This window comes from Adiantum capillus-veneris, chromosome 7 (assembly GCF_014529385.1).
Source record: "Adiantum capillus-veneris isolate H3 chromosome 7, ASM1452938v2, whole genome shotgun sequence".
Classification (NCBI taxonomy): Eukaryota; Viridiplantae; Streptophyta; class Polypodiopsida; order Polypodiales; family Pteridaceae; genus Adiantum; species Adiantum capillus-veneris.
Window position 1 is genome coordinate 33,668,141 of NC_140937.1, and position 72,089 is coordinate 33,740,229.

At 43.9% G+C, this 72,089-nt stretch overlaps 1 protein-coding gene across 1 annotated transcript; it reads right to left on the bottom strand.

The window, feature by feature from the left end:
* Positions 1-5,369: 5,369 nt before the first annotated feature.
* LOC147453663 (protein MANNAN SYNTHESIS-RELATED 1-like) lies at positions 5,370-55,967 on the bottom strand. The gene is made up of 6 exons (XM_086515785.1): positions 55,429-55,967; positions 55,181-55,337; positions 54,975-55,045; positions 6,608-6,666; positions 5,962-6,535; positions 5,370-5,887 (listed from the first exon to the last, which is right to left on the bottom strand). The coding sequence occupies exons 1-6, from the start codon at positions 55,531-55,533 to the stop codon at positions 5,561-5,563; spliced, it is 1,293 nt and encodes a 430-aa protein (XP_086371911.1). The 5' UTR covers positions 55,534-55,967; the 3' UTR covers positions 5,370-5,560.
* Between the last annotated feature and the right edge of the window lie 16,122 nt (positions 55,968-72,089).

The following is a 72,089-nucleotide window of genomic DNA, read 5'->3' on the forward strand; positions in this document are numbered from 1 at the left end:
CATCAACGGACTCATGGAAAAGATTTAGCAAAAAAATCCAAACTGCAATTAAGAGAGTTGGGCCAACGGTAAAGAAGGAGAACAAGCGGAGAGATGCAGGCAATGCCTTTCAGACCAAGTTTGTGGGGGGAGAGGGGGGGGGGAGAGAGAGAGAGAGAGAGAGAGAGAGTAGACTAGAAAGGGAGGAAAATTAGAAAAATGATTTTTTTTTTGTAAGTAATCACTTTGAGAATGGCAAAGGTGGACTCCGTTGTACACGAACTAAAAATCCTCGACATACACCCTCCCTTTTTGCCAAAAGGCAGTGGCAACAACAAACATCCATAACAGCCTATAGACTACATATCCAAGCACTCCCACATCAGCTTGCAATCAGAAGACCTTACACCAAAGATATCCTCAATAGGTATATGTGAATAAGTTATTGACTTGTTTAACATTTGCATCATCCTTGACCTAACCTAACAATCGACTCGTAGCTCTGTAAAGGACCATGGGAATTTCATGCAAGTTCAGAACCCACTATACATAAAACAATCACCACCGTTGTTTAAGGAAAACTTAAGAAGAGCACTTTTTTTTTGAGACGCTAGAATTCAACCAAGAAGAACCTTGTCAATTAACATTTTTGCAAGGGAAGCTAGAGAAAATCTGGACAATTGATACTACACATATAAATATCCAGATGTATAAGGAGTGGTAACTTTGGAATGAAGCTAATATGCAAGAAACTACTCACTATCCTTGACGACTTCAATTCCTCCGCAATAGTGAGAGGTAACCTTGGGGGCACCCATAGTGCTTTTAGGAAACAAATAGGTATATCTTAGGGTTGTTTATGATGTGTATCAACCACAGTTGCTTTGATATCTATTCCGGATAGAGGTATAACACCCAACTCCATGCTGCAAGTATTTTGATGGATACACACTAATGGCAATTTTCTAAATACCACCTGTAGCAAAGGGCGTCATAAAATTGGCACTTGGATTATTTGTTCTACGAGTAAGAAATGATGAATAAGGGCCCATTTGCAGTTGTTCAATATTAGAGAATCCTTGTTCCTCTTGGCCCCTTGAGGGTGGCCTTCCGCTAGTAGTTGAGATAGACATCTCTAAGGAGATTGGCATAAGACAAAGACCCTTGCTTTGTAGGAACTGCATTGTACTAAGAGTGATCTTGGTTGGTATGGTGCAATAGATAAACATGTCTCCTAGAGTGAAATATAGTGGCTGCAAATACCAATGTCTCAATTGCACCTCAATCTACGATCATTGATCAAGATATTGATGCTATGCTTTGCAAGTCTCAACCTGGAAATTTTAAAGGGGAAGGCAAAGACATGGGTAAAGCTCTTGAGGATTGGATTGAGCATATGGATGATTACTTTGATTTAGCTCACTCATTTTCTGAGAAAAAAGCTAGTGTTGCTCAATTCAAATTGAAAAGATACCCAAGCATTAGTGGAGAGACCATTGTATTCAAAACAATGTCCACCCTAATGCAACAACTTGGGATTATTTTAAGACTCGGCTAAAGAAGAACTATATAAACAAGGTATATCATTCGGACAACATGAATGAGTTTCTTGATTGTACTCAGAGAACCAGAGACCTGGATTCATATTGTTAACATTTCTTAACCCTTGTCAAGTATGCTCCAATGAGAATGTCTCAAAAAGTCAAAGTGGCACGATTTGTGTCAGGGTTACACAATCCTCTAAAGAATACACTTTAAAGTCTTTGACAAAAAATTTGCAGATGTTCTTGATATGGGTAAACCCATTGAGCTCAAATTATCTAATAGTGAAAAGCAGAAGCAAGAATCTACTCATGTTCCTGAGATCAAAAGACCTCATCCTGAAGATGAGCAAAGATATAGAAACTCACAACAAAGAAGGGAGAACTTATTGCGTATGAAGGCTAGGGAAGATCATCTATGCTATACTTGCCTTGATCCTGACCATCAATCTAGAGATTTTCATTTAATAACTCGAGATTTACATGGTTGATAGATAATTATGAGCCCCAAAAATTTGAACCCAAACTGAGATTTCAGGAATTTTAGACTTAGACCACCTGCTGCTCAACAAAACTTTACTCGACAGAACTTCAATTAGAATCAAAGACCTCCTCATAATCAAGGGAATTTTAGACCAAAAAAATCATCTTTTGTGTGAAATGGGCCACCCAGCAACAATAACAATAATAATAATGGGAATAGCTTCAATCGACAACCTCGTCCAAGAGGAGGAGGAAATCAACGACCTCAAAGGAGAGCTCAAGGTGCTAGAGGCGAAGGGAATCAAGCCAATGCTAATGCTCACTTACATTGTAAAAATGCTTCATTGACTTTTGTAGATGAGCATAACTCTAGGGTTACCTTTATCGGGAAGTCGGGACAACCTAAACTTCAACTTGTAAATTTCACGAAACTAATAAAGAGCTATAGAAAGAATGACGTTATTTATGCGGTAAAGCTTAACCCAACAGAGAAGAAGTCGGAAACACCTGAACTTGAATGGCTTACAAAATTTGATGATGTATTTTTTGAAGAGCTTTCACAGTTACCATCCAAGCGTGAAGTTGATCATGCAATAGAGCTTAATCCAGGAGCTCAAGTAGTTGCTCGTAGACCATACAAGTTGTCGATGCCTGAGTCTGCGAAACTCAAAGAGCAACTTAGTCAATTTCTTGATCAAGGATTCATTCGACCCAGCGTTTCTCTATGGAGTACTCTTATTCTTTTTAATTGAAAGAAGGATGGTACTTTACACCTTTGTATTGATTATCACAGATTAAATGAGGTAACAGTATATGCAATACCAAAAAAATTGAATGAGTTACTTGATTGATTCATGGAGCTTCTATTTTTTACAAAAATTGATCTTAAGTTTAGGTATTATCAAATTCGGATCAAGAAGGAAAATATACCAAAGACAGGATTCAACACTCGATTTTGCCTTTTGGACTTACAAATGCTCCAACAATTTTCAATTTCCTTATGACCGATGTGTTTAGAGAACACCTTGATAATTTTATTCTTGTCTTCTTTGATGATATTTTGGTTTACTCAAAAGATAACAAAGAATATAAACAACATATGCGACAAGTACTTCATGATTGTGCTCAAGTTAGCTTTGAGAAACTCGAGGAAGCTTTGGTGAACACTCCAATTTTACGACTTCCAAACTTCACAAATACATTTACCGTCCTTACTGATAAGCAATTGGTGGCGCTCTATCTCAAGAAGGAAGATCGATAGCTTATGGATTTTATAAGTTACACAAATGAGTGGAATTATCCAATGTATAATTTGGAATTATTAGCCGTTGTACATGCTCTTAAAGTATGGCAGCATTATCTTCTTGGAAGGCGATTTGAGTTATACGCATGCCATACGAGCTTCAAGTGGATTTACACTCAACCTGATCTTAATATGTGACAACGAAGGTGGATGGAATTATTATACGAATATGATTTTGGAATTGAATATAAACCTCAGAAGAAAAACTTAGTGGCCGGTGCTTTAAGTATAGTAGCGGCTATTAAAACTTTACTACCTCTTTGACTAACCTTATTCATGAAGGTATACCCCAAGATCCATTTTACATAAGAATTTAACATTTAATGAACTTGAATAATTGCACAAACAAGCAAGAAAGAAAAATTAAAGGCTCCCATGTTGAAGATAATGATTTTTATTTCAATAACTCTCTTTGCAACAAAGGCAACCAATACCTTCATACATGTCATAGAGGCTAAATGACTCACCAAGCATATCCCATGCTTATGTAAAGCTTGAAGACGTCAAAACAAAATCGCCCGTATTTTTGGTCACTTTGTTATTCGATCATGCAATAAATCATATTTTTTTATTCAAAAGTGGCTATGAATGCTTCCTTTGCCCGATCCTTTTAGAACTGCCAAACTCCACTCACAAAAGCCTACTACCATCTTCACTAGCACAATAATCACCAAGACCACTTTATTTGGATAGGCTAGGGCACATTATAAGAATCTATACATCTTGCTTATCCTTCATGATTCTGAAAAGGAACTCTAGTGAAAAAGAAGACAGTTCGATCTTTGTGGGCATCTACCCATGTCCTGGCACAAGTCTGGTCAAATATTTAAGACATTCACTTATGGCTATGTACAGTTAATTGCTGACCACAATGCTTGCAAGTAATCATGTTGGTCCTAGCAAAGTTACATTCCTCTATGGAGCCTTGTGCAGTGATGGTGCATAGCTGAAAGCTTAATTAAAACCACTCTGTTTTGTTGACCTAAGGACGCTCAAAGTATCAAAATGTGAACATATTACTAAACTAGGTAGCAAATAACAATCTTCACTATAAAAACAGGTTGAAGTCTTTGCATAATGGTGCTTTTTTATGTGCGCACATGACAGAATTGGTATTATAATTATAGAAGGATACAACCCATGAAAGGAAACAAATGAAGACTTAGAGAGACCAGGACAAATAAAGATATGACGGACTCCAGAAAAAGCCAAAGCCCATGCACAATCAACGTGCATTCAAGGCCATACATGGTAATAATAAAATGATGAATACTAAGAGAGAGAGTAAGGGTTGCTCCTTAAGCTTAGATTTGAACACAGGCATGCACATTGAAACTCCAATGGCATACTTAGGAAGGACTAAGGGTTGCTCCTTAAGCTTAGATTTGAACACAAGCATGCACATTGAAACTCCAATGGCATACTTTTGTTAGGCAATATGGCGTGCAATAAATTGACAGGTCTAGAATCTTGGGCTTGGTAGCGGCGTCCTGTTCTTTTAGACTGGCTCACTCAATCGATTTCATCAGTTCTAGAAGCATCTTCAACAGCATGGGCAGAACATCAGGCTACTTCCATGTAGTTCAGTGCTGCTTTAGAAAGTGGCTGCCATGGAACCCTGCATGTTCAAACTTACCATAAAGAACAGGAACAAAATGTAACATGGATGACCATAGACAATGAACCGGATGCTTGAAAGACATCAGTTTTGCCTCAGCTTTGATGGAAGTTCTTGTGAGATTTCATCTCACTTTATTTCTAGGCCTGGTTTTCATCAAGTAGAAAGCAAGGTGGTAAAGAAAGTAAAACCCTCCCTGATTGACTTACCTCAATCAATTTTGACACGTCTCAGTTTGTCACAAAAACAAGCTATTCTTGAACAGCTTCTCTGAAGTATGCTTCTTATTATATCAGGCAATTCATATGCATTCATAAGAACTGCAGCTACCTTTCCACAAACCACCACCAATCTCAGCACCTTCAGGGAATCACCTCTTCAGGAAACTATTGTCAGAGGTAACACATCACATACTACCAAGCAAACAAGTTCCTCAGAAAGTGAGTATAGAAATACTTGCATAGCTCTCTTCAGATTTTGGAAAGGCCATTAGGCTAAGACAGTCACAAAGATATTAATGAAACCCTAAAACTGCGCTCTACAACCCACTTGGCAATAGATGCTCCTTGAGATGAGCAAACAAGAGATTAAAGAATTAAGGTGAGGCCACTTTTTCTGTCAATAGAGAGGCCAAAGCTAGTTCATGGAGTCCTCCTCGATCTCACTGGTCGAGCTTGAAGACTTGCAAAAGCAAGAGTAGACAAAATGGTCTTTCTTCGTGACAAAGCGGGAGACCACTCTTGCAACTTGCAGCTTTGATGACGAGTCATCATCATTTAGTGTAGGGACGAGAATTTGGGTTTTTCCTGTGGCTATCCTATGGCCTGCAATATTTACATACGAAATTCCGGATATGGCAGGAACAAAGACATCACTATGTGTACATAAGTAAAAGTCCAAGGCCTTCTCCAACTGGCTCTGCTGGCCTATTAGCTGGTGTCCGGTCAAAGCTGGAAGTTGGTCCTGCATACATTTGCACTTCAGCATCTACTCTTGCCAAAGTTACATACTGGTGCAATTTAGATGGAAAAACACACCTTGGTGTAAACCTTTGGAAATGTGTCCTTAAGAACATCAAGGCTTTGGTCCCATGTTGACTGGGTGAGGTAGATCGGTACATTGGATGAAAAGCCTACTCTTTTGAGGAAAGTTGCAACATCAGATGCATCAAAACACCTCTTGCTTCTGGAGTTCTCTGGTTGCTTGCAACCTAACTGGTGCAACATGTCTACCCGTAGATCCACCGCGATGAACTGCTGACTACCTGACACCTCTATCAAACTGTTCATTGCTTTCTCTCCAAGCTCCTTCACCTTTGGATGCAACTGAAGTGCACTATACGTTACCAAGCACCGTATCGCTTGCATCTCCCCCATGGACGAATCTTTTACAGAACTAAATGTGGAATGGACACTTGTGATCTGAACCACATTCTTCTCACTAAACACCGGCTTCACTTTCTCTTCTATATACTCCAAGGTGACTTTATAAGGCACTTTCACAATTTCTGGCTTGACCTTCTGCCATTTTGCTGGCAAACGGGCCACAACTTGAACCACTCCATTTAAACTTGAAACAAAGTTGTCCGCATCATATAATTTACTGAAACCACTGTCATCAAAGAGCTCACTTTGTGAGTACATCTTCCAAATCCAAACCAGTTAAGTGAAGGACTAAACATACCCACTGGGAAGAATCAATATGGCACCTAAAGACCGAGCCACAATCACTGCATCTGCAACCTGCACATAATCCTCCATTAGAATCCAGCCATGTTGAGTAATTATTTTGCACTAAAACCAGAAACCTGCCACTATTTGTTGTACATCAGGGGAATCCTATCTGTTGTTTTTTTAGTCAAAGCAGAAGCCAATGCCCATGGAAGCCAAAACAATGCACTGATCCTAAACAAAACAATACACTGATCCGAAAACACGACCGTGTAAAATTGCTACATACAATGATCGGAGAAGGAGTATGAAGAGGTGCAAACTTTGTAATTGCTCCAAGCTGCTCAAGAGAGAGTACAACAAATGACAAATGACCATGTGGGGTCTCCATATACGTGTGAGGAATGGACCAGCCAGGCAAATCCAAGACAGCTGCATCATCATAAACGCTAACCCACAATATCAACGAATTGGCGAATCCAGAATAATGGCCAAAAAATGTGTTGGGGGGTCAGGTACCTATGTTGTCAGAAAAGGAAGCAAAAGATACAACCTGGGCATCTGTCGGTGAACAAATGCACAGAGACAACCAGCGGCAAAGTGGAACTCGCCTACAGAGAGAAATGAGTGAAAATAAACATGAAAGAGAGAGAGAGAGAGAGAGAGAGAGAGAAGAAGAAGAAGAGAACTTTAACGTCGTAGGAAACTATCCCAAGAGACCTCAAAGATCTATCCGACGAGAGTTGAACTCAAGACCTGTTATTCAAGAGGGAAATGGCATAACATGAGAGAGAGAGAGAGAGAGAGAGAGAGAGAGAGATGTATACTATATAAATAATATCTATATATGTGTGTGTGTGTGTGTGTGTGTGTGTGTGTGTGGGGGGGGGGGGGGGGGGGGGGGGCAAGCTCATGTATATAGAGATACACATCCTCCAAGATCAGTCTTTCTTCTGCACAAGTAGCACTAGTGAACAAAAAGGCAAAGAACTATGTTTGTCACAAAATAACGACGTGATATGTCCGCCCGAAAATTGACTACAATTAAAGTTATAAGTTGGAACTACAGGGTCCTGTCCAATGGGGCCCTGGGGACACGAGAAATAAAGAGAGAGTGAGAGATGGCGGAAGATGCTGACGTGGCAGCTGTACCAACCCTCCGCGTATCACAGACTTGGGCACCCCAAGTCGGGAATCTGACATGACACACGAGAGAATTACCTAAAATACTTCACAATTTTAAAATTTGAGTCGACGCAGCCCGGTGTAGTTCTGTGCCCAGAGGTATTGGCCCCAAAATCTGGCGCCCCTTGGTATTTATTTTTATATTAATGCTTGAGCAAAGTACAACACCTGAGGGACCTCTACTCTCAGACTCTGCGTCCAAATGCTCTACAGAGTGAGGCACCTAGGGTCTATTTATTCTTGCCAAGGATGCCCCAAAAATAGAGCCCCAAAAAGAGTTAAACTCAAATGCATATGGTCCAATGTCACGTGCACTTCACTTGCGTTACATGGACATGTTCTGCCACAGTCTAGCATGATCCAGTAGCTTAGGACTGAGCCTGGTACCTTTGTGAGCCTCTAGCAGGACGTGCATGTCCAGGCCGGTCACACTTGCATACCCTCTCTTGCACAGGACAACATTTCATCATGCATGCATTTTACTGCGTGAACCACCTCTTATAGGTCACTTATTAATAAGTGACTTTTCATTTACCCTTGTTGGAATGTAGGTAGGGCAAATAGCTAAAGGAACTATAAAAGGAAGCGGGGGCGCCAGTAGAGAGCAGATGAATGCAAGAACACAAGGAGGCAGGCACTCGATCGGCAGCATCTCAAGTTCCCAACGTTTTCCCTAGGACCAGCTTGGCGTTTTTGCATCAGAAGACCAGCGTTTTCAGCCCATAAAACCAACATTTTCAGATCAGCCCGTAACCTCGCCATACCACACCCTTCCCGGTTGCAGAACCTCGCCGCGTCGACCATCAAGAGCAGAATCAACCTAGCGTTTTTGGTTTCAGACCAAAGCAGCCAACGCTTTGCAAATTCAACCCAGATCAGCTAGCGTTTTTGCATTTCAGTTTTGCATGCATCGGCGGTTGCAGATCAGCCCCGTATAACTGCCACAGTGACACATCCACAGCAGAAGTACCTAGCGTTTTCAGATTCAGCCTTGACACCATCGTTGTTGTCGACATCGTCATCGTCGTCGACGTCGACCCCAGCAGTACGTCGACATCATCGCCTGTCGACATAGACCCATCAATAGCCAGTACACAGCATCAGTATCTCAGCATTTAGTCATTGTATCAGCATTGTGAAAGAATAAAGACCCATCAATAGCCAGTCCACAGCATCAGTAGCGTCAATATCTCAACATTTACTCATTGTCTCAGCATCAGTATCTCAGCATTTAGTCATTGTATCAGCAATGTGCAAGTGGGCCCTTGAGGGTTGGGACCCGACACCCCTCTGTCGTCTCTTTTCTCTCTCGTCTCTCTCGTCCTTTCAATTCGGTTGAGTTCTTTCAAATGAAGTGTCCCTTGTGTTTGTGCGGAGTACTAGATCTGAGCTAAATCCATAAACACTTCCGTTGCACCTGACATTGGTATCAGAGCTCTGTGTGTGCTTCAGGTTCGCGAACTCAAGGGAAGAACAAAGAACCACCAAGAATCAAGTAGAACCAAGAACCCAAAGAACCTCTCCCAGTTTTTTTCCCTGAAAGGATCTTCGAGTCCTGATCGTGGACTCATCGGCTCTCATCTTCATTGCCATGTCTTTGAAGGAAGATCGACATCGGATTCACGACGACCCAGATCTTGAGTACCAAGATTTGTTAGCCTCTTATGCAAATATGGAAGGAGTTGGAGACAGGATCCCTAAACCTCTTTTGCATTTGCATTCGCATGTAGCGTGCATCCACTTCCGTCGACAAGAAACCCTTGGAATTACCTCTGAGCACCCTTACCTTTCAGCTTCACCCGCAATATTTTCACAACAAGACTATTCGAGTGGTACATGCTCGCAAGGCAAATCTGGTCAACAGGAAGGCTTGTATTCTGCGACAGTAGTAAGGCTACCCGGAAACTCGTATGGTAGGTGTTCACGTTGCACCAGCTCTACATCCGTAGTACCCACCCGTTTTGGTTATGCATCCACATGCATCAGAAGCAATCAGCATGAGAAGTACACATAGAAGTCCAGCAGTTGTGCCTCACCTTCAACAGGCGGGAATGTCCCGTGCACACTTCACTTGCGCTACGTGGACATGTTATGCCACAGTCTAGCATGATCCAGTAGTTTAGGACTGAGCCTAGCACCTTTGTGAGCCTCTAGCACGACATGCATGTCCAAGCCGGTCACACTTGCATACCCTCTCTTGCATAAGACAACATTTCATCATGCAGGCATTTTACCACGTGAACCACCTCTTAAAGGTCATTTATTAATAAGTGACTTTTTAATTATCCTTGTTGGAATGTAGGTAGGGCAAATGGCTAAAGGAACTATAAAAGGAAGCAGGGGGTGCCAGTAGAGAGCATATGAATGCAAGGACACAAGGAGGCAGGCACCCGGTCGGTAGCACCTCAAGTTCCCAACGTTTTCTCTAGGACCAGCTTGGTGTTTTTGCATCAGAAGGCCAGCGTTATCAGCCCATAAAACCAACAATTTCATACCAGCCCGGAACCTCACCGTACCACACCCTTCCCGGTTGCAAAACCTCCCCGCATCGCCCATCTACACCTGACATCCCAAAAACTGTCAAAAAGCAATCAGCGCAATTGGCGGATGCGCAAATCCGTACTGCTGTCACGTGGCACCTGTCAACGCGAATGGCGGGTCTGCCGTACAGCCTGCCACGTCATCTGTCCGTACAGCTATCCACGTCATCTATCCGTACAACTGTCCACGTAGTCCTGCCACGTCATCAATTTGTGACATATCCTCCTCTTGAAAGAATTGTAATCGCCCTCGATTACACCTGCAAAATCAGACATAAGCCATAAACCAGTTCAGTAGACACTAACTCTTAAGTACCGACGCACTAGACGACACAAATCCAGCACTTGTACAAAGACGACAATCACATCACATCAAATTCAAGTCATATCACATAGAATCCATTCAGACCTAAGACCATGATTCCTGACAACGTATTTATTAATTGCATCTAGATCTGCATCAGACCTCACCGATATCGGATAAACTAATTCTATATTGCAATCATGTCCATAGATTTCGCAAGACCGAAATGCTGCAATCATTTCGTCAATCATTTCATCTGCACTCAAACACAATCACACATAGAGTTCATACTAAACAGTGTTTCAATCATTCAGTTCTAGCTGTGTGGCCATCTCATCCCTCGGGAACTCTTGATGCACTCACGACAATTCCATTCAATCACTCATCATGATTCAAAATTCATGATTCTTATCATTATCAAGTTCATTTTGGAGCTGTCATTGCTCCGAATTCATCATCATCTCATTCTCGATTCTATTATCCGTTCACAAATAGACGATCTTCCATAAACATTAGTTTCATACATAAATCAAAGTCATCTTCAAAAAGTCCTACTGTCACAAACTGCTCACGTGTCCAAACAACGAAGAGCAGAGCCAACCTTCAGATCACAGCAGAGGGGCCTAAACCCTAAGAAGAACAAGCGACAGAAGAAGTGGGACCTCGTCCGAAGGGGCCAAGTGACATAAATACATTCAAAATAAAGCACGACCTACACACACGCGCGCGCATGGACTGATGACGTGGCAAATGTACGGACATGCCTAAATTTCGCTGACAGTGCTGACGTGGCAATTGTACGAATTTCTGCAAAACACGCAGGCAAATTTTGAGCATTGCTTTTATACCAAATGCTTTTGAGTTTGAAGGCTTTTCATGTAAACTGCTTTTGGGGCCTAGGGTCTTTAAATATGAGGCCATGGGCTCATTCTCTGGAGAAGGTGCAGAGTCTGGAGTATCCGTTTGTACTGTGTTGATGCAATATAAAGAAATACCGAAAGAGGCGCCAAGGTTTGGGGCCAATACTCTCTAGGGTGAAATTCCGCCACTCCGTGTCGCGTGTCGTCTCTCTCTCTCTCTCTCTCTCTCTCTCTCTCTCTCTCTCTCTCTCAGTTCAGTTGTTATTTAAGTGCTAAAAGTCTATTCAAATTGTTCTTTTCTGCTGGCACGTGGTGCTCGTCTTGTGACAATGGTATCAGAGCATCAGACGTATGCTTTTCTAAAAGCATAACGGTCCTACATAAGAGCAGACAAAGCAAATCAGAGACTATTTGTAAATTGATATTGAAGAAGCTTCAAGCTCTGACCCGGGACTCAACAAGCACTGCCACCCTTACTTCATCGCGCATCGGACGCGCTCCCGTCTTCACCGCTCATGTCTTACAGGGCATAAGCCATAAAGAACCCAAGACATAGCATTCATGGATTCAAGAGAATATTTGCAGTTTTTGCTTAACGAGCTTCACGACATTCTTTCGAGGCATCCTCAACAGAATCTTTCGATGCTGCAAAGTTTTCAACAATTTTTGAACTACATGTTACCCCCTTTGATGCCCAGGTAGTACCTCCTCCTCCGACATCAGAAAGTACGAGGGCTTTCAACCGGCAACCTTCTCAGCCGTCTGTTCCGATCGGGGGAGTTTTCAGGAATATGGTGCAACCATTTGACCCTAATCCAGTGCAACCGCGTTTGCCACCGCCATTGCCCCCACCTCCACCACCGCCGCCGCCACCAGGCTACAATGGTTGGAGCCCATAAGGATACCCTTATTATCCATACCCAGGATATGAGCCTAACCATGTCACAAAGTGATGACATGGCGGATAGCAAAAACCCTAATTTCTGCCAAAAACCCTTAAAAAACCTGCAAACTCTAATTTTTGTCACAAACCCTAACTTCTGAAAATCGCGGAGGCTTTTTTTTTTTAATGATGACCGACGCGAATCTTGCTTTTTACTCTACGCAAGAGAAAGGAAGAGAATGTTTGTTTTTTAATAAAAAAAAAAAGAGAAGAGCTTGAGAGACGAGCTTTTGAGCTCTTATGCTTTTAACTGGAAAGCTTTTGGGGCTCTGCTTTTGGGCATCCCTTGTAATCTTTAAATTAGTGGTGAGGGCCTCACTTCTCAGAGCATCTGGACGCAGAGTCTGAGAGTGAAACCCTAGTCACTCTCTTGTACTTTGATCTGATTAATATAAAAAGAAATACCGAAAGGGGCGCCAGTCTTTGGGGCCAATATCTCTAGGCATGGAACTCCGCCGGGCCAGTGCAAATCTATTGTGATCTGTGAATTGTTTTGAAGTGGTTATTTGGTGCTGTCGCGATTGATTCTTGACTTGGAGTGTCCAAGTCTGTTACAATGGTATCAGAGCACGGCCGATTTCTCTTCTACGGGAAATCCGATCCCCAATTTTTCTTTCGCGGCACCTATGGCTTTACGCAAGGATCAGTCGACTCCCTCTGCATATGGAGATGCGGGTTGGGATCACAACGAAGATTCAGACAAAGAGTATGGCCCGCCTCGGCCTACTCAGGCGGAGCAGCGAGAGATGGAGCGTCAACAAAGATGATGCTCAATTTTGACAGGGACCCGAAGATGGCAAAATATATGAACCAGACCTCTTTGGAAGAGGTACAGACGGAGTGGCAGAGAACCATAACACCACTCCCGAAACCCGCTCTCAAGAAACTTTCTGCCTCCAAGAAATATACGGAGAAGGAACTAGAGAACGTGGTTGATGCACGGATTGCTCAGCTTTTCGACGTGCAAAAGAAAGACAACAAGCACGGCAAAAAGCAGAAGAAAGGCACTCACTTCCCGGGATATTTGGGTCGTCGGTCGACATTTGACAACGCAAAGAAATTGAAGAAGCGCGTCAAGTTTGAAGACCTACCCAGTTCTTCTTCTTCTTCTTCTGACAGTTCTTCTAGCTCTTCAGACTCGAGCGAAGAAGACAGGAAAAGGTAAAAAGCGAAGCAAGAAACAAAGCTTCGGAAAGGGCAAGAAAAAGGCAAAGAAGGCTACATCTCGCCCAGAGACTGACGGTTCTATTGAGGACTCGTCTACTACAGACAGCTCAGATTCCGATGACGGAAACTTTTATGCGAACAAGAAGAATTTTTACCAAGCCAACCAGTATGACTTTCTCGAAGATAAAAGCAAGAAAGTCCGAGAGTTTAAGGAAGGTGGCCACTCGATCAAGTTTGATACTTTTTCAGGATACTCAAATGCTTCGAAGGCTTTGTCTTTTATACAGCACTTTGACATCGCTTTCGCGGCAGGACGCTATTAAGAGCACTCCAAGATTCGAGAGCTGCCTCTTATTTTAAGGGGAATGCTCGCACTTGGTGGTCCACGCTTCTATTAAGCAAGACTGTGCCAGTTACATGCCTGAAATTCAAGAGGCTTTTTATTTCTTCTTGGTTGACGCACGAATATGAACGAGATGTACGAGCTGCTTGGAACCATCTTCGGATGACCAAGAAAGATAAAATCAATGCTTATTGTGAAAAATTCTGGAGCTCTTTTCTACCCGCCTCTTTATTCAAGAAGATCTCGTTCAGAGAACAGATTGAGCGGTTTACCTTGGGTCTACCTACTACAGAGATCCGAGATCACTGCTTGGAATAGACGTCAGCTTCTATTTAGGAGTTGATGAGTCATGCGAAGCGGGGATTTGCCATTCACTCTGGTAGTTTGACCTACCCCACCGATAAGGCCATGACACAACGAGCCGAACAGACTTCCAGGAATGAAAGTAGAAAGAAAAAGAGCAACCCAAAGAAAAAAGGATGCACGACCCAAGCTTACTCCTGAGGAGAGAGCTCGCTTCATCAGAGAGGGGAAGTGCTTTGGATGCGGGGAACATGGACATATCTCCGCGAAGTGCACTAAAAAGGCACAGAAAGAACAGAATGATAAAGACGACGACAGGCCTGAGAGTTCGAGAGCAGCTGAGGAATGTGGCAGAAAAGGCAGAACTGGTACCACATGGCGTGGGACCTGCACCGAATCTAATGAATGAAAGTACAAACTTTGTCGCTTTTGGGGCAAAGTGAAGGATCAGGAAGCTCTTTTGAAGGAGCCAAAGCCAACTTCTTTTCACTTGGAATTGGCGGCTCGATTTGGAATTACGCCCGACAGACTGACGCCACAGGCGGAGGTATTTCGACTAGCACCCGAATGGGATGTTGCCATTACACCGAGCATTGGCAAACTTCGTTTGCAATGACAGGGGTGTTTAGGGCACGCAAGTGACGTTCTACTCAGGATCCCTTGGTACCACAAGAACTACGCCGTGGTTGACTACCGGGCCGAGAAAGCGACTTTGATCAATGAAGGGCTTAGAGATTGTACTTGACGAACTTCAGTTTCTTACTCATTCTTTTGGGAGAGAACTGAACGATGGATAACGGTTGAATATGTTTTCACCTGATCAAAAGAACGCTAAGATTTTTCTCCACGCTCATGCCGATTATTTTTTTTTTAGAGGACCTGAAGATCAGACCATTGTCATGATACCTGGAAGCACGTCATCGAACCGGCCACCTTACCATGTGAGCCGAGTACAGAATGAAAAGATTATGAACCCAGTGAAAGACCTCTTGGAAAAGGGTCTTGTCTAGCGTAGTACTTCACCGTATTGCTCTCCAGTGTTGTTGGTTTTGAAGAAAGACGGATCTTGGAGAATGTGCATCGATTATAGCACTCTCAACGAAATCACCATCAAGAACAGATTTTCGATTCCTAGGATCGATGATATACTCGACAGGTTACAGGGATCCTCGTGCTTTAGCAGGATTGACTTGAAGAGTGGATATCATCAGATCAGGATAGCGCCAGGAGATGTCTACAAGACAGCTTTTCGAACGACTTTTGGGTTATTTGAGTTTTTGGTGATGCCTTTTGGCTTAACCAATGCTCCTGCGACATTTAACCGGATGATGGACAGGATTTTTCGAGAGTACGGGCTATTTGTTGGCACTTTCTTTGACGACATCATTGTTTTCACCAAGAATGAGGCAGAACACAGAGATCATCTGCTTCAAGTCTTTCAGGCATTACAAGATCACACGTTGGTGATTAATGCAAAGAAAAGTGAATTTTTCCTACAAGAGATACACTTTTGGGACACATTGTGTCAGCAGGAGTGCAAATGGACCCGGCCAAGATAGAGACTATCCGTGATTGGCCCGATTTGAGGAATGTCCATGAAGTTAGAAGCTTCTTGGGACTATGTTCGTACTACAAGCGGTTCATACGAAAGTTTGCAGAGGTTGCTTCCCCTTTGCATACCTTGACACAGAAAGGAGTACCTTTTTCGTGGGGACCCACAGAGGTGACTGCCTTTCGGACATTGAAAGAGAAATTGACTACGGGACCTATTTTGACTTTGCCGGACTTGCAGAAGTCATTTGAAGTATATTGTGATGCTTGTGGTCGTAGTCTGGGTACGGTCTTGATGCAAGAAGGCCATGTCATAGCTTACGAGAGCCGTTTGTTCTCTAAGCCGGAGATGACAGCACAGATTTATGAGAAAGAGCTTTTGGCGGTTATCCATGCTCTTACTCAGTGGCGACATTACCTACTCGGAGCGGATTTTACTGTCTTTACAGACCATCAGAGTTTGCACTACTTCTTGTCACAGAAGCAGCTTTCGGAAAAGTAGATGCGGTGGGCGAACATCTTGTCACAGTTCCACTTCCACTTCCAGATTGTCCATGTGCAGGGACAGAAGAATGTGGTGGCTGATGCTTTGTCTCGAAAACCGTTGGTTCTGGCTATTTCCGCGATACATCATAGGAGCTTCGAGGATATGGTCGATCAGTATGCCACAGATACAAATTTTGCAGACATTTTCTCACGGATACGGGATGGGGAGACAGTAGTTGGATACTCCCTTCGGGAAGGCTACTTGATGAAAAAGACTATGTTGTGCGTTACACAGCCGTTGAGGGAAAAGGTTATGACTGAATGCCACTGTCCACCTTTTACGGGTCACCGCGGCATTGCTACCACCATGAAAGGGGTAGAGAGATATTTCTTTTGGCCGAGACTCAAGAAAGATCTCGAAGAGTTTATGCGCAGTTGCTTGGTATGCCAGAAGGTCAAGTTTGACAGGCATAAGGCACAGGGATTGTTAAAGCCTTTACCCATACCCACCCACCCCTGGAAAAGTATTGAAATGGATTTCATTTTTGATCTCCCGAGAACACAGAATGATCACGATGATTTTCCGATTACATGGCACGTCTGAGACGATTGTCTCCGATAGAGACCCCAGATTTATGAGTTTGTTTTGGAAGGCAATTTGGGAGAACATTGGCACGCAGTTGCAGTTCTCGTCATCGATCCACTTGCAGACTGACGGGCAATTTGAGATTGCCAATTCAGTGATTTTAGATTTATTGAAGTCTTGTATCTCGGATCAGAAGAATCAATGGGAAAAGAACTTACCTTTGGTGGAATTTGCCTACAATAACACGATACACTCTTCGACGGGGAAGACGCCATGTGAGATTGTTGAAAGTGCTGCGAAGGTTCCATCCTTCCTGAGCACGTAAGATTAGATATTGGAAGCGGATGAATATTCGCGAGATTTGGATACGGCTTTTGCCAAGGTTCGCGAGACTTTGCAGAAGTCTCAAGAACGACAGAAAAAGGCAGCGGATCGCCATCGTCGCGACTTGAAATTGAAGGAGGATGATTGGGTGCTCTTACATTTTGAGAAGGCACGCCTACGAAAGAAAAAGGGAAAGGAGAGGCTTTTCCCTAAGCTTAGTATGCGATACTACGGACCTTTCCAGATCATTGACAAGATAAATGATGTCTCCTTCCGATTGAAACTGCCAGATACTTGGAGGATTCACAATGCATTGCATGTGAGTCTCTTGAAACCTGTTAAGGGTGATGTGTCTGATGATGGGGAGCCTGATGAGCCACCCGAAGTGGAAGAAAACGAGGAGATCCTTGTTCCTAAACAGATTTTGGCACATAACGATATGAAGAAAGGTAAAGTCCGAAGGCGGTTCTTGGTTAAGTTCAAGAACTTTCCTGCATTTGATGCGAAGTGGATGGAGGAGGAGGACCTAGCAGATACTCCTCGGATTGTGAAACTTTACCTCGATGTTTTGGTTTAGCATAGTCTACTCCAAACGGAACCCAGAAATTCAGCTTGGCCGAAGATCTCGTGCAGTGGGATGCACGAGAGGAGTTACTCCGCTCCTTTGTCAACAGATGCCTTGATTTTGATACTAAAGTCTCTGATGTCTCTTTGAGCTTCAGGGATACGGAGAGCGGACAGTATTCTACTGGATGACTTTATGAAATGGAATTCTTGATAATGATACTGATTTGTTCTTGACTTCTTGTGAGTACAGGAACTGATAGACGAAATGACTGCAGCATTTTGGTCTCATTGATCTCGAATAGACATGGTTGCAATAGGGGTTAGTCAATCGGACATCGATGGGGTCCCGATTGGACCTAGATGTGATTGCTAGCTACATTGCCGATAAATCATGGTCTAGGATCGGAATGATTGTTGAATGTCATGTGATGTCCTGTGATGTCTGGTGATGTCCTGTGATGTCGTGTGATGTGACTGTAGATTTGGTACATGTGCTAAATGTGTGTCCCTAGTACGTAGGTACTAACAGTCAGAGTCTGCTAAGACGGTTTATGGCTTTTGTCGGTTTTACAAGCGTAATCGCGGTCGATTACATTGCTTTCAACAGGGGGGTATGTCACAAAGTGATGATGTGGCGGACAAGAGAAACCCTAATTTCTGCCAAAATTCCTTAAAAAACCTGCAAACCCTAATTTTTGCCACAAACCCTAATTTCCGGAAATCGCGGAGGCTTTTTTTTCTTTTTTCTTTTTTCTTTTTTTTAATGATGAGCGACGCGAATCTTGCTTTTTACTCTACGCAAGAGAAAGGAAGAGAATGTTTTTTTTTTTAATAAAAAAAGAGGAGCTTGAGAGAGAAGAGCTTTTGAGCTCTTATGCTTTTAACTGGAAAGCTTTTGGGGCTCTGCTTTTGGGCATCCCTTGTAATCTTTAAATTAGTGGTGAGGGCCTCACTTCTTAGAGCATCTGGACGCAGAGTCTGAGAGTGAAACTGTCACCAGCATGTGACTACTATCTATCCTTTTTGTTGATTTCTTTCTTATTATCTATTTACTTTCACTTCTTGGAAACACCCCTCAGGAAATCTAACTGCCCTGCATTGCATAGCTAGTGTGGAACTGTCCAGAGGGAGTCCAGGCTTGAGGGCAAGAGAGCACTAAGGTTGGACAAGGACTATGGTTGGCCAAAGTGGGGTCATTGACTAGCCAAAGTGGAATCCTTTGCTACAGAGGCTACATTTCAGTTTTGGGTGTGGCTGCAGTGTACAAAGGGGGTCAGATGACCTAGAAAGATACAATGGCAGCATCTCCTAAAATTTAGGGAACTGCTGTTTTGGACCTAAAAATGTCTTCACGTCATTACGTGCAGTTTGACATGGGGATCATTTTGTTACTCTGTGGCCAAGTCAACAGAGGCTACAGGTGAGATATTTTTAGACCCGAGGGTCTAAAGCGGGAAAATGCACAAATGAGTGACACTTGGCACTCTGAGGCCAGTTTACTACTTATAGAGAAGGCAAAAACGTGATTTTCAGTTGTGAGCTCATTTTCAAGTTTCCTGTCAGGCTAAGAGCTATGGAGTGCTTGCTTTCCCTCCTATGTACAGTGCGGTGCCAAGAGTGATGCCCTGCACGCTACGCACTGCCCTCTCTCTCCCCTATGGCAGTATGTTATGCCCCTCTAGTGGGCTTTTCAATTGACCAATGTACAGTTGTGTGGGTTCATGCGCGATTGCCGAGGCAAGAGCCTCTTGCACAGGTACTGGATTAGCTAGCGGCTAATCCCCCGCAGGTTCAAGAGAATTCGGAGAGGTTTCACGCCAAAAATTTCGTCCAATTAAAAGGGCAAGTAGCCCTACACGTCCGGGAGCTCGAGGACTTGCTACGGATGCGACCGGCACGCGAAACGGAGCCCGAAACAGTAAATTACAGCCTGCTGTGTATTTTTGCAGGTTTAGGGTTTTGCCCCTAAACGGTCCCTAATACCCCCAGGAGGTTCGAGGACGCGAGGGGACCGCTGTACAGGTGATCTGGCGCATTTTCGGGGCTGAAAACAGAGAATTCAGCGTGCTGCAGATTCTCGCCAGGTTTTGCAAAGTGCCCGTATGCGTCGGGAAAGTCGTTCAATGCGTGGGAATACTGACTGTGAAGGGTCCTAGTACAGTTATGCTGCCGAAATCGGGCCGGAATAGTTGAAATTCAGCCAAGCTTGTGCGGGGCAGCTTATAGGGAACCACAACGTTTATTCCCTCTTTTAAGCAATAAAGAAATACCGAGAGGGGCGCCTAAGTTAGGGGCCAATCTGGTGTCAGTCTACTCATACAGGTGCAATCTAGCAGCTTGTATCCCTCTCCCCTTTGTTGTGTCTTGAAAGTACAGGTAAAGTGGGCGACAAATTAAATGGGTGAAAGCAAATAAGGTTTAAGTCTAGAGTCTACCGCCCTTTTTGGATTGAACAGGCCGGTTCATGGTTCCATCCCCGGGATTAAATCACTTTTTCCCATAGAAGTGAGCCTTGGTCAGTTTGGGCTTGAAGACACGGGGGATCATAGACCAGACATAGGAAATTGCAATTATGGCTAACAGACCAGATGATGTGACTGAAGAGGTTTCCTCTTCACAGGGTCAACAGACACATAAAGTGGGTGAGTCTTCAAGACCACCACAGACGAATGATGATATATTCACGACCCAGTTGGCTACTGCTGTGGCTATGTTCACACAAGTAATGCAGAACCCGGGTTTTTAGCCTTTCTGCAACCTCCTCTTCCGTCTTAGCAAGTTGGGTCACTGGATCACATTCAAAAGCCTGTTAAGGCTCCAGCACAGGTGATTCATATTGCACAGTCAATGGAAACACCTGTACACTTGACGGAGAACATGCAATCTCCACAACCTGTGCCTAAGGTGCAAGAACAGGTGGCTGAGATGCCAGTCTTTCAAGCTGTACCAGTTCAGGCCGCCACCTTTCAGCAACCTATAGCCGGTTCTAATGGGCAGGGAAGCAACCTACAGGCTATGCAACAAGTCTTCCCACCACCTTCAGTACACCCTGGCTATTTTGGAGGTGGATCGGTATTCCAGAGCATGGCTGGTCATGCACCTAGAAATCAGTTTTACACGCCAGGAACAGTGTTTGGGGGTGCTCAAACGATGATGCCTAACCCCATGTATGGTGTCACGGGCATGCTACCAGGGTTTCAAAGCACTCAGGGCCAATTTGGGATGCCACAGGCAAATTTTGGTATGGCTAGAATTACAAATCAGCAGCCAAATATGGCATTTCCAGGTCAACTTAATTGCGGTCAGGGAACACAAATGAACCCTAACAGTGTTCCCATGTTTCAGTCACTTCCATATGACAATTTAACGCCGCTGGAGAGGCCAACTCCGTACAAAGAAGGTGGCAAAGGTGTGACTTTCACGACCTTTTCAAGGTTTGATGACAGGAAGAAGGCTCTCTCATTCCTCCAGCAGTTTGACAAGGCCTATGCAGGGGGGAACTTTACAGAGGCTTCAAAGGTCCGCAAGGCAGCCACTTTCTTGACAGGGAATGCGGGACAATGGTGGACAACTTTATTGCTTCAAGGGCAAGCTCCGTCCACATGGATTTACTTCAAGCAGATTTTTGCAGCAGCATGGTTATCTGATGACTTTGAAGCAGATGTCATGAAAGAATGGCACCAGCTTAATGCTGCCACTTGCAAGAATCTGGATGACTACAATCGGAAGTTTTGGAAAGCTCTACTTCCAGTAACTTCCTATAGGTTTGTGCCATTGACAGAACAGATTGAAAAATACTGTTGTGGCCTACCCAAAGGATTGAGAAAATACTGCACGAAGACCAAAGTCACTACTTTGACGCAACTCATCGAGGTAGCAAACACTGGCTGCCGAAATCGGGCCGGAACAATTGAAATTCAGCCAAGCTTGTGCGGGGCAGCTTATAGGGAACCACAGCGTTTATTCCCTCTTTTAAGCAATAAAGAAATACCGAAAGGGGCGCCTAAGTTAGGGGCCAATCTGGTGTCGGTCTACGTATACAGGTGCAATCTAGCAGCCTGTATCCCTCTCCCCTTTGTTGTGTCTTGAAAGTACAGGTAAAGTGGGCGACAAATTAAATAGGTGAAAGCAAATAAGGTTTAAGTCTAGAGTCTACCGCTCTTTTTGGATTGAACAAGCCGGTTTCAGAAACCCTAGTCACTCTCTTGTACTTGGATCTTATTAATATAAAAAGAAATACCGAAAGGGGCGCCAGTCTTTGGGGCCAATATCTCTAGGCACGGAACTCCGCCGGGCCAATGCAAATCTATTGTGATCTGTGAATTGTTTTGAAGTGGTTATTTGGTGCTGTCGCGATTGATTCTTAACTTGGAGTGTCCAAGTCTATTACAAACCAACCCAAAGATTTGAAAGATGACGGCACGACAGTCAAATTTTTTACTTTTTCTGGGGTGAAAGATCGCAAGAAAGCATTGCAGTTCCTACAGCAATTCGACAACATCAATGCTTTGGGGAACTATACAGAAGAATGCAAGATTTCTCGAGCAGCGGGATTTCTTAAAGATAATGCTATGCAATGGTGGAGTTCAATTGTAACAGACTTGGATACTCCAAGTCAAGAATCTACCGCGACAGCACAAAATAACCACTTCAAAACAATCCACAGTTCACAATTTATTTAGTTCACAGTTCACAATTTATTCGACACTGGCCCGGCGGAGTTTCGTGCCTAGAGATATTGGCCCCAAAGACTGGCGCCCCTTTCGGTATCTCTTTTTGTATTAATCTGAGTTCAAAGTACAAGAGTGGTTGAGTCTCACTCTCAAGACTCTGCGTCCAGATGCTCTGCAGAGTAGGAGCCCAAACCACTTATTTATTTGTTTACAAGGGATGCTAAAAGCAGAGCCCCAAAAGCTGCTATCTTTTTAAAAATAAAGTAATTTGTCTCATAAGCCTTGCTTGAAAATTAAAGCAAAGTTCAAAAGCTATTCAAAAATTGCGTAGAACTTCCAATTGCTTTTCCCAGCGCAACACGCGGAAATTCTGCCGTACAGTGCAACATGAAACGCGCCGCATTTTCCGGATTCTGCTGTACGGTGCCACGTCATCATGTTTGCGCATTTTCCAGTTGTTTTCCCTGCTGCCTGCCACGTGAACAATGCAGCCTTTCCTGCATACAGGGCAACCACGTCACTAGTTTGTGACATACCCCCCTCTTGAAAGCATTGTAATCGCCCTCGATTACACCTGCAAAACAGACAGAGGCCATAAACCGTCTTAGCAGACACTGACTGTTAGTACCTACGCACTAGAAACACACATCTAGCACATGTACCAATCGACAGTCACATCACACGACATCACATGACATTCAACATTCATTCGGATCTTAGACCATGATTTTATCGGCAATGTAGCTAGCAATCGCATCTAGATCCAGTCGGGATCTCATCGATGTCCGATTGACTAACCCCTATTGCAACAATGTCTATTCGAGATCAATTAGACCAAAATGTTGCAGTCAATTCGTCTATCAGTTCCTGCACTTACAAACAAGTCAAGAACAAATCAGTTTCATATTCAGGAATTCCATTTCATAAAGTCATACAGCAGAATACTGTCAGCTCTCAGTATCCCTGAAGCTCAAAGAGACATCAGTGCCTCTAGTATCAAAATCGAGGCATCTATTGACAAAGGAGCGGAGTAACTCCCCTCTTGTGCATCCCACTGCACCAGATCTCCGGCCAAGCTGAATTTTGGGTTCCATTTGGAGTAGACTATGCTAAACCAAAAGCTTCAAGGTAAAGTTTCACAATCTGAGGAGTATCTGCTAGGTCCTCCTCCTCCATCCACTTCGCATCCAATGCAGGATAGTTCTTGAACTTGACCAAGAACCGCCTTCGGACTTTACCTTTATTCTTTGTGTCCTTACGTGCCAAAATCTGTTCAGGAACAAGGATCTCCTCGTTTTCTTCCACTTCGGGTTGCTCATCAGGCTCCCCATCATAAGGCACATCACCTTTAAAAGGTTTCAAGAGACTCACATGAAATGCATTGTGAATCCTCCAAGTGTCGAGCGATTTCAGTCGGAAGGAGACATCATTGATCTTTTCATTACCCAATCATCCTCCTTCAATTTCAAATCGCAATGATGGCGATCCGCTGCCTTTTTCTGTTGTTCTTGAGATTTCTGCAAAGCCTCGCAGACCTTGGCAAAAGCCGTGTCTAAGTCGCGCGTATACTCATCCGCTTCAAAAATCTTCTCTTTCGTGATTTGGAAGGGTGGAACCTTCGAAGCACCTTCAACAATCTCAAATGGCTCCTTCCCCGTCGAAGAGTGTATCATGTTATTGTAGGCAGATTCCACCAAAGGTAGATACTTTTCCCATTGAGTCTTCTAATCCGAGATATAAGACTTCAATGAATCTAGAACCACTGAATTGGCAATCTCAGATTGCCTGTCAGTCTGCGGGTGGAACGATGATGAGAACTGCAACCACGTGCCAATGTTCTCCCAAATTGCCTTCCAAAACAAACTCGTAAATCTGGGGTCCCTGTCGGAGACGATCGTCTCAGGCATGCCATGTAATCTGAAAATCTGGGCCACTAACATTCGCGCTAAGTGATCCGGCTTGACTGTTTTCTTCACTGGAATGAAATGAGCCTGCTTGCTAAATCTGTCAATAATAGTCCAGATACCATCGTGACCAGTATGTTCTCGGGAGATCAAAAATGAAATACATTGCAATACTTTCCCACAGTGGGTGGGTATGGGCAAAGGCTGTAACGATCCCTGTGCTTTGTGTGTCACAACACGGGCACCACGTGCCAATAGAAAAGAGCAGACTTAGCAGACTTTTAGCACTTCATTAACAAGTGAACTGAAAGAGAGAGAGACGACACGCGACACGGAGTGGCGGAAATCCACCTCAGAGAGTATTGGCCCCAAACCTTGGCGCCCCTTTCGGTATTTCTTTATATTGCATCAACACAGTACAAGCCGATACTCGAGACTCTGCACCTTCGCCAGGAAGCATGCCAGAGAATGAGCCCTAGCCGCATATTTAAAGGCCCTTGGCCTAAAAAGCAATTACAGTGAAAAGCCTTCAAACTTAAAAGCATCTGATACAAAAGCAAAGCCAAAAAGCTGCCAGCGTAAATCACGAAAATCCGTACAGCTGCCACGTCATGAGCCAACGCAACACGCGGAAATCTGCATGCTGCCCTTAGGGTTAGGGTTTCCAAAATTAGGGTTTGCAGGTTTTAGGGTTAGGGTTTCTAGAATTAGGGTTTCAGCATTTAGGGTTTTTGGCAGAAATTAGGGTTTAGGCCCCTCGGTCACATCTGTAATTTGACTCCATTCTTTAGGCTTTGACACGTCAACAGTTTGTTACATCTCCCCTTCTTGAAAGAGAGTAATCGTCCGCGATTACAGCATATCTGCAAAACAATTCAAGTTAGCTCAAAAATTTCCAAGGATCATTTCGAGGGACAATCAATTTGCTCTTTTTAGTAAGGAGTTAGCTTCTCCTTTCGGCTGTTTTGATCAAGGAGTTAGCTTCTCCTTTCGGCTCTTTTGATCAAGGAGTTAGCTTCTCCTTTCGGCTATTTTGATCAAGGAGTTAGCTTCTCCTTTCGTCCAGATCGGAACTCTTGATATTCCGGCGTAGTAAAATTAGCCATCACACCAGCGCCGATGAGCACTCCCCCGAGACAAACGGTCTACGGTATGAAGCTACTCAACGACTACCTCGTCACTCCCCCGCAACTAACCTAAAAAGGTCCGGGCCATGAGCTCAGAGGCCAATACAACCAAACGTCCCAAGACCGCAGTCTGCGTCGCTCGGAGGTTCAAGCATACAACCAAACGCTCCCCAGGCAGCGGCCTGCGTCGTTCGAAGGTTTTCTAGCATACAACGAAACGCTCCCCAGGCATCGGCCTGCGTCGTTTCGAGGTTCAAACAATACTAAAACAATATTTCTCACTTCTCCACCCGGGAGTAGAAATCACCAATCAATGGAACCAGTATTGAAACCAGAGTCAAACATTTCAAATCGGCACCAAGACAGGTTTAAAACAGATAGCATCCATTTCAAACAAAGTTCAAACAATACTTTCAATGTTCAAAAGTATCTAACTAGAAAACAGCTAGAGAGGTCATTCAGGGTTTTGTTCGGACAATCGAACTTTGAGGACAACGGGCTTGCCCTCTGCATCACGGTGATGGTTCGGTTCCGGACCTGGAGAGTTGCATCATTCTTGTCGTGCCAGGGCATGCCCAAGAGAACGTCGCAATTGCCCAACTTCATAATGTGGAAATCGGCTTTTCCATGATAATCTTGTATAGTCACTGAAAGTGCACCAATGAGCGGTACCACTTTCTGAGTTTGCCCCGTGGCTAGCTCAGCTTCAATTTCTCCACCCTCTGCATCATAATCAAAGTGCATCTGCTTCAAGAATTCTGGATGGATGAAGTTCTCCATAGCTCCGGGGTCAAAGAAAATAAGGGCTTTCAAGCCGTTGACTTTTCCATAAGCTCTGCATAATTCATTAAAACTCTCGAGGTGTATACCATAAATATTGGGTACTACTCCAATAGCAGGTCCATCCTTCTTGGCCGGAGGTGGCCGCGGGGATCTGTCTATCGTGGGAGCAGAAGGTTGCACTGAGGACGTCGAGGCTCGCTCAGGACATGTATTGAACGTATGCCATGTTTGGAAACATTCGAAGCATTGGCCTTCTTGTAACAAGGCGTCTCGTTGACGTTGTGTCAAACGAGGCCGTTGAGGTTTGTTTTCACCGGATTGGCGAGAATTTGTTCGTTGTTGCCGGGAGTTCTGGTTAGTGGCCGGAGGTTCTTCTGTGGTAAACTCCAACTTTCCCTTCATGAGCTTGTAGCCGACCGCGGCATGGTCCATAAGCTCTTGCATGGTAGGTCTTGCTCGGAGAGAGAATATTCGTGCAATGTGATGGTAGTCCAATCGTGTAGCGCTCGCACTCATCCTTGAAGGAAATGAACTTAAAGAAGGACACCGGAAGGTACACGTCGAGAAACCTTTGGTTATAGTCGTCCATGGTTTCGGTGGCAAGCATTTTCAAGTTGTCCCACTGCCAAAATCCGGACTTCAAACTCGAAGTCATGTAACTACATGCAAAAACTGTCTTGAAAGCTTGCCAGGTCCTTGGAGCATGCGGTTGTGTCGCGATTGAACTCCACCATTGCATAGCATTATCTTTAAGAAATCCCGCTGCTCGAGAAATCTTGGATTCTTCTGTATAGTTCCCCAAAGCATAGATGTTGTTGAATTGCTGTAGGAACTACATGCTTTCTAGCGATCTTTCACCCCGGAAAAAGTGAAAAATTTGATTGTCGTGCCACCATCTTTGAAATCTTTGGGTTGGTTAGGCGCATGTCCCGAGTATGGATAATAAGGGTATCCATATGGGCTCCAAACATTGTAGCCTGGTGACCGTAGTGGTGGAGGTGGGGGCAATGGCGGTGGCAAAGGCGGTTGCACTGGATCAGGGTCAGATGGCTACACCATACTCCTGAAGACTCCCCCGATCGAAACAGATGGCTGAGAAGGTTGCCAGTTGGAAGCTCTCGTACTTTCTGGTGCCGGAGGAGGAGGTACCACATGGGGCATCAGAGGGGGTAACATGTAGTTCAAAACTTGTTGAAAACTTTGCAGCATAGAAAGATTCTGCTGAGGATGCCGCGAAAGAATGTCGTGAAGCTCGTAGAGCAGAAACTGCAAATATTCTACTGAATCCATGAATTCCAAGTATTGGGTTCTTAATTGGCTTATGCCCTGTAAGACACTGCGGATGCGCGATGAAGTAAGGGTGGGAGTGGCTAATAAGTCCGGGTTGGAGCGTGAAGATACCTCAAATAAAATTCCAATAGCTCTGTCTGCTCTTTGGTAGGACCAGTATGCTTTCAAAAAAGCACACGCTTGATGCTCTGATACCACTGTCACAAGGCGGGCACCACGTGCCAATAGAAAAGAGCAGACTTAACAGACTTTTAGCACTTCATTAACAACTGAACTGAAAGAGAGAGAGACGACACGCGACACGGAGTGGCGGAATTCCACCCCAAAGAGTATTGGCCCCAAACCTTGGCGTCCCTTTCGGTATTTCTTTATATTGCATCAACACAGTACAAGCCGGTACTCGAGACTCTGCACCTTCGCCAAGAAGCATGCCAGAGAATGAGCTCTAGCCTCATATTTAAAGGCCCTTGGCCTAAAAAGCAATTATAGTGAAAAGCCTTCAAACTTAAAAGCATCTAGTACAAAAGCAAAGCCAAAAAGCTGCCAACGTAAATCACGGAAATCCGTACAGCTGCCACGTCATCAACCAGCGCAAAATGCGGAAATCTGTCTGCTTCCCTTAGGGTTAGAGTTTCCAGAATTAGGGTTTGCAGGTTTTAGGGTTAGGGTTTCCAAAATTAGGGTTTCAACAGTTAGGGTTTCTGGCAAAAATTAGGATTTAGGCCCCTCGGCCACATCTGTAAGTTGACTCCATTCTTTAGGCTTTGACACGTCAGCTGTCACAAGACGGGCACCATGTGCCGATAGAAAAGAACAGACTGAACAGACTTTTAGCACTTCAATAACAACTGAACTGAAAGAGAGAGAGAGACGACACGCGACACGGAGTGGCGGAATTCCACCCCACAGAGTATTGGCCCCCAACCTTAGCACCCCTTTCGGTATTTCTTTATATTGCATCATCAAAGTACAAGCCGGTACTCCAGACTCTGCACCTTCTCCAGGAAGCATGCCAGAGAATGAGCCCTAGCCTCATATTTAAAGGCCCTTGGCCTGAAAAGCAGTTATAGTAAAAAGCCTTTAAAACTCAAAAGCTTCTACTTCAAAAGCAAAGGCAGAAAGCTATCAGCGCAATTTACGGAAATCCATACAGCCTGCCACGTCATCAGCCAACGCAAAACGCGGAAATCCGTACAACCTGCCACGTCATCATGTCAGCGCAATTTTTGGAATTTGTCTGTTGCTTAGGGTTAGGGTTAGGGATTTCAAAATTAGGGTTTGCAAGTTTTAGGGTTAGGGTTTCCAGCATTAGGGTTTCAGCAGTTAGGGTTTCTGGCAGACATTAGGGTTTAGGCCCCTCGGCCACATTTGTACGTTGACTCCATTCTTTAGGCTTTGACACGTCAGCAATTTGTTACATTATGTCTGTCAAACTCCTTGAGTCTCGGCCAAAAGAAGTCTCTCTCTACCCCTTTCATGGTGGTAGCGATGCCACGGTGACCCGTAAAAGGTGGACAGTGGCATTCAGTCATAACCTTTTCCCTCAACGGCTGTGTAACGCACAACATGGTTTTTCTCATCAAGTAGCCATCCCGAATGGAATATCCCGCTATTGTCTCCCCATCCCGTATCTGTGTGAAAATGTCTGCAAAATCTGTATCTGTGGCATACTAGTCGACCATATCCTCGAAGCTCCTATAATGTATCGCGGAAATAGCCAGAACCAACGGCTTCCGAGACAAAGCATCTGCCACTACATTCATCTGTCCCTGAACATGGACAATCTAAAAGTGAAACTGTGACAAGATATTCGCCCACCGCATCTGCTTTTCCGATAGCTGCTTCTGTGACAAGAAGTAGCGCAAACTCTGATGGTCTGTAAAGACAGTAAAATCCGCTTTGAGTAGGTAATGCCACCACTGAGTAAGAGCATGGATAACCGCCAAAAGCTCTCTCTCATAAATTTGTGTTGTCATTTCCGGCCTTGAGAACAATCGGCTCTCATAAGCAATGACATGGCCTTCTTGCATTAAGACCCACCCAAACAACGACCACAAGCATCACAATATACTTCAAAAGACTTCTGCAAGTCTGGCAGAGTCAAAACTGGTCCCGTAGTCAATTTCTCTTTCAAAGTCTGAAAGGCAATCACCTCTGTGGGTCCCCATGAGAAAGGGACTCTTTTCTGTGTCAAGATATGCAAAGGGAAAGCAACCTCTGCAAACTTTTGAATGAACCGCCTGTAGTACGAACACAGTCCCAAGAAGCTTCTAACTTCATGGACATTATTCAAATCGGGCCAATCAGGGATAGTCTCTATCTGGGCCGGATCCATTTGCACTCCTGCTACTGACACAATGTGTTCCAAAAAGTGTATCTCTGGTAGGAAAATTTCACTTTTCTTTGCATTAATCACTAACTTGTGATCTCGTAATGCTTGAAAGACCTGAAGCAGATGACTTCTATGTTCTGCCTCATTCTTAAAGAAAACAATGATATCGTCAAAGAAAAAGCCAACAAAAATCCTGTCCATCATCCGGTTAAATGTTGCAGGAGCATTGGTTAAGCCAAAAGGTATCACCAAAAACTCAAATAACCCAAAAGTCGTCCGAAAAGCTGTCTTGTAGACGTCTCCCGGCGCGATTCTGATCTAATGATATCCACTCTTCAAATCAATCCTGCTGAAGCACGGGATCCCTGTAATCTGTCGAGTATATCATCGATCCTAGGAATCAGAAATCTGTTCTTGATGGTCATTTTGTTGAGAGCTCTATAATCGATGCGCATTCTCCAAGATCCGTCTTTCTTCAAAACCAACAACACTGGAGAGCAATACGGTGAAGTACTAGGCTGGACAAGACCCTTTTCCAAGAGGTCTTTCACTTGGTTCATAATCTCTTCATTCTGTGCTCGGCTCACACAGTAAGGTGGCCGGTTCGGTGGTGTGCTTCCAGGTATCACATCAATGGTATGATCTTCAGGACGAGCAGGTGGTAACTCGCCTAGTAGGCCCTCTGAGAAGCAATCGGCGTGAGTGGAGAAAATCTTGGCGTTCTTTATCAAGTTTAGACATATTTGTCCTATCCTCATCACTCAATTCTTTCATAAAGATCGAGTAAACAAACAAATTGGATTTCATTAATTTAGAAATGGCCGAAGCCGATACAATAGGGACAGACTCGCCCTACACTTTAATGTCAAGTACAATGGTTTTGCCCTTTTCTGTAGTCAATGTCGCTTTCCTCGCCCGATAATCGCCCACGGCGTTGTTCTTGTGGTACCAGGGAATTCCCAAGAGAACATCACAACCTTCCAAAGGCATTATGTAAAAGTCCTCATGCCCCAAATACCCCTGACAATGCAACCTAAGTTTGCCAATGACACGTGTAATGGCTACGTCCCTGTCGGGTGCCGCTAGAACAGCCTCCGCAAGTGGTCCTATCCGATCGGGAGTGATCTCGAGCCGCGCCGCCAATTCCGGTGAAATGAAGTTGGCCTTGGCTCCTCCATCAAAGAAGATAAGGGCCTCTTGGTCTTTCACTTTGCCCCAAGCTCTTGCCCCAAGCTCGGCAAAGTTCTGTACTCTCGTCCATTGTGTTGGGATCGGTACCCACACAATCTGGAACCAGTCCTGTTTTCATCTTGCCTTTTCTTCCACGTTCCTCAACTGCTCTCGAACTCTCAGGCCTTTCGACGTCCTTGTCATTCTGTTCTCTTTGTGCCTTTCGCGGAGATATGTCCATGTTCCCCGCATCCAAAGCACTTCCCCTCTCTGATGAAGCGAGCTCTCTCCTGAGGAGTAAGCTTGGGTCGTGCATCCTTCTTTTCTGGGTTGCTCTTTCTCTTCTACTTTCATTTGTTGAAGTCTGTTCGGCTCCTTGTGTCGTGACCTCATCGGTGGGGTAGCTCAGACTGCCAAAGTGAATGGCAAAACCCTATTTCGCATGACTCATCAACTCCTGAATAGAAGCTGACTTCTGTTCCAAGCAGTGATCTCGGATCTCTGTAGGTAGACCCAAGGTAAACCGCTCAATCTGTTCTCTGAACGAGATCTTCTTGAATGAAGAGGCGGGTAGAATAGAGCTCCAGAATCTCTCGCAATAAGCGTCCACTGTATCTTTCTTCATCATCCGAAGATGGTTCCAAGCAGATCGTATATCGTGTTCATACTCTTGAGTCAGCCAAGAAGAAATAAAAAGCTTCTTAAATTTCAGCCATTTAACTGGCGCAGTCTTGTTTAAAAGAAGCGTGGACCACCAAGTTCGAGCATTCCCCTTAAAGTAAGAGGCACCTCTCCAAATCTTAGAGTGCTCTGAGTAGCGTCCTCCCACGAAAGTGATGTCAAACTGCTGTACAAAAGACAAAGCCTTCGAAGCATCTCTATATCCCGAAAACGTGTCAAATTTAATTGACTGTCCACCTTCCTTAAACTTTCGGACTTTCTTGCTTTTGTCTTCCAGAAAGTCATATTGATTGGCTTTATAAAAAGTCTTCTTCTTTGCATAAAAGTTGCAGTCGTCAGAGCTTGAACTGTTTGTAGACGAGTCCTCTGTAGAACTGTCACTCACATTGGGCGAGATTTTGACTTTTTCTTGCCCTTTCCGAAGCGTTGTTTCTTGCTTCGCTTTTTACCTTTGCGGTCTTCTTCGCTCGAGTCAGATGAGCTAGAAGAACTGTCAGAAGAAGAAGAAGAACTGGGAACTTCTTCAAATCGAACACGCTTCTTCTGTTTCTTTGCCTTTTCAAATGTCGACTGACGACCCAAGTAACCCGGGAAGTCAATGCCTTTCTTCTGCTTTTTGCCGTGCTTTTTAGCTTTGTTTTGCGCGTCAAAAAGCTGAGCAATCCGTGCATCAACCACCTCTTCTAATTCCTTCTCTGAATATTTCTTGTGAGCAGAAGGTTTCTTGACAGCGGGTTTTGGGGGTGGTTCTGTGGTTTTCTGCCACTGCGCATGCACTTCCTGAAAAGAAGTCTCGCTCATATATTTTGCAAATTTTGGGTCCTTCGCAAAATTGAGCATCATCTTTGTTGCATCGCCGATCAATTGACAATGCTCCATCTCTCGTCGCTCCGCTTGAGTAGGCCGAGGCGGGCCATACTCCTTGCCGGAATCTTCTTGTGATCCCTTCCCGCATCTCCGGATGCAGAGGGAGTCGATTGATCCTTGCGTGAAGCCATAGGTGCCGGGGAAAAAAAATTTGGGATTTGATTTCCCGTAGAAGAGAAATCAGCCGTGCTCTGATACCATTGTAACAGACTTGGACACTCCAAGTCAAGAATCTACCGCGACAGCACCAAATAACCACTTCAAAACAGTTCACAATTTATTCGACACTGGCCCGGCAGAGTTCTGTGCCTAGAGATATTGGCCCCAAAGACTGGCGCCCCGTTCAGTATTTCTTTTTGTATTAATCTGAGTTCAAAGTACAAGAGTGGTTGGGTCTCACTCTCCGACTCTGCGTCCAGATGCTCTGCAGAGTAGGAGCCCAAACCACTTATTTATTTGTTTACAAGGGATGCCAAAAGCAGAGCCCCAAAAGCTGCCATCTTTTAAAAAATAAAGCAATTTGTCTCAAGCCTTGCTTGAAAATTAAAGCAAAGTTCAAAAGCTGTCCAAAAATTGCGTAGAACTTCCAACTGCTTTTCCCAGTGCAAAAAGCGAAATTCTGCCATACAATCCAACTTGAAACGCGCCGCGTTTTCCAAATTCTGTTGTATGGTGCCACGTCATCAGGTCTACGCATTTTCCGGCTATTTTCCTTGCTGCCTGTCACGTATGCAATGCAATCTTTTCCTGCATACAGGGCAGCCACATCACCAGTTTGTGACATCAATCGCGACACAGCCGCATGCTCCAAGGACCTGTAACAGACTTGGACACAAGTCGAGAATCTACCGCGACACCACAATAAATCACTTCAAAACAGTGCACAGTTCACAATTGATTCGACACTGGCCCGGCGGAGTTCCGTGCCTAGAGATGTTGGCCCCCAAGACTGGCGCCCCTTTCAGTATTTCTTTTTGTATTAATCTGTTGCAAAGTACAAGCGAGTGGGAGGCTCTCACTCTCAGACTGTGCGGCCAGATGCTCTCAGAAGTGGGAGGCCTGCCCACTTACTTAAAGGTTTACAAGGGATGCCAAAAGCAAAGCCCCAAAAGCTGAAAATCAAAAGCTTTCACAAATAAAGCATATTCTCTCACAAGCCTTGGGAAGAAATAAAGCAAAGCTTTAAATAAATAAAGCTCCCTCTCTCTCAAGCATGGCGTAGATTCTGCATAGCAAAAAGCTGTCAGTGAATTTCCGTGAAAAGCGCCACAAAAAGCGGACGTCCGTACAACCTGCCACGTGTCAGCATTTTGCGGGCCTGTCCGTACAATGCAGCCACGTCATCATCAACGGGTTTTCCGGAGGCTATCCACGCGGGGAGGGTGTGTGTGTACTGGGTAGCCACCTCACCAGTTTGTGACAAGACCCGACAAGCTTTCAAGACAGTTTTTGCACGTAGCTACATGACTTCGATGTTTGAAGTCCTGATTTTGACAGAGTGGGGCAACTTGAAAATGCTTGCCACCGAAACCATAGAGGACTTTTACCAAAGGTTTCTCGACATATACCTTCCGATGTCCTTCTTTAAGTTCATTTCCTTGGAGGATGAGTGTGAGCGCTACACGATTGGACGACCATCAAATTGCACGAATATTCTCTCTCCGAGCAAGACCTACCATGCAAGAGCTTATGGACCATGCCGCGGTCGGCTACAAGCTCATGAAGGGAAAGTTGGAGTTTACCATAGAAGAACCTCCGGCCACTAACCAGGACTCCTGGCAACAACGAACAAATTCTCGGGAATCCCGTGAAAACCATCCTCAACGGCCTCTCTGACAAACTGTCAACGAGATGCCTTGTTACAAGAAGGCCAATGCTTCGAATGTTTCCAAACAGGGCATACGTTCAAAACATGTCTTGAGCGAGCCTCGACGTCCTCCGTGCAACTTTCTGCTCCCACATCAGACAGATCCCCGGGGCCACCTCCGGCCAAGAGGGCTAGACCTGCTATTGGTCTAGTACCCGATATTTATGGTATACACCTCGAGAGTTTTGATGAATTATGCAGAGCTTATGGAAAAGTCAACGGCTTGAAAGCCCTTATTTTCTTTGACCCCGGAGCTATGGAGAACTTCATCCATCCAAAATTCTTGAAGCAGATGCACTTTGATTATGATGCAAAGGGTGGAGAAATTGAAGTTGAGCTAGCCACGTAGCAAACTCAGAAAGTGGTACCGCTCATTGGTGCTCTTTCAGTGACTATACAAGATTATCATGGAAAAGCAGATTTCCACATTATGAAGTTGGGCAATTGCTACGTTCTCTTGGGCATGCCCTGGCATGACAGGAATGATGCAACCCTCCAGGTTCGGAACCAAGCCATCACCGTGATGCAGAAGGGCAAGCCAGTTGTCCTCAAAGTGCAGTTGTCCAAACAAAGCCCTGAATGACCTCTCTAGTTGTTTTCTAGTTAGATACTTTTGAACATTGCTTGAGAAAGTATTGTTTGAAATGGATGCTATCTATTTTAATGTCACGTGACACATCCAACCCTATGTGTCTGTGGACAAGCTACAGCATGACCAGGGTTCAGTTCAGTCAAGTCACTCTAGAATAGGAAGTGATCTGGCACTTTTATGAGTCTGTTCGCACACTGTGCATGTCCATACACTTAGATTAGATGCATATCCTATGGTTGCACACAGCATGATCATCAACATTCCCATCAGATTCCATCAAAATCAATTTCTAGTGCATTAAACCTATTTTCCCTATTTATGACATTTTTCACTTATTATTTTTAAGTGACTTTTGTTGGGAACTGGGTAGGGCAATTTGACTAAGTGAGTATATAAGCAAACCTAGCGCTAGCATTCCACAGCAGAAGAGGCAGCAGGAACTTCGGTTCAAAAGGCACCTTCTCAGCAGGACCCCAGCAGACCTAACGTTTTTGCAACACAACAACAAGGACCTAGCCTTTTGCAACCACAGATCAGCCTTGGCGTTTTTGCATGGCAGATCAGCCCTAGCGATAGCAAATTCCCCATCGACAGCAGATCAGCCCTAGCGTTAGCAGTTTCCTCAACAAAGACAGATTTCAGCCCCTAGCGTTTTTGGCTTGCAGATCAACCTCAGCGTTTTTGCAGATCTTCGCGCGGAATCAGCCCTAGACTCAGCGTTTTCAGTTTTCAGCAGTCAATTTCCGCAGTAGAACCCCCAAACCTCGCAAATCTCACCTTTCCGCAGCAGATCCTCGCCGCACGGTCAGATCCCGCGAAGTTTGCAGAATCAGCCCGGAAAATGCAGATTTCAGCATCTGCGTTTTCAGCGCGTCGTCATCGTCGTCGTCGTACCGTCATCATCGACATCGTCACCAACATAGAGTCAGAATTCAGCAGATAAAGATTTGCAGATTTCAGCCATTAGCATTTTCAGATTTCAGCTCGTCTCGTCGTCATCCTCATCCTCATCGTCGTCGAAATCGTCGACAAGTTAAAGCATTGTAGCAATCAATAGTAGACCGCTCTCGCCATAGAGAGTGGAGCCTTCGGAGGAGGGTTTTGACAACATTCTAGTGTCCCATTCTCTTCTCTCTCTATCTCTCAATCTCAGCACCTTCATTCACACTGTTCATCCACTTTGTTTGTGTCCATTGCACTCTCTCACTAAAGGAACGGAAGGCTCTCCCTTCCGTAAGTAAAAAAAACCTTGAGCACAGTTTGGAGCACTCACTCTTGAGCAAAGTTTAACATTCACTTCCGCTGCACCTTACATTGGTATCAGAGCATTGGTGGTGTTCTATATCACTCAAGGAAAGGACCACAAGAATTTTTATATTTTTTTGCTTGTTGCGGTCGCACGTAACCCAAGACCTCTTGGGCGTGTCAATTCCTAATCGTTTTTTTTAAGAGTGACAGGAAACCCAAGAAAGAAGGGCTTGTCCAGCCTCCCCTTGTGCCTCTTTTCACTCATTGAGAGTGGACCGTACACTTAGCGGCCGGCCAATCGACGTGAGGTGGGAAAAAGCAACCTTGGTGTGAGCGCAAGGCTGCTAAGGGGTGCGCCCGCAGGAAAGAGAAGAACTCGGGTGAAGAGAAGATCCTTCTCTAACACAGACTGCAAGCGAAAGAAGAACCTCAAGACCCTCAAGAACCTCAAGAACTCAAGACCCCCAAGAACCTCAAGACCTCAAGAACCCAAGACCCACAAGAACCCAAGTTCCTCGTAAACTTAAGACCCAAGACTTCAGTGGATGGTCATCACTCAAAGCGGAATGGTGGTGAGCATGGGAGTGGCGAAGAAGAGTTTTCCCCACCGGGAGGTTTTTCCGACCCTCCCCCTTCCCCATCTACGCCAAGGATTGCACTAACTCCTATGGAGGCTTTCAACAAGATGATGATGGACAGGGAGTTAGAATGCAAAGCAAGAAAAGCAGAAAGAATGGCAGCCATAGATCGTGAATCCGCAGAAAGAAGGGCAGCCATAGATCGTGAATATGAAGAAAGAATGGCAGCCATAGAGCATGAGCACGAGCAAGCACGCTTGAAAGCCAAAGCACGAGAAGCAAAGTTGGATCGCGAGAACAAAGAAAGAGAAGCAGAATTTGATCACGAGAACAAAGAAAGACAAGCAGCATTTGATCGCGAGAACAAAGCAAGACAAGCAATGAACGATCGACACATGAAAGAGAGGTTGCGACTCTTTTCTCAAGTGCAAGCACAGATGCAAGAGATTCGGGAAAAGGACTCTCTCCGACTCTTCTTCTCCCAAGCATGACACACATGATTTGAATTACAACGATAAGCATCATGATTTGAATAATAATGACAAGCATGATGATTTGCATGATCAAGATGTGATTTGTCACAAGCATGATGATTTGCAGGAAGATGATGTGATTGTTCACAAGGATGATGGTTTAGTTAACACTTTTTCTAGTGAAGCTAACCTCATTGTAGATTCAATCAATCACGAAGAACCAATCTTGGCTCTCGAGTCGAGGTCCACAGAACCCCCACGGAAGATTCGATCAAACACGAAGAACCGAGCTTGGCTCTCGAGCCTAGGTCCAAAGAACCCCCACAGGAAGTACTATGTGTTCGCATGATTAGTCAGCACGCATTGTTCGAATGTTTCATTTGTGATCGTTTCCTTTATTTTAGTCTGTGTCTTTATGTGATCTCTTTTCCTAGGCATGCCATATTGTACGTTGAGCACGATTCACTCAGGAATGAACACGGATGTATGCGGATGATTCATGAAAAGCTGAAATGTTTGCATCCAAGGAACTCACATTCTATGTCTCTTCCTTGGCATGACACAGTTTCCGAAAGAGCACAAGAAGGATTGAGCATCAAGCATCGGCAATTCCATTGTGATTTGCCACAGTTGATTGATTTAGATCAGAAAGACAAGTTTCAATTCCATTGTTTGTGTGTGTTTGATGAACAGTTTGGCACTCCGTCACTTTGTTCATTTGCATTGCATGCACAGTTTTTCCGAAGGAAAAGTATTTTTCCAGTCACTTTACATGGAATGGGTATCTTCATGTTTTTGTGTTGGACGTGGTTTCACGAATTTTCAGCCTCGGAGATTCTTGAAGAAGGTAGACGCATGACTATAGACGAAGTTGAAGCAGTTAAGGAGCCACAGATGACTTTGTGTCGCTTTCGGCACGGCCCAAAGAAGCAAGCGTTGCAGACCTTTATGAAGTTCAAGTATCGCATGGCCCACGCATTAGGGTGGGCCGGCGAAGAGTCCTTTCCGAGATTCCGGATGTTGTTGGCAATCTCCTCGACGCCATACAGTTCGGTACCAGTACCTCACTTTGAAAAGGAGGAGATGTCACGTGACGCATCCAACCCTATGTGTCCGTGAACAAGCTACAGCATGACCAGGGTTCAGTTCAATCAAGTCACTCTAGGATAGGAAGTGATTTGACATTTTTGTGAGTCTGTTCGCAGATTGTGCATGTCTAGACACTTAGATTAGATGCATATCCTCTGGTTGCACACAGCATGATCATCAACATTCCCATCAGATTTCATCAAAATCAGTTTCTAGTGCATTAAACCTATTTTCCCTATTTTTGACATTTTTCACTTATTATTTTTAAGTGACTTCTTTTGGGAACTGGGTAGGGCAATTTGACTAAGTGAGTATATAAGCAAACCTAGCGCTAGCATTCCACAGCAGAAGAGGCAGCAAGAACTTCGGTTCAACAAGCACCTTCTTAGCAGGACCCCAACAGACCTAGCGTTTTTGCAACACGGCAGCAAGGACCTAACGTTTTGCAACCACAGATCAGCCTTGGCGTTTTTGCATGGCAGATCAGCCCTAGCCATAGCAGATTCCCCATCGACAGCAGATCAGCCCTAGCGTTAGCAGTTCCCTCAGCAAAGACAGATTTCAACCCCTAGCGTTTTTGGTTTGCAGATCAACCTCAGTGTTTTTGAGATCTTCGCGACGGAATCAGCCCTAGACTCAGCGTTTTCAGTTTTCGGTAGTCAGTTTCCGCAGTAGAACCCCCAAACCTCGCAGATCTCACCTTTCCGTAGCAGAGCCTCGCCGCATGACCAGATCCCGCGAAGTTTGCAGATTCAGCCCGGAAAACGCAGATTTCAGCATCTGTGTTTTCAGCGCGTTGTCGTCGTACCGTCATCATCGACATCGTCACCGACATAGAGTCAGAATTCAATAGATAAAGATTTGCAGATTTCAGCCATTAGCATTTTCAGATTTCAGCCCGTCTCGTCGTCCTCCTCATCATCGTCGACATCATCGGTAAGTCAAAGCATTGTAGAGATTTGTGCAATCAATAGTAGACTGCTCTTGCCATAGAGAGTGGGGCCTTCGGAGGAGGGTTTTGACAACATTCTGGTGTCGCATTCTCTTCTCTCTCTATCTCTCAATCTCAACACCTTCATTCACAGTGTTCATCCACTTTGTTTGTGTCCATTGCACTCTCTCACTACAGGAACTGAAGGCTCTCCCTTCCATAAGTAAAGAAAACCTTGAGCACAGTTCGGAGCACTCATCTTGAGCAAAGTTCAACATTCACTTCCATTGCACCTTACATTTAAACCTGTCTTGGTATCAATTTGAATTGTTTCACTCAGGTTTTAATACCGGTTTCAATGATTGGTGATTTACTCCCGGGTGGAGAAGTGAGAAATACTGTTTTGATATATTTGAAACCCTCAAAACGACGCAGGCCGATGCCTGGGGAGCGTTTCATTGTATGTTTGAAAACCTTGGAACGACGCAAGCCGATGTCTGAGGAGCGTTCTATTGTATGCTAGAAAACCTCTGAACGACGCAGGCCGATGCCTGGGGAGCGTTTGGTTGTATGCTTGAACCTCCAAGCGGTGCAGACTGCGTTCTGGGGAGCGTTTGGTTGTATAGTCCTCTGAGCTCATGGCCCGGATCTTTTTAGGTTATTTGCGGGGGGAGTGACGAGGTAGTCGCTAAGTAGCTTCATATCGCAGACCGTTTGTCTCGGCGGAGTGCTCAGTGACGCTGTTTGTTGTGTCTTGTAACATGCATATGTAAGCATTTGTTTTGCATTGTGACGTGCCAACTACTGAATATTTCCAACTGGATGAGATTGCCTGGGTATGTAATTTTAGTGCATCAAGACACCCATGGAAGATTAGTGCGGTCTAGGTGTGATGGCTAATTTTACTACGCAAGCATATCAAGAGTTCCGAACTGGACGAAAGGAGAAGCCAACTCCTTGATCAAAAGAGCCGAAAGGAGAAGCCAACTCCTTAACAAAATATATAGCAAATTGTTCCTCGGAATGACCCTCAGAAATTTTTGAGCTAACTTGTAGGGATTTTAATTACGCGATGACGCATTTTGTTAAATGTTAATTACTGTTGTTATTATCACTATTTTTTTCATGTTAATAACATATCTAATGTCATGACTTACGAAAACCGGTAGAAAATGTAGAACCGGCGGGGCAACCAATAAACCCCGGCAGGCCGGGCGGGCACTTTACAAACCCCGGCGGGCAAAGCAAGAATCCCACCGGCCCCGTCATGTTCCCCCTCCGTATTTGGCGGCTCTATATAACCCTGTAGTAGACATCACATCACATCACCGCTTCCTCTAAATTTGATCATCCTTTAAAATTTAGAAGAAAAACTAAAGGTAAAAAAATGAAGTCTTTAAAAAGAATTAAAACTTAATGAAACTCTGATCATGGATCATTAGTTCTTTTTTGGATTGAACTGATTCTTGAAAGGAGGTAGAAAGGTGAATCTTTGGGTCGGTATCTCTACATTTGGGATGGACTAATCTCATGTTTGGTTCACCGTTATATTTGCTAAATTGATTGCTATATTGATTAGAACTTCTATCGTGGGTCATTAGTTCTTTTTTGGACTGAACTGATTCTTAAAAAGAGATAGAAAGGTGAATCTTTGGGTCGATATCTCTACTTTTGGGATGGACTGATCACATGTTTGATTCACCGTTGTATTTGCTTGCTATTCCGATTAGAGCTCCAATCATGGGTCATTAGTTCTTTTTTGGACTGGACTGATTCATGAAAGGAGGTAGGAAGGTGAATCTTTGGGTCGATATCTTTACTTTTGGGATGGACTGATCACATGTTTGATTCACCGTTGTATTTGCTTGCTATTTCGATTAGAGCTCCAATCATGGGTCATTAGTTCTTTTTTGGACTGGACTGATTCATGAAAGGGGTAGGAAGGTGAATCTTTGGGTCGATATCTCTACTTTTGGGATGGACTGATCACATATTTGATTCACCGTTGTATTTGCTTGCTCATGTTTGAGTACATTGAGGTTTATTCCCTTCAAGCTTCACTACTACGCTTGTGTGTGATATTGATTATAACACTAATGTTTGGTTTGAATAATACTTGAAAGAAGAGATAGCATACTGAGCTATGTTTATTGGTATTGCAGGCATCCAATAAGTATGTCTTCCACTAGGAATGTGAGCGGTGATGTTGGTGTCTCAAGCTTGGCTTCCTTGAGGAGACCTCCTACCTCGATGCCAGGTCTTGCTTCGCAGGGCACCACTTCGCAGGGCAAGCGAAAGGCAGGTGGAAAAAGTCCAGGACCCGAGTGGAATTTTGCCACAAATTTAAATAAGTATCAAGATTGGAAATGTAACTTTTGTGGCGAAGAGAAATCTGGAGGAGCACCAAGAATAAGGGATCATTTGCTAGGTTGCAATACCAGAATCCAAGGAGGAAAGTGCAAGGGCTTAGGTGCAGAAGAAGCAGCTATGCGCTTAAAAACTTTAATTGGTAAGCTAATTTCCACGAGCAAAAGATCAAAACTCTCTACTTTCGACCATCACACCCCCGTATCGATAAGATCAAACCAATATGAGGGATCATTGGGTGTAACGCCCACCAATGGAAGCACTCAAAGTAGGGAACCAACTTCTCATATCGATGGAAGCACACCTCCAAACCATGGATCTCCTGACTTTCACGTAGGATCGTCAAAAAGTAGACAGGTTAGCTTACAGACGAGCTTCAAAACACTTGCCTTAGAAGAAGCACAACTTGCACTAGCTAAAGCCGTCTATTTCACTGGGGGATCATTGGCCATTGTCACCCGTGATGCATGGAAGTCAGCTTGGAAACGCATTGGGGAGTATGGTGCTGGATTTACCCCTCCAACATATCACCATATCAGAAACCAACTGTTGGATAAATGTTACACAAGCACACAACAGGATATTCAAAGGGTAATATTAAATGCAATAGAACAATCTGGATACACCATAGTTAGTGATGGTTGGTCCAACGTTCAAAGGCCGTCATTGATCAACATCATGCTTGTATGTCCTCGTGGTGAATGTTTTATCAAAGCTGTGGATAGCTCTGGTCAAATAAAGTCTGGCAGTTTTATAGCTGACATCATTGGCGACGCAGTTGAGGAACTTGGAAAAGAAAATGTTGTCCAACTAATCATGGACAATGCCAAAAATTGCAGGGCTGCAGGTAGAATACTTGAAAGTCGCTTCTCTCACCTATATAGTGCTGGTTGCAGTCACACAGCTTGAACTTGGTATTGCAAGATTGGTACAAGAGGGAGGACACAGAGTGGTTCAAATGGATAGTAGACAATGCTCGCTTAATAGTCAAGTTTGTTTTGAAGCGTCAGAGGGTTCTTGACATGTACCGTCAGAGGATGTCTACTATGTTAAAACTGCCGTGCGAAACTAGATTTTGCACCAACTACTATACGGTAGAATCACTAATAAAAAATAAGAATGCTGTGATGGAGACATTTGTTTGTGCCACTTTTTCAGAATGGAAGGCTGGTCAAAGGGAGAAGATAAAGAGAAAAATAGGGGTGATCAGAGATCTACTAGCTGATCGCCACTTCTGGGATGATGTTGTGGATGTGCACAACGTCAACATGCCAATTATGCTCGCATTACGCCAACTGGATTCTGCCTTGCCTAACATAGGTAAGGTGTGGATGGCTTGGTGGACTGTTCAAGAAAGCCTTGCAAATCCAGAGGAGCCCCAATAGCCAATTGTGAAGCCTTGGAAGACACCATTCACTCAAAAGAGAAGAGAAATTTTGAGAAAGTATGTGCATGGTCGATGGGTTGGAGCACATAGTCAACTACACAGCGTAGCTTTCTTATTGGATCCAGAGTATTGGGCAATGGAAATAGACAAACTTGATGAGGAGGTGTTGGAAGACTTTTATGATGTGATAGACAGGTTTTATGATGATCCTGATGAGCATGCATCAACTGTTACTGATCTTACGAAGTTTAAACTCAAAGAGGGTAAGTTTGGTACAGAATTTGTACAGAAACTTGCCACGGAGCAACCAACGTGGAAGTGGTGGATGATGAATGGTGGTAGTGCACCCACCCTTAAACGCCTAGCTGTTAGAATCCTAGCCCAATGTGCATCCAATTCAAGTTCTGAGAGAAACTGGAGTACATATAAATATGTACATTCCACCATCAGAAACCGCCTTCTAAATTCAAGAGCTGAAAAATTGGCGTATATGTACTGCAACCATCGGCTATTGGCAAGAGTGCAAGCTGAGAACTACAAAGAGGAGATATCGCGCTGGACTTATGATGTAACCAATGATGAGGTGGACGAAGACAGTGAGCTGCAAGAGGAATCTCATGAAGTAGAAACTACATGTACTTTAGAAGAGATTGAAGAGAATTTGGAAATTGAACCAACTTTGACCCGTCGCAGCAAGCGACGGTGGTTTAATTAATAGATTATCGAATCCATTGAGTGACTTCTGGTTAAGTTCAGAAACTGTTTATTTTATAAACTTTTTTTTATATTTAGTTTAAGGTTTAGACATTTGCTTAATAATAAACGAAGCCCTTAAAAACCTTTACAAGGCCACAAATCACTATTAAAGCTTCATAATATACAAAGCCCTAACAAATCGTTGCATTATCACATATCATAATTGAAGCTGAAGTGAAGACAATTCACAATTCACTAATATATTCTCGCAAGACAATGAGTAAATGTTTTCAAATGTTACAAAAACTATCCAAGTGATAGTGAAATATTTGTGAGAATATCTTCATTCTCCTGTTCACGCTGACCTTTAAGCTTATTATAGTCTTCAGACATTTTAAACATTGCATATAGCTTTTTGGATATCTCAAACTCACATATAGCACAATGAAAGTTATTCATCATGCTTTGCATCAAGCATGATATATGATACATATGTCCGCATGGCAAGCTGAGTGACCACACCACTCATGAAAGAATGATCTACATATGGGGCAAGGACCACCGTGCTCACCAGAAGCTGGAGGAGCCTCAATAGATGTTGGGTGCTCAATCAATGTGGCAGCATTTTGTTTTTTTATAGTCGCCTCTAACTCTTTTACGTGGCGAGATAGCACCTTCGCCTCCCTTTGCAAGTCTCTATTTAGGGTTTCTTCTGCATGAGAGCCTTGTGTAGCTTGTGATGCTTGCCTGAGTTGAGTTTGAAGCTCCTCCTTAACTTGGTGCACTTCCATTGATGCACCTTCTAGTACCAATGACATCTCTTGCCGTGTGACGGTGATTGCAATACTGCGAATGTCCTCAACCGTCATGTGAGGTGTCCTTGAGCTAAAGTCCACTGCTTCACCCAAGACATAATGCATGTATAACATCTTGGCAAACCACAATGGACAATCTATATGATGCATAGGATGACCCATAACATCGAGATATATGTTCTCTCCATTGTCTCGTATGTCTGCATTAATGCATTGTGATAGCTTGAGTCGGCCTTTCTTGATGTTGTCATCTGCAACGCCTGGCCATACGGATTTGACCATTTCTCAGTCAATCCTAGTGTTCACCTCTTTCCATTGTGTACCCACTGGGTTGGCCCACTGGGAGCAACGAGCAACAATTCGAGCGGTGTCGTTCACTCCACTGCCTTGACACATGGATCTGAGACGCTCAAAAGCGCGCTTAGCCCTTTGATTATCATTATCCATATCCTGATTAAACACTATACTTCAGTTACGGCATACAAACTTAATGATAATCAATTGCTATAAGAGTAACCACCATTTTACGACAATCAATTGCTATAATTTTAACCACCATTTTACGACAATCAATTGATATTAGAATAACCACCATCTTACGACAATCAATTGATATAAGAGTAACCACCATTTTTTAAATCAATGAATGACAATCAGTGACTCCACGTGGCTTATTGCTTGAAACTTAAGAGAAAAAACAAAACTCATAGAAAATTTGTTGTCTATTGAGATATAAAAAAGTGTTTTTATTACTCATACATCATCCATGGCGCATAAAACCCAATTTTTAAAAGTGCTTTTATAAGTCACAAGTCTCAGAAAACCCAGCTTCATAAAGTACATCATATATCCATCAAAAAAAGACCACTCATTTCAGAGGGAGGACATAAGCATCGTTCTGGCCGGGCTTCAAATCTTTCTAATTCTTCGTCCAAAAGTGCCAAGGTCTTTCTGTCTGTGGATTTCTTCCTCACCCAACCTTCCACAACAATCCTAGATATGGCTTGTACCTCCACTGAAACCTTATGTTTGAACCAATCTGTGCTGTAGTAGTCAGAGAACTCTCCACAAAACTTACAAAATTGCCATATCACCCATCCTATGGCGTACACATCTGTGGCCTTGGTCCATGGGCATAAATTCTTGCCATCTAGTAACTCAGGAGCTCGCCAAGGATGAAGCTTTTGCCAGTTTTCATCGGTATTGTTGGTCTTTTGTGTCTCTAAGCCAACACGCAGAGCCAATCCCCAATCAATTATTCCAATACGGGGAGTGAGATCCTTGGTAAAGTCCAACATGATGTTCCATGGATGGAGATCATTGTGGATCACTCCCTCGTCATGTGCGAATCGCAATGCCTTCACCAAGGCATGGATCAACGAGGGAGCATGATTGCACAAGCTCTTGATACGTGTTTTCTTGTCTTCAGAGGGCTGCTCCCATTTAAAGTCTTCGGGGATCTTTCCTTTCCCCTCTTGATGCGCTACAAGCGTCGTGAAAGAGCCATGTGGAAGGGGCACTGTCTCCATAAGATCACCTAAAGTTCCCCCATTGAAGTAGGGGAATATCAGAAACCATGGCAACGTTACAGAGTGGGCAATACTCCTCACAATCCCTCTATGGTTGAGATCTACTCCACTTTATGCAAAGCTTTTCCACTGATGCTTGGCCTGTCCTTTGAACTCCTTGGCACAATAAGTATTCGTTGCAGGAAGGAAACTGATCCCTTTGATTTGAACTTGCCACCCTGTGCCATAAGCCCCTGACCCAAGTTTCTTGATCTTTTTAATGGACTTATTTGGAATGCCCAAAGTCATACTACATTCAGAATTGTATATACTGCTCTCCAGGTGACTGGAAGAAGCAGTAGAACCCGATGTTCCCTCAGTAGAACCCGATGTTTTATCTGGATATAACAACCAAATTTTGCGGGCAATCTCACTGTATAATGATTGCAATCTAGACTCATCTGCAACAATCTGCGCTATATCGTCGGGATCTAGTGCACTGACGATTGTAATCAACAATTGTCTAATTTTCTTTTTGAACTCTATCATTGAAGTAGCAGAAGGATCCATTTTGCCTGCAATGGTATTATTGCAAACAACACATTGTGAAATATAACTATGTGCCACTCCATTTGGATCTTTTCTAAATTCTACGTGAAAGAAAAAGTGCAGTATAAACCATAGATCTCGTACGCTTTTGCAGTGACACACCTAATCGCAATTGCAACCATGTGTCAATGCCTCACCGTACAACAACTTACAGACAGATGCTCCTGTCATTTTAGCAGCAACACACATAGTCACAATTGCAACCATGTGCCGAAGCATGAATGACTGGGAGCAACATAAAACATAGTCACCCTACGCTTTTGCAATGACACACCTAGCCGCAATTGCAACCATGTGCCAGTGCATCCACGCACGGTGACTTCTATCAAACAGATGCTCCTGTCATTCTAGTAGCAACACACCTAGTCGCAATTGCAACCATGTGCCGAAGCATGAATGACTGGGAGCAACATAAAACATAGTCACCCTACGCTTTTGCAATGACACACCTAGCCGCAATTGCAACCATGTGCCAGTGCATCCACGCACGGTGACTTCTTTCAAACAAATGCTACCGTCAATCTAGCAGCAATACACCTAGTCGCAATTGCAACCATGTGCCGAAGCATGAATGACTGGGAGCAACATAAAACATAGTCATCCTACGCTTTTGCAATGACACACCTAGTCGCAATTGCAACCATGTGCCAGTGCATCCACGCACGATGTCTTCCTTCAAGATTCAAGCATATGAAACATTATGAAATTATTTGAGCACACATTCATGCATTAGATGCTACCGTCAATGTAGCAGCAACACACCTAATCGCAATTGCAACCATGTGCCGAAGCATGAATAACGGGAAGCAACATAAAACATAGTCATCTTGCGTTTTTGCAATGACACACCTAGCCGCAATTGCAACCATGTGCCAGTGCATCCACGCACGGTGACTTCTTTCAAACAGATGCTCCTGTCATTCTAGCAGCAACACACCTAGTCGCAATTGCAACCATGTGCCGAAGCATGAATGACTGGGAGCAACATAAAACAGTCACCCTACGCTTTTGCAATGACACACCTAGCCGCAATTGCAACCATGTGCCAGTGCATCCACGCACGGTGAATTCTTTCAAACAGATGCTCCTGTCATTCTAGCAGCAACACACCTAGTCGCAATTGCAACCATGTGCCGAAGCATGAATGACTGGGAGCAATATAAAACATAATCATCGTACGCTTTTGCAATGACACACCTAGCCGCAATTGCAACCATATGCCAGTGCATCCACGTACGATGATTTGATAAAAGAAATTTTATACCTTTAAGTTTTAACTCAAAAAAACATCAATAAAATAAGGAAGGGATTAAAAAATTACTGCTACACTGCTTTGAGAATGTGGAAAGCTGCCAGAAAGTTTGGTGAAGAAGACTTTTCAATGTACCTCTCTTGTGAAAAAGACAAGCACCGGCGTCGTCTTTATATAGCCACGGCGGGCCTGGCGGGAAAGTTGATTTACCCGGCGGGCCCGGCGGGCCATTTACTTAACCCGACGGGCCTCGAGCCGGTCTCCAAGTCTCCTTGCAGGTCAAAAAAGATGAATGTCAATTAACATAATATTTGTTATTTTGCATTTCTATTGTTATTAACCTGAAATTATAGTGTGATCACGTCATTTTGAAATCCCTGCTAACTTGAGTTGTTTTGCATGTTGTAATCGCGGACGATTACTCTCTTTCAAGAAGGGGGGATGTCACAAACTGCTGGCATGTCCAGACACTAAAGAGCAAAGCCAACCTTCAAATCACGGCAGAGGGGCCTAAACCCTAAGAAGAACAAGCAACAGAACAAGTCCTACCAACTTATGGGACCCTGTCTGATGGGGTCCAAGTGACATAAAGACATTCAAAATAAAGCAGGACCCACACACACACACACGTGGACCGATGATGTGGCAGATGTACGGACAGGCCTAAAATTCCACTGACAGTGCTGACGTGGCAGATTTCCGCAAAACGCGCTGGCAAATTGTGGGCATTGCTTTTGGACCAAATGCTTTTGAGTTTGAAGGCTTTTCATGTAAACTGCTTTTGGGGCCTAGGGCCTTTAAATATGAGGCCATGGCTCATTCTTTGGCATGCTTCCTGGAGAAGGTGCACAGTCTGGAGTACTGGTTTGTACTGTGTTGATGGAATATAAAGAAATACCGAAAGGGGCGCCAAGGTTTGGCGCCAATACTCTCTGGGGTGGAATTCCGCCACTCCGTGTCGCGTGTCGTCTCTCTCTCTCTCTCTCTCTCTCTCTCTCTCTCTCTCTCTCTCTCTCTCTCTCTCTCTCTCTCTCTCTCTCTCTCTCTCTCTCTCTCTCTCTCTCTCTCAGTTCAATTATTATTGAAGTGCTAAAAGTTTGTTCAGTCTGTTCGTTTCGGCTGGCACGTGGTGTCCGTCTTGTGACACCTACTTCAAAATTATTCATTCATAAATTCAAAAAGCAAAATAATGTCAGTTCATCAGTAATTTTCTATCTGAAACAAGTATCTCCTCGCCCAATTCTATTTTCAATCTGTCAGTCATTCTCATTCTTGTGCCTTTTTGGGGCACCGTGCAGATATATGTCCTTGTTCCCCACATTCAAAACACTAACCGTTTTGAAATATTCGTCTTTCTGTTCTTTTGTCAGTCGAGATCATGTATCTTTCTGTCGTCTCCTTCTATTATGACTTGTTGAAGGTTCATCTGATGGATAGGTCAAGTTACCTGAATGCATAGCAAAGCCTTGCTTAGCATGTCCCATCAACTGCTGTATGGACTCAGATTTCTATAACAAGCAGTAGTCTTGTATCTCTTTGGGCAGTCCACAACAGAATAGCTCGATTTGCAGCTTGAAATTGATCTTCTTAGAGGATGAAGCAGGTAGAAAAACATCCCAAAATCTCATAGTAAGTATCCAAAGTTTCTACCATGACCATCCGAAGATAATTCCAATCAGTAATCACGTCTCAATCGTATTCTTGAGTGAGCCACGAAGAAATAAGAGTCTCTTAAACTTCAACCACTTTGTCGGTGCTTCTTTTCTTTTCTTAACAGAAGAGTGGACCACCACTCGTCTCCTCAAGTTCATCTTCAATAAACATCTGGGACAGGAGGTTTCTTGAGGGTTGACTTTATTGGGAATCGATGGCTTTCTGCCAATGGAAATGCACTTCATCGATCGGGTGCCGAGTCAAAAATTTGGCATACTGGGGATGTCACAGGACTTGGGCACCCCAAGCCCGGAATCCGGCATGACACACGAGAGAATCACTTAAAATACTTCACAACTTAAAATCATAGTTCAATTTGGTTGACACCGCCCGACGTAGTTCTGTGCCCAGAGAGATTGGCCCCAAAGACTGGCGCCCCATTCGGTATTTCTTTTATATTAATGCTTGATCAAAGTACACCTCCCGTAAGTCCTCGGCTCTCAGACTCTCATCCAGATGCCCCGAAGAGTGAGGCCCTTGGGCTCCTTTTATTCTTACAAGGAATGCCAAAAGCAGAGCCCCAAAAGCAGTAAACTCAAACGCAGAGGGTTCCAAAAGCACTAATCCCCTAAAATTGGCTCAAAAGCATCAGTGCTTCTTGCGGAATTCCGTACAGTTCTGCCACGTTAGCAGCGCGTTTTACGAGAGTATGTACTGCCACGTTAACAACCTGTCAGTGCAATTTTCGGACGTTTGTATTGTCTGCCACATCAGCTACCGTGTGATGACAAAAATCTAACACCCCCCCCTCAACGACAAATGCAGAGAAGCTATCGAGGAAGAAATGCAACACGCCTGGTAAATCTAGAGAAGAGGTGAATCCCAGAGAAGAGGATGATACGCCAACCAAACAACACGACAATCTGTACAGCACCAATGTGATGATGACCAAAGGTAAGGCAAATCTGATCAAGTCACACAAGGAATCTGATGAAGTGGCAAGCTACGGAAGAAGTCGTTGAAGAGTATATATATAAGGAAGTGACCTAAGATGAGCGCGCAATAGCCCATCGGTGATGATCACCACTAAGATGGAGAAAACCCAGTGTAGCAGCATGAGACAAGACATGGGGACACCCACTTAAGAGGAACACTCTGACCACGAGGAGAGGAAAACTGCCGAGGTGGGAAACCGGTAGCATATCCAAGTCAAAGAAGCTCGAGCAGAAGAGGGAGGAAGAGCAGGAAGAAGAGGCTCAATAGGGAAGGCATCGTCCACCATAGTAGACAAGATGACGGGATAAGCAATCCATCCATGTAGAGACCGCAATAACTGCAATCTTCGGAGAGAAGAGTCGTCTTGAGGGTATAAGCTGCAATATGATCTGTCGTTCCATGGCAGACACACAATATCGGACAACAGTCGGAGGAGATTCTGGGGAAAGTCAACCTATGGGAGCACATCCACCACCGAGGTCTGGACAAAATATCCAAGAGAGAGTCTGCAAGGGCAAGTCGTGAAGACACACGAGATAGGAGAACTCCCCCCCTTGGGAAAGTAATGGAGTGTGGTGAGGTAAAGAACGGCTGAGAGGATGGATCGGAATGACCAGTGTTGTAGAAGTTATAGCCTCAGAGTAGACCAGCAAAGCAAGGAACATCCATGAGGTCTTCACCGTGTAAGTAGTGCATACGTACATCCAAACTGCAATGGAGGAGCCACAGGACCAAGCAAAAGCAAGGAAGAAGCTCTACCAAGTAGAGGCAAGGCAAAAGAGCCACCATGAAGCAGTGTGCCAGAAGAGACCATGCAGGCATCCAGATGCCAAAGGATACTTACATCTAGGAGAGCATGTCCAAAAGAAGTGTCTGACGTGCCAAGAGGCACGGGTCTATCGTACAGAGAACCAATGAAGGAGGTGGATAGGGCAATCCCAAATAGAGAGACAGCAGTTGAGAGATACAGAGGAAGGGTTACTTAGGAAGAAGTAGCGATGGAAAACACAAGCCACGTCCACATAAGTACCTGTACCAATCCAATCCCCTGCATCTTCTCGAGGGCAAGAGAGCCTTGAGGAGGGAAGATCTGCAATGTCGAGGGAGATCCGTCCATTGTGCCAGAACCTATATCTGAGTCCACATGTCAATGTCAAAGGAGGAGCAAAGGTGAGAGGACGATCTGAATAACCACGCCGGATAGAACGCCAAATGACCGCGAAGTAGGGTGTAAGTGACAGGAGAGGCAAGGGAAACCTGAAGGGATGCCGATGAAGCAAAGTCGAGGCGCTGTCCAAACCTGAAATCGCAGCAAAAGGGAGCTGGAAACACCGCAAGAATGCAGGGGTTTGAGCAAAACGCTAGGTGATGGAATCACCGGATGCCGAGAGTGTAAGGTGAGAGCTGTAAATACACCAGAACAGGCTGAAAATCAGTAAGGTAGAAGTCGGAGAATCGCCAGCAAAGTCACAGGATTGATCAGCTTCCAAGCGGGAAGACCAAGGGGCAAGGAGCGGGGCTCCGGCTGTCCAAGATCCGCAAGGAGGAAAGGCTGAAGTAGAGGTAAAATGCTGGTCCGATCTGCTGGCTGTCCTGCTGCCAAAAACGCTAGTGCAACTGGCTGCTGTCCTGCCCAAAAAACGCTAGGGATTAGGGCTGAAAAACGCAGATCAGTGGCTGCCTTCCTGCAAAGAACGCAAGATCAGAAGCTGGCTGTAAAACGCTGATGCAAGGGGCTGAAAATGCAAGGTCAACACGCTGCCCTCCTGCAAAAACATTGGTCCAGATCTGGCTGAAAAACGCAAGGAAGAGGGAGGAAGTTGCGCTAGCAAAGGGTGCAGAAGAGATGGCTCACCACCCAAAAAAAACGCAGGGTTGCAGCAAAAAAAACGCAGGGTTGCAGCAAAAAAAACACTAGATCCCAAAAAACACTGATGGGGAAGAAGGACTTCTTCGCGATGAAATTGGTCCTCCCAGGTGTAGGCCATGGCAGATCCAAGCCTAGAGCTCTAATACCATGTCAGAGTGTGCAGCGGAAGGTGAGAGAGAGAGAGAGAGAGAGAGAGAGAGAGAGAGAGAGAGATGGTGAAAGGCTGGCAAGTCAACATACTCCAGATGGCGAACATGTACAATGATGAGACAATGTAAAAGAGGGCGCCCCTGCTCCTATATATAGGAGAATAGGGGCAGGTCGGGCAAATGCCTAATAAATCACCCTACCTAATAAATGACCCTCCAATATAAATGGGGGAATGTGAAGTGAGGTCTAAGTGGGCAATGTGCTGAAACAACCCTAAATGTGTCTGAGATCCCTGTGCAACACGTGTACGGGTGGCCAACCCACAACCAAGGGCCTGTGCACGTGAAAGTGAGGAGCATATAGACAGGGTGTGAAGCATCTGGTGATGACAAAAATCTAACACAATAGGAGGGTATGCAACTACGCTAAAATGCCTACCTCACAAAGGTGCCAAAACACTTCCTGGGCTGTCCCAAACCCTACAAGTGGGAGTTAGCTTGTCCACATGTGCCTAGGATTGAATGTGCGCGTGACATCCCCTCCCCCCTTTTCAAGGTTGAGATACTCGTACAGAGCTGCATGTAACAGCAGGGGCACCACGTGTCAACGGAAAAGAACAGACTGAACAAACTTTTAAGTACTTCAAAACAACTCAACTGAACTGAGAAACACGGCACATTAGACACTGAGTGGCGGAGTTCCACCCCAAGACAGCACTCGCCCCAAACGATGGCACCCCTTTCAGTATTTCTTTATATTGCTTGAACAATGTACAACTATGGGGCTCTGCTCTGCTTCTCCTCGTAGTAGAATGCCAAAGAGAGAGCCCACAGTGCGTATTTGAAGGCCCTTGGCCCTTCAAAAGCAGTTTACATGAAAAGCATGAGATCTAAAAGCATTTGGTCTAAACGCTAGCGCCCTTAGGGGTTGTCCGTACAGCAGCACCACATCAGTAGTCCGTAGCATGCGAAGGATCCGTACTGCAAGCCACGTCGGCAGTCCCGTAACACGCACGCGTCTGTACAGTGCCACGTGGCAATCAGTGCAAATGGCGGACATCCATACAGCCTGCTTGCCACGTCATTGGTTGGATACGCAATTTCTCGTGAGTGTGCGCTTTAATTTTAGTGGCCTTAGGCCATATGGGACGGGGTGCCATAAGTTGGAAAGACTTTCAATCATTGGGCCATTCGGCGAGGAACTCTAAGTTGGTGAGAACTTCTTCTTCTGGATTAGGCATATTTTGTAGCCTCCAACCCCCATTTTGGCAGAGTTGTGAGCCTTGTAGTCTCTCTTGTATGCAAAGTTTTCCCCGCAAGGCTTGTGCCACTCTCCATCTTCTCTCTCTAGCCTCTCTCTCTCTTCTCCTCCCTCACCTCCATTGTGTTCCCTTGTCTCCACACCTTCAGCTTCACTTTGACAGTTTCAACCAACTTCACCAAGTCATCACATACATAACCTAAAATTAGTTCTCAGCATAAAGCTTGGAGTAAATGGGCTAAATGGATATGCAGGGCCACAATGGCTATACAACCATAAGATGCATTCTAAAATCTCCAACATAAGCTGCCTAAATTCCGTCCAAGCACTACTTTTGAGTCTACCTAGACCTCTGACACCACCTGTCATAGGTGACCCCATGGCTCGTTTTATATTATCAGTAATGTTAATTGTTACTCTCATTGTCGTTCAGCCCCTCCTCTTCCAACATACACAGATCACCTTTCTCCTTTTAGGAAGTCGTCCAAGCTGGCACCATTGTCATTCTGCTTTACAAGCGTCAAGTTGGCGTGCGAGCACATCTCCAACGCCTCGTTCGAAGGAGCTTCATCCACTAAAATTTCAAACTAAATCTACAACATAAAGGCAAAGTTCACATAATTGAAAGAATGTTTTGTTACCCTAGCCTCATAAGCGAGAACAAGATTGCAAGTTGTACATTGATCCATATAATTGTTAAAAAATCAGCTTCATCATGCATACTATCGACCCCTAATGTCATCCATGCCCGATAGCGGGTGCAGATTTAGCTGTTAGTTTGGAGCATTTGCCCATGCACTAAAAGATACGACATCAAAAAAGAACTTGTTCATGCTAAAAAATTGGCAGATGCATTGTGTCTACCATCCAGCACATATGCTCATGCACAGAGGAATAACACATACAAACTAATAAGCAATTGTCATTCCTTGGCACCAGCAAAAATCAACAACAGTACAAATATTAGGAGATTGTTGGAACTCAAATGCGAATAGAGTTACTATATAAGAGGGAAAAATTTCAATGCACAAAACACTAAGAATGATAGTGCACCTGCATTGGATGGTACAGAGGGTTATTTGAAAGCTTGATGAGCACAAAACCCCGATTCTTTTTTTGTTTGCCTGGAAAAGGTGATGGCCACCCAGACTTAGAACAACCAAATCAACTCAAATCCAATTGCAGCTGAACCAACGAGGAACAAGAAGCACATAATAGCGATTCTACAATTAAAAACTGCACAGAGGATGTAGACTGACTTGCAATATGCTTGCTCCAACAAGGTTGAAGAATTGGTCCAGGCATCCCCCACAATTTTTTGGGCGTTTTGTCACTTACAGTTATTGTGACACTACCTTTCCCATTGAATTGTCCCACAACTTCATCTCCGGTTGTCACAACTGACACAGTGATATCCTTTTATGCAGCACATTTCATTTCAGAACCAAAGGAGCAAGAGAGTATGCCACAAGCATGAAGGTTCTATAGATCCAAGACAAAGAGATACCTGGTGCGGGGAGGTACCCGGTCCGTTGAGCATCATATCGGTAAGGGCAACAAACATGCCAATGGTAAGAGCTCCAGCAACAGCCTGCCTTACATCGAACGGCATGGTGTCTTAATGCACGAAGCCAACAATGTTGGGTCGCGAAATCCACAAGCATATGAAATTGGGTGTTTGAGATCTGGAGTTGAGTCTAGAGATCTCAGCCAGGTTGATCTCTCCAAGAGCACAGTCACATTGATGGGGTTAAACCAGCTGTCATTGATGGGTATTGAATACTGGAAATGCACGACTGTCCAGCTGAACGGCAAGCAAACCCGGGCTTTACTGTGCGTAAAGGGGGCAGTCCAACTGCCCGGAAACCCGGCAGGGAAAAAGGGAGAGCGATCGTCGCATCAAACGCAAGACAAGGCAGACCCACAAGGCTCTTTCCTTTCTCAACAGACCCAATTGCTTTAGAAAATCTGCGATGAGCTCTAGCTGGAAGATTTCGTGGCAGGGCATGATGCGCACTCCTTAAAGGCATAATTCGCGCCATCATCTTCACAGTTCGCTGTGCGGTTCACATCTTGGTTTCAACTAAGATTTCCTTTGCATATTCACAGTTATAATACACTTTTTGGCTGTCTTAGCGAAGAAGAGAGACTTTGCATGTGAAGCAAAAGAATGATTGAAATTTACTTTTGGTATTTTAATTTGTCAATCAGTCCTTTCATTTAGGAGCCTCATATGAGTCTTTTCCAATTTCTGACTTGCCCAAAGGGCTAAGGCCATAGTGATGTGTTCCCTTTTTGTTAGTGAAAAATGTCATATGTATTTTAAAAATAAAAAATAAAAATGAAAATGTTTGATTGGTGAGTGAAGTAGGAGTGAGCACTCATGAGAAGGTTACGAGTGACATTGAGTCATGTTTTCTCTCAAAAGATATTGAGATAAGACTTTTTCCAAGATTATATTATTGAATGTCCTTGAAATTAGAGTCTGGCTCCTCTTTTTTGGTGCAAATTCCATGACCAAGTGTCCGGTTTGTAAAAAGTATAAAGGTTTTCGGTGATAGATTTCTTAAGTACGTGAATCGTGCACACTTAAGGTAGAGATAATGTCGAGCGAATGATGGAGGGGGCAGCAGTTACTCCCGAGGAGGGGGGCAGACTGTTCCCACTCGAAAGGAAAATCTTTAATCTTTAATTTCATGTTGAAGTGCACTTTCTCGTGTTGAGTAGTTTGCACCATATTTGGTGAGTTTGTCGATTGTCGCCCTCGGTTTCATGAAGTCGGGGACATATGCAAAGCATGAGCAAGAGCAGTATTAGCAACAAATGGAGTTGTGCATGCAGGAGCACTAGGCAATGTGGCGGTAAATGGTCCGCGAGGGGGTCAGAGCAGGAATGATCCATAGCTAAAGGCGTACTATAATGACTGTTAAATGTATTAGCAAGAGAGAAGACGAACCACTTGGTAGCGATACTAGGTGCAGTAGTAGCCACTGTAGTAGTACCCTGCATTTCTAGCTGCATCAGACTAGCTTTTTTAATGTTGTGCAAGAGCTGATCTTGATCTTATACTCTGCAGACTGCGACTCGCGAGCAGGTCTTATGACGATTCACGCAAGGGCTGAGCTTGCAAATTCTATAACAGGCAGTAGTTGTAACCTAATTGTTGTATTAGAAGGAGTAGTACGCCAATGGATCATGGGGTATGTCATAATAACTAATATCTAATTCTCCTAATGATTTTCTCATGTTGAACTTATCATTTAATATGGGGAAGTGCCAGGGGAGAAAAAGCTAGAATATTGGTTAAGCTGGCATAACGGCCACATTAGGGATCCAAAGGAGGGAAAATAGGGATCCAAAGGGGGGGCCATCTGCAAAAGAGCAATGTGCAACAATGGGCTTAAAAGACCCTAAGGTTCAGCCCATTAAGACTTCCAAAATGCTAAGGTTTCAAAATTCAAAGGTTGTGTCCAATGGTCAAAATCCTAGGAGAATTGGATGCTTTGTGTGTATCCCAAAAAGTCTTCACAACTCCTACATAGGAGGGGGCGAGCCCAAGAAGTAGGGGATGAGAGAGAAACACACACACACACACTCACAAGCTTCCTTTACACAAGGGGAAAGAAGGACACATGTCAACCCCCTAGCCCAGATGCCCACAAGGTGTACTCAAATCCTATTGGATGGCCATGGAGGTGGACCAATGAGAATTAGACTAGAGTAAATCTAGTTTAATCAATTTAAAAACACTTAATAAAAGAACCAATAAGAATTAAGCTCTCTAGAAGACTATTGGACAGTCTCCCAAGGGGTCCAATGAGCATTCGACAGCCCAATGGCTTGCCTGATTCCTATTGGCCAGGAGGCAAAGGGGTAATTAATAAATGCAAGAGGGGTCGACCAAGAGAGAGAGGGGGGTGATTTTTCAAAGGCATTATCACTTACACACTCACACAATCTCATGTGTGGAGCAAGAAGACTCTCTCTCTCCTTCTCAAGCTTTAATGGAAAGCTTACCACCTACTCCAAGCTTGTGAGAAGGGAGGCCTACACCAACAACTCTTGGCTTTGTGATGCAAATCCAACCAAGAGCCAAGCTTCAATGCATGCTCATCTCCTCTACCATGCTAATTACTAAGCTAAGCTATGCTAATATGAGTGATTATGTGAGGAGATGTACATCTTTCTCGTAAGAATACTCCTTCTTCCTCTCGATCTATTCTCATACCCCGCTAGCTCTCACCATCTTCGAAGGTGTGTGAGGTCTTGGGTCTGAGACCGTGAGGGAATTGATGTTGTGTTTGATAAGTGTTTTTCTTAGTGCATGAAGTTTCCATCTTCATTGCACTAGCTAGTATAGAAGGAACACAAAGAATTGTATTGTAAAATGTCTCTCTTGATGGGAGAAACCATAATACAAAGCCTTTTGAAGGGGGGATCGGAGGGGGGATCGGCTCCATGTAAATCCGGTCCTCAACTGTTGTCAATAGCTTAATTTCTCTCTCTTTTGAAGTATTGTTCATGCTATCTAACTAGGTGTTATACTTTTTGTTGCTCTCTCCACCCAAGCACTCTTGTTATTCTCATTAGGAATCTATTCTAATGAAATGCTCACTATGTTCATGCTATATTCCGCTACACACAAGTTACTAGGCCATTAAATGTTACAGGGCAGTTGTCTTCGACTTCCAGGTTATATTCTGTTGAGATGTCGAGCTCTACATCTTGAGCTGGCATCCACTACGGGTCTTGGCCTCTTACGGCATTTACTCACTGGCGCGTTAGGTGACCGACACGGAAGATCTCTGCCAGTGATTCTACAGCTGGACTACACTTATAGTGCCAGCCTAGTACGCTTCTAGCGTATTCACACTTAGTGACCGCATGTACATATGTGCTACTTTTCAGCTTTAGCACTTAGTCATTTTGTACTCTCTTTTCTGTGTGAAGAAGAAGAAGCTTTCCATCTCTGTGTGCTTTGTGCTTGTCTTGTGTAGCTCTCTTGCATCGTCATTCTTTACATGGTATCAGAGCCTAGTGCAGGCAAGAGAGGCTAAGAGAGCAAGAGCATCACAATCCCTTCGTTCGCAATCGTACAAGTTTCTGAACAGGTCTCCAAAGTGCAGTATACAGAGATTTACTGTACAAGTACAGTGGTTGTATGTACGCTTGATTATGGACACTCGTTGAGTGTAGAAAGCGTTACAGGTACCACGATAGCAGGTTCAACAGATTTGCAGGTTTTTGCATATTGCAGCTATTTTGTCTTAGTGCTTCAAGATGTCTGACGGTTTCAGTTAGATTGTTACTGAGAAGCTTGAGAAAAATAACTACCCTGCATGGAAGTTCAAAATAACAAATTTCCTAAAAGGAAAAGGTTATTGGGACTATGTAGAAGGAGACAATGAAAAGGAACCAGAGATTCCCGAGGCAAATGCTACAGCAGAACAAAGGAAAGCTTTGAGGGACTGGCAACAAGGCCAGAGCAAAGTGATGTATTGGCTTTCTATGAGCATCACAGATGTCATGATGGGCTATCTACAGGATGCTGAAACCCCCGCCATTGCATGGAAAAACTTAGGGAGAGTGTTCAAGGTGAACACCAAGGCCAGGAAGCTTCAACTAAAGTCGAAGCTAAATCAGGTTAAGAGGAACAACCTCTCCATCAATGATTATGCTTTGAAGATCAAGAGTATCATTGAGGCTCTTGGATCTATTAAAGTCTCAGTGGAAGACGATGACATTGTCCGTGCATGCTTGGATGGTCTAGGAGATGAGTATGTACATTTCAGGTCTTCCATGAATACAAGAGACGACATCCCCGTGTTCCAAGATTTGATTTCTATGCTTATTCTTGAGGAGAAGAACCTTGACACATCTTCTTCTCATGGCAGAAATAATTTTGAACAGGCCTTCTATTCTAACTCCAACAGAGGTAGAGGTAGAGGTCGTGGTCGAGGCCCAAGAGGTTGCAGGGGCCAATTTCAAGAAGTTCAATCAAATCAAAACAATACAGGTGGCAGGGGAAACGAGTCTCAACGCAGGGGGAGTCAAAGAGGTCGTGGTGCAGGATCAAGCAGGCAGCAACATACTGTAGATAGCAGAGAATGTTGGACTTGTGGTGAAAGAGGTCACATGTCACGTGACTATCCAAAGGGAAAAGCAAGTGGAAAGAGAGAACGGGGAAACTATGCATCTACTAGCAGAGATGCAGATGACAGCAAAAACGAGCGCATGTTTGTTATGCAGCATGTAATGAATACAATGACTGCAGAGAATTCCACCCAAGATGATGTTTGGTATGTGGATTCAGGTGCCTCTAATCACATGACGTCTCGTGGAGAGTGGTTTAGAGATATACGCAAACCAGATGTGCCAAGCTATGTGCAGACAGGAGATGACACAGCTCACCCCATTGCTCATGTAGGGGACATACCTCTAAATACGAAGAGTGGGAAATCAAAGTACTTAGCAGATGTACTTCATATCCCAAACATTACAAAGAATCTTGTTTCTGTTGGACAAATGGTTGAGCAGGGTTTGCAGGTTCGTTTCAATCCGAATGGCTGTTATGTAGAAGATTTCCAGAATGGCTGTAAGCTGATCACAGAGGGCAAATGTGTGGGCAGAATGTTTACGCTGAATGTAAACATGCCTGAGGTAAAAGTTGCATTATTTGCACAGGGCACAGGTGTTGTGGCTGATGTTGACATTTGGCACAAACGCATTGGCCATGTCAATGAGTAGAGATTGCGCAGCATGCAATCAAAACAGATTGTAAAAGGTTTGCCCAAATTCAAGGTGGATGGTATGCATAAAGTGTGTGCAGCATGCCAGTTTGGAAAACAGTCAAAGGGCTCATTTCCACATGAGCGCAATGTATGTAAAAAGCCACTTGAGGTGGTGCACACAGATGTTTGGGGTCCAACCGATACTGCAAGTATACATGGTTGCAGGTATTATGTCTCTTTCATTGATGACCATACAAGGAAAGTATGGGTCTACTTCATGCGTAACAAAAGTGAAGTGTTTGGTCACTTTCAAGACTTCAAAGTCATGATTGAGAAGGAGACAGGTATGCAAATCAAGACATTGAGGTCAGATGGAGGGGGAGAGTACTTCTCCAACGATTTTTCAGATTTTTTGCGAATGCATGGTATACGCAGGTAGTTTACATGCAGATATACTCCACAGCAGAATGGGGTCGCAGAAAGGAAAAATAGGCACATTGCAGAGGTTGCACGTGCATTGATGAATGAGAAGAACATGCCTCATCATTACTGGGCTGAAGCTGTAAATACAGTTGTGTACATTATGAACAGGACACCTACAACTATGGTGCATGATGTAATGCCTGAGGAAAAGTTTACAGGTACAAAGCCTGATTTGGCACACTTGAAAGTGTTTGGCTGCATAGCTTACGTGCATGTACCAGATGAGTTGCGTAGGAAATTGGATCCTAAAGCAGAGAAATGTATTCTTGTGGGATATTCCCTTGAACAAAAGGGGTACAGGTGCTACAATCCTACTACACGAGAATTACGAGTGAGCAGAGATGTAGTCTTTGATGAGATGAGCAGCTGGTACAGTAATGCACATGGCACTATTGGGGCTGATGTAAAAGATGATGTGGTTGTACAAAATGTGAGGCCACAGACACAGGTTTTGAGTGGACCACAAGAGTCGTCTTCTCGTGGCTCTGTTGAGAAGCCATGGAATGGTAGACTACGTACGCAGGTTACTCCACCAACAGGTACAGGGAATGTATCACGAAAAGGAAAGGAAAAGGTTGATGAACCTCCCTTTATGGCTGATGCATCATCAGGTTTTTCACATGTAGACATGGATTCAGATGGTTCTGAACAAAGTCTTGATGAGGAATTTGGAATTACGGCTGTCAGGACGCCTGGTGTAAGGAAAGTACAAGAAGATGTTAGAGGGCAAAGGAGTGACCCAGGACCGCGCAGATCTAACAGAGTCAAAAATCCAGTTCAGAAATTGACTTATGATGGGTATCTAGCGCATCACCAAGCCTACATGGCTAAGGTGATACAGGATGTGGAGCCCACATGTTTTGAGGATGCAGTTGGAAATGTGCATTGGGATGATGCAATGAATGAAGAGATGGCTGCATTGGAAGCAAACGACACATGGGAGTTGGTGCCATTGCCAAGTGGCAAGAAAGCTATTGGCTGTAAATGGGTGTATAAAACCAAGCATAAGGCTGATGGTAACATTGAGCATCACAAGGCAAGGCTGGTTGCAAAGGGTTATGCACAGACGTATGGCATAGACTATGAGGAGACCTTTGCTCCAGTGGCAAAGATGACGACTGTGAGAGCTGTCATAGCAGTGGCTGCATCTAGAGGATGGATTATGCATCAAATGGATGTAAAGAATGCCTTCTTGAATGGTGAGTTGCAACAGAAAGTGTATATGGATCAGCCACCTGGTTATGTCGATCCAGGTTACCCAGATTATGTATGCAGGCTTCTCAAAGCTTTGTATGGTTTGAAGTAGGGCTCTAGAGCATGGTATGACAGGATTGCCAAGTACCTTGTCAGTATTGGTTTTAGGAGAGCTCATGCTGATCATTCACTCTATGTACGTGAGAGTGATGTGGGAATTGTGGTCATTACCATATATGTAGATGACCTTATTATTGTGGGTGACAATGCTATGGAGATTGACCATGTGAAGGGTCTTCTCAAACAAGAGTTTGAAATGAAATATTTGGGCGAGTTGCGCTACTTTCTTGGCATTGAGGTGATCAGGACTCCAGAGGGTGTATGGCTGTCACAGAGACAGTATGCTTTGGACATGTTGTCAAAGTATGGTATGGCTGATTGTAAGCCAATTTTTATTCCCTTGGATGTGAATGCAAAGCTGAGTGCAGAGAAGGGTGATGTTGTTGAGGATGTCAAGATGTACAGGAAGATTGTGGGTAGTCTAATCTACTTGACTATCACGAGGCCAGACTTGAGCTACACAGTAGGCTTGGAGAGTCAGTTCATGCAGCTTCCGAGGAAGCCACATTTGGATGGAGTACGACGCACACTTCGGTATGTGCAAGGGACTCTTGACTACGCATTGTTCTATGCAGCAGATGCGCCATTAGCATTGTATGGGTATACAGATGCAGATTGGGCAGGTAGCATTGTTGATAGGAGATCTACGAGTGGCTTCATGTTCTCTTTTGGGAGTGTTGTTGTTACTTGGAGCAGCAAAAAGCAGCCTACGGTTGCTTTATCGAGCACAGAGGCCGAGTACAGAGGTGCAGCAGTTGCGGCGTGCGAGGTAGCTTGGCTACGCACATTACTTGAGGACTTGGGAGTGCAGGTGGACCAGCAGATTGTCATCCATTGTGACAACCTCAGCAGTATGCAGTTGGCTAGGAACCCAGTGTTCCATGCTAGGACCAAACACATAGAGGTCCATTACCACTATGTTCGAGAGCGAGTGTTGGCGGGCGACATCGACTTGGTCTACGTCAGCACAGAGCAGCAGATAGCGGATATCTTTACCAAGGCCCTCGGAGCTGAGAAGCTTCGATGTTTTCGGACTATGCTTGGACTCTGCGACATGCAGAGCTCGAGGGGGAGTGTTGAGATGTCGAGCTCTACATCTTGAGCTGGCATCCACTACGGGTCTTGGCCGCTTACGGCATTTACTCACTGGCACGTTAGGTGACCGACACGGAGGATCTCTGCCAGTGATTCTACAGCTGGACTACACTTATAATGCCAGCCTAGTACGCTTCTAGCGTGTTCACACTTAGTGACCGCATGTACATATGTGCTACTTTTCAGCTTTAGCACTTAGTCATTTTGTACTCTCTTTTCTGTGTGAAGAAGAAGAAGCTTTCCATCTCTGTGTGCTTTGTGCTTGTCTTGTGTAGCTCTCTTGCATCCTCATTCTTTACATATTCTCTTGAGTCTCGACGCAAAGAGTGTATGAATGTCCTTTCACAGACATCCATAGCATTTTGTTTAGCTTGACGTCTGGGCGAAGAGTGCACGAGAATGCGCAGATTCTGAGGTGTCTGTTATAAATTGACACGTGTTCATGTGAGAGATACAGAAGCACAACACACACACAAAGAAAGAGAGAGAGAGAGAGAGAGAGAGAGAGAGAGAGAGAGAGAGAGAGAGAGAGAGAGAGAGAGAGAGAGAGAGAGATGATGGTTCTATAAAGAGTGAGTGCATCTCTCGAATTCTTATTGCCAGTGCCCCTGGCTTGCAAGAAGAAACCACAAAAGAGAGAAGGGTGAGAGGGGACTTTTAAGTAGGGAAAAGAAAGGCAATACAAAATGCAGATCCCCCCCCAGATGTAGCAGGTCCTAATATATGACCGGAGGGTGACCGTTTAAGTGTGGATCAGAGGCAAGATCATTCGTACAGGGATGGCTATATAGGATTAGTACCGTCAGTGCCGACAAACTGGTAGAATTAGCAGGCGGCTCTGGCCGAGGCCCAGGTCCCCTTTCTAGAAATGGAGATTAATATCGACCCTCACCCTTTGTAGCACGACTCCTCAACATTTCAACCTCTCTCTCTCTCTCTCTCTCTCTCTCTCTCTCTCTCTCTCTCTCTCTCTCTCTCTCTCTCTCTCTCTCTCTCTCTCTCTCTCTCTCTCTCTCTCTCTCTCTCCCTCTCCTCGTGTCTGCTTTAATCCGGAAATCCTATCTCGGTTTTAATTTTAACCTACCGAGCCTACAACCTGCAACACTCTAATGCCGTGCTTGTTTGCCTCTTGTAGGCTTGGGATGGATGTACACTACTTCAGGTCCTCAAGTCGAATCAGGAGCTTCATGGAGTTGCACATGTGATAACTAGAGATAGGCTTGTATAGCAGGCCTGAAGTCTGGAGTCTAGGGCTTGGAATTAGACTGAAGTTGGTGGGCGATTGTGGCGCCTAGCGAGGGATGTCTCAACATTCTAGGCCTTGTGGCACGGACTGATTGCGGAGCTGTGAACTGCTACAGCTTGCTGATTCATTTGAGTGGCTATATTCCTTGGGCGGCCTCTCTCTCTCTCTCTCTCTCTCTCTCTCTCTCTCTCTCTCTCTCTCTCTCTCTCTCTCTCCAGTGTCCCAAGTCTAACTCCCGACTCACATGGTTGCGGAGTGCGCAATAGCCAGCTTGCACTGGGAATGGTCTGTAGGCTAGCGTAGTAAGGACCAGTGTTGCTTTCTAACTACTCACTGCTCAATCTCTATCTCTCTCTCTCTCTCTCTCTCTCTCTCTCTCTCTCTCTCTCTCTCTCTCTCTCTCTCTCTCTCTCTCTCTCTCTCTCTCTCTCTCTCTCTCTCTCTCTCTCTCTCTCCATCCACACACATATCATCTCCTTTTATACTGAGATTTAAAAGAAGATTTCCTATTATACAATGGTTCTAACATACACATTTTGATTTCTTTTTTTACAACACAATCTGAAGGAACTTATTTCGTCTTTACTAGTGCATAAAAAGGATTTTCCCCAATCTCAACCGGCTCTAGGCTTAGCTGAGGCAAACCTTTGCCAAAAAATGGTAGTTGCTCGTTGCTAAAGTCCTTATAGATCGTAATCAATTAGGCGGGAATATAGGTTGCAAATGAGAGAAAAATAGGCGGAGCGAAAAGGGTTGTGAGGAGTAGCATAGAAGAGTGGGATGCATGGCAAAGTTAAAAGAAAGGGAGGAGCTTGATAATCGCGTTTCCTTGCACACCTCTTGTTATCTCTCTAAGCAGGTAGGTGTGGCGCACAATAGTTGTATATTGTGTACTCTTTGAGAGAGAGAGGGGGGGGGGGGGGGGGGGGGGGGGGGGGGGGGGGAGGGAGAGAGAGAGAGAGCTCGGTAGCTATCATTGAAGCATTTCAACCTTATAAATGGCAAGTTGGCCCGAGTTGGTGTGGGTCTCTCTTTGTCTTTCTTTTTCTTTTTTTCTTTCATATGGTGCCATACAAGATAGTGATATCATTCATCATGCCACGATGCACAAGTTGGAAAAATGGAATACGATCATGACATAAATATGTCATCTAGTATGTAAGAGTCACACCCCACTCTTAGCGGGTTTGTGGTAAAGGTCGTTAACCATTGGTACCATGAAAAAATGTAGGGGTTGATTAACACACGCCCACTTATTAGAGTTGCTTAAAAATTTGAATCATTCTGAATTTTCCCATGACCAATGTTGTAGACAAGTCTCGTGATTTTGACACTTGTTACTATTAGAGATTATTTTGCAGGCAAACGATTTTATCACTTTTTTTCTCTTGTTTACCCTACCACAAGTGCATGGCTTTATTTTGTAGTAGGCATTAACCTCAGTAGTGTGATTCCGTCTTAGTTTTAGGGGGAAGCAAAACTGAGGAGGTAAAAGGGGTCAACACGTGTGACGCATGTGAAGCGACATGGGAAAGGGCAGGAGGAGGTGGTGGGACTCGGGAGCACTGGTGGCGGCAGATGGCATCGTAGTAGGAGCTATAGAGGTGGAAGGTGCTACAAGCAGGGTCAACGTAGGGTCGCCAAAGGGTAGATCCACTCACACCAGGGGCGGGATGAGAATAACCTATTTTTTAAAATTCTCCGGAGTCGTATTGACAACTCATAGGCACGAGCGTGTCATGGCCTATGACAAAATGCTCTCTTTGAGCGGAAAGTCCTCGGGTCGATTCTTGATGGGCATGCAAGAGGAATTTCAAGTTCCGCTTGAGTGTGGATTGGAGAGAAGCTTCAAATTGGATTTGCCAAGATTCCCTATAATGGGATTAGGGACAAGGGGCGAGCGAGTAGTTCTCAAAGACTCGGTACTAATTTTGAAGCTACTCAAAGAACAATCCATGATATTATATTAGTATTTTTTATTGGCACTACGGGTGAATGCTAAGCCAATTTCAGCTTGTGTACTGTGGAATCATCACATAGTTGCTTTTTAGAGCTTAAGTCGAAATAGTGAATCTCCAGAGACAGCTGACAGTTGGTAATTTCTCAAGTTTCTCTCTCTCTCTCTCTCTCTCTCTCTCTCTCTCTCTCTCTCTCTCTCTCTCTCTCTCTCTCTCTCTCTCTCTCTCTCTCTCTCTCTCTCTCCCCCCCCCCCCCTTGTTGGTAGCGGCTCTGTAGATCCGGACTATGCCGACTTCTCTCGCAACAGCTTTTCGCATATCAACCTATTTCTCCTGGTGTTTTTTCTTAGAAAGGGGTTGCCATGGCTGTAAGAGACTTTTTGTCATGAAAGGTCTCAACTTCTCATGGCTGCATTTTTATTGGATGATCCCTTGTTTTTGTTATGTGTTTTGCAGACAAACAAAGCTTTGATACTTGATGAGATTATCGAATATGTGAAGTTCTTGCAGGGTTCGTTATGCTTGAGGCCCTTTGCGACTCCTTAGCAATAAATGATAATGCTTTTAACATGAGATATCAGGTTTTGAGTATGAGTAGGCTTGGCGGAGCAGCTGTTGTTGCACCGCTCGTTGCAGACCTACCAGCTGAGGTAATCAATAATTAAATCAGAAGGGCATGCAAATTATGGTTCAATGTTGAGATGTGTTATGTTAGTTTTGATCTTGTTGTAGGGAAAGAGTAGTCTGGCTACTGCTATACTCATCCAAAATGTTGGATTTGCCCAGGTAGCCATGGCAACTCCCGATCAGGAGGTTGCAAGCTTAATGGAAGAGGATATGGGTTCATCTATACATTCTATTTTGTCTTAAAGTTTCTCTTAGTAAAATAAAGCTGACAATTAAGAATATGATAAGAGAGAGAAAGAAATAATAATGAATAAATTAAACCAGTTCTACAATGCAAAATTTTTGTGGTTCCAAAAATCTTACAAAGGCCATCAATACTTTTTACACTACCTTTGTGTTCCGGTGGTGATATTACGCTCGAAAAGTATTCGGTACAACACAATCTGTGGATGGTAGTTTATTTTTCTCCGTCCCATTTCGTCTGGTTGTAAGAAGCCACTACACCTCAACTCCCATTTGATGATGCTCTTTGACTATCAAGTACAAAAGTATGTATATCCATATTCCCCGAGGCAAAATGTAAGTCATCTACACACACACACACCCCATCACTCAAGCTAGGCAAGAATTGACACAACAAAGGTTACAGCTCAAACATTACTTCCTTAAAACAATTTAAATCAACTCAAAATTGAATCTTTCCAATTATAAATGATAAAAGGTTACATGCTACTTTGGAGAGGGTGCATAGATCCATAAAGGTCCAATAAACCAATTCTTGGTTCCTATGATGGAGGTTCTACCCTTGTATTTACTCACATCTCAGGTTTCAAAGTTTAAAACTTCTACTTAGGCACTTAAATTTACATCTTCTTACTTATACCACTCTTCTCCACGAGAGATATCTGTTGGTGGTAAGGTATAAATGCAGTTTACATGAGCATGTTGTTCATTAACATCTTCTCTAAAGAAATATTTGCTTGGGTTCATCACCATAGGATATGCTTAAGCAAATTCCCAAACACATCTTGGCTTTCTCATAGTCATCAAAAGTGATGTTGACATTGTGAGGATTGTACTTAGGGGTAGGACCATAGACTTTGCTAAACCAGAGGAACATAGTAGAATCGATTCCCGCTATTTGACTTCTTTCAAGCCCTAAATATGACCTTTTCACAGAAGCCATATCTTTGGTTTAGCATGAGTGCTTTCTTTGCAAGAATGATATCAAGGCATAGTACTTTCAAGGGTGAGCATAGGTTAAGGTAAAGAACATATCCTTACGCTTGGAATTCACCCTCCTGAAGCTTTTTCTTGACCCAAAGTTGTGGATCAACCATGTATTTAGCAGGTACTTCGGTTTGGTGTTCAGGTTGTGCATCAACATACAATTCCCATGCTACATAGGAGTTTGGAACAAGATAATCTCTAGCTCCGTTCGAAGTTCAACCACCTCAACTCCCCAACAAACATTGAATCTAACAGCACAGTTGAAAAAGGCATTTCTCGCAAAGTCACTTGGGAGCATCTAGATGGTTAAGGAGATCTATCTCAAAACAAGACAAGGAGATAGAAGACTTAGTACACATGGATACCAAAATTAAGTCTATGCTCTTTTTCTATCAAAATTTGATTTTTATGGTTTCTTACAACATTATGCATGTCGTGGAGCTAACTCTACAAATACCCTCTTAACTCTCATTACTGGGAATTCTCTCATACAACAATGTGGTTTATAGTTATCCTCTAGTTTTTCTTTCCCTATAATGGAAGCAAGTGCTTCAAACTTCTTGGCAACTTTGGCAACTCTAAGCATTTTGTGAATGCATTGCCCAGTAATAGTACATATCTCCTAAGCCTAGACACATCCTAAGTTGGAGTAGCGTGAGGTTGGCAAAAAAATCCTTTGGGCTATCACCAATATAGATAGAAATTTGATGAAAAGGTTTTTGGTTATGAGTGAAGTAACTACGATCAACACTCTTCCAACAAGTCATGGTTTTTGGTGTTGCAAAGACTTTGGTCTCGATCTCAAGATAAAAGAGTTCCCTTGCATCCCTCGATAATCATGTCACCATATTGTTGAACACTATGGCCAAAACTTCGCTTCATTTACTCAAGCATTCAAACGTCACCTTAGGAGCCATTGCTTATTACAAAACAAATATTCAAAGAAAAAATTAATACACTCGTATGGTACAACCAATTCATTGTAACCCAATACTACGTAAATCTACACAAGAAGACAATTCAATCAAGTGTTAGCAATCAATGTCACTCATAAATGCATCATGAATACGATATTCTTTCTGAAACAGCGTGCATGACTAACCCAGCTAGTATTAGGCTTTAGGCTATCCCTATAACACCTTGCTCTGATACCAGGTGAGAGATACCCCTCTCGAGGGATCTATGCAAAGATTATACAGCTTACACTTTTATACAATTTCAATATACATCAAAGTTGCCAAAGTGTTTGCATAGGTGAGGAGTTCTTAGTGCTCGAACTAACATGGAGTTTAAGCCATGAGTTGGGCTGCATCTAGAGGTGCCTAGCGTCTAGTGCTACCCCTAAATGTGTGATATGAATGAAAGTGTACTCAAGAAAAAAACAAAGTGGAGGGTAAATATATGTGTATACCACATTGTGGGAAGAGAGAGAGAGAGAGAGAGAGAGAGAGAGAGAGAGAGAGAAGAGAGTGAAGGGTGAAATAGAGTGCGCGAAGACATAGGAGAATGACAAAAGAAAATTGTTAAATGTCCCATCTAAATGAAACAAGCAACCATGAACTAATACAATACTAAAATTTGGGTATACCATAATATCAAAAGTATAAATGACTAGCAAAGCACAGGACCTATGTAGGGATCGATCGGTCCATCCATCGACTTTCGCTCTACTATGGACAGAGAGAACTCCACTTCGCTGGGAGTGGCTAAAAACTTCAACTTATTTGAGCCATATATAAGTTGTTGAGGCCGCTTCGCCTCTCTCCATGAACCCGAGTTCTAAAAGGATTCCAAATACCAGCACGTGGTAGGAATTAAACACCAACCATACCAATTTAGATGCCCCGCATCTCTGATGCCCAAGATTGTGTGTTTATGAAAAGCCAAATCAAGATCCCTAACATGTTAGCTGTGTAGGTCATTCAACCCCCCGATGCACTAACTGTGTAGGTGAGCCTAACAAAAAAGAAGATTTAGACAAGACCCTCGATCAACGACCCTTTCATCTAAGGCTAAGCAATGTAGGTGATCCTAATCTTGTATTGACACTGTCATGATAAACATAACACATGAATCTAATCACAATAGCATTTTCTATATGCACAAACAATCTTTCCCAAGAAGTCAGACTGTTCAGGGTCTCCACCCTTACACATCCACCATAAACCATCAAAACCACTTCTTAATCCAATCCAAGACCATAAACCATAATTGATTTCCATCACATGTATGAGCACTCCACTTGACTTAGGGTGATTCACATCCAATGTTGCAAAACCACTTTAGCACATAACATGGCTGCAAAATTTTTGGTAGCACAACCATATCCAAAAAAAGGATCCAAGAGCCACACCGGCTTCCACAATCAAATTCATAAACATAATCCACGAGGGATCTTAGCCTTGACCATAAACCATATTCCTTACTAAACCAGCTCCCACACTTGGGGTTTTACCATATTTACTGCAATCAAACTGAACCAACACACATGACCTTAAGAGATGAAATTTTTATGTATAGAAGAAGTCTAACGAGTGACTAAACATGACTTCAAAATCCCATTTTGACAATGTTTATCCATGCATAAGTAATGCACCATGACCGCACCTCACGCCCCTAGCATATAGAGACAATTTTGACCAAGAAGGATGGAAAGCAATATACACATGTACATGAGACATCCACATCCATTTATAGGGTTCCATACATCATATGACATCATCCCATCAACTCAACCATGATGCAAAACAGCCCCACCACTTTGATGCATATACTATAACATCACATGTATGCAAATTTTTTGCTATTTTTGGGTGCATGCATAACATGCATGGATGCAAAACAGCCCCACCACTTTGATGCATGTACCATAACATCACATGTATGTGAAATTTTTGCTATTTTTGGGTGCATGCATAACATGCAAATGAAAGTGTTCAACCTCAAACCAATGCATCTAGCTCAGTCTCATAACATAGACTAACACCTTATCACATCACTTTTCCCATATGAGATTTATGCAAAGAACCGTAACATAAAAAGAAAGCCACCTTATTCATATTTTTTCGTATAGTTCAGGTTGACTAACCACATCCCCCCATATAAGTTTATGGACATCAAACACTTGAAACTAACTTACCAAATCAAACCATAAATCATACATGATCCACTAATCAAAACTCACGACGCTATATGGTACTCCCCCTTGATAGCAGCCCTACATGCGTAGGTAACCCCATAGAAGAAACGTCTAATAACTTGCACTCACAAAGTGACATCAATGATCTACATACATCTATCAACATTTTTAATCATGGGTTTGATTTGGTTAAGTGGTTCGTTCATCCGATGAATCTATAAGGTCTCTTGGGATAGTTTCCCATGATGTTAAAACACTCTTCTTCTTCTTCTTCTTCTTCTAAGGAGCCCGGGGTCCAAAATATTGACTTAAGTGCAATGGAAAGCAAGTTGTATTTTGATCATA

Bases quoted from the DNA above. Each gene is read 5' to 3' on its own strand.
- LOC147453663 (XM_086515785.1), bottom strand. From the start codon at position 55,533: ATGCCGTTCGATGTAAGGCAGGCTGTTGCTGGAGCTCTTACCATTGGC. The intron at 6,667-54,974 runs GTGCACTATCAT...GATTATGTGCAG, and splicing joins CTCTGTACCATCCAATGCAG to GTTGCAGATGCAGTGATTGT. The intron at 6,536-6,607 runs GTATGTTTAGTC...CTTTGATGACAG, and splicing joins ATATTGATTCTTCCCAGTGG to TGGTTTCAGTAAATTATATG.